This window comes from Phoxinus phoxinus, assembly GCF_949152265.1.
Source record: "Phoxinus phoxinus genome assembly, chromosome: 8".
Lineage (NCBI taxonomy): Eukaryota > Metazoa > Chordata > Actinopteri > Cypriniformes > Leuciscidae > Phoxinus > Phoxinus phoxinus.
In genome coordinates this window covers 19,396,810-19,468,898 of record NC_136883.1, presented here as the reverse complement: position 1 = coordinate 19,468,898, position 72,089 = coordinate 19,396,810, and the positions used below count along the sequence as shown (strand labels likewise).

The 72,089-nt window shown below is 40.8% G+C and overlaps 3 protein-coding genes across 3 annotated transcripts; all 3 read right to left on the bottom strand.

Moving 5' to 3' along the window:
- Nucleotides 1–15,241: 15,241 nt before the first annotated feature.
- Nucleotides 15,242–23,956, bottom strand: LOC307002398 (uncharacterized protein; the record flags this gene model as incomplete). The annotated part of the gene is made up of 5 exons (XM_079619979.1): nucleotides 23,304–23,956; nucleotides 22,623–22,711; nucleotides 22,293–22,440; nucleotides 16,393–16,654; nucleotides 15,242–15,448 (listed from the first exon to the last, which is right to left on the bottom strand). The coding sequence occupies exons 1-5, from the start codon at nucleotides 23,663–23,665 to the stop codon at nucleotides 15,242–15,244; spliced, it is 1,068 nt and encodes a 355-aa protein (XP_079476105.1). The 5' UTR covers nucleotides 23,666–23,956.
- Nucleotides 23,957–43,785: 19,829 nt separating this feature from the next.
- Nucleotides 43,786–50,094, bottom strand: LOC307002797 (uncharacterized protein). Its single transcript, XM_079620720.1, has 5 exons — nucleotides 48,215–50,094; nucleotides 47,817–47,902; nucleotides 47,422–47,613; nucleotides 45,010–45,106; nucleotides 43,786–44,826 (listed from the first exon to the last, which is right to left on the bottom strand). Exons 1-5 carry the CDS (start codon nucleotides 48,375–48,377, stop codon nucleotides 44,342–44,344), a joined length of 1,023 nt encoding a protein of 340 aa, XP_079476846.1. The 5' UTR covers nucleotides 48,378–50,094; the 3' UTR covers nucleotides 43,786–44,341.
- Nucleotides 50,095–63,557: 13,463 nt separating this feature from the next.
- LOC307002756 (extracellular calcium-sensing receptor-like) lies at nucleotides 63,558–67,197 on the bottom strand (the record flags this gene model as incomplete). Its single annotated transcript, XM_079620668.1, has 6 exons — nucleotides 63,558–64,471; nucleotides 64,557–64,680; nucleotides 64,838–65,065; nucleotides 65,361–66,188; nucleotides 66,383–66,674; nucleotides 66,977–67,197. 6 exons carry the CDS (start codon nucleotides 67,195–67,197, stop codon nucleotides 63,558–63,560), a joined length of 2,607 nt encoding a protein of 868 aa, XP_079476794.1.
- Between the last annotated feature and the right edge of the window lie 4,892 nt (nucleotides 67,198–72,089).

The window sequence follows — 72,089 nt, the reverse complement described above, 5'->3', positions numbered from 1 at the left end:
TTGCAAAGTTTAAATCATTATATTGTTGTTTTGTGAAAGAGTGATCAGAATGATTTTCACATCATTTTGTAGTAAACATTCTAGCCTACAAGAATGGTAACTCAAAAGTCTTGTGCCAAACTATTCAGTATGAGTTATATGAGCTCATTGCAGTGACACATTTTTTCCCAAAACTTACTAACCACGCATAATATTTTTTTTCTATAAAATGCAAACATGTAACTTCCATTTTGCTCACATATTATTGTAGCAGAGTTTGTGCTGCAATACAGCATAATTATGTGTTGGCCAAAGGTATGTTGTAAGTAGCTGAAATAAGCACAAATGTCAGGGCATGTCAAAACCTCTCAAGGGCCCCAAAAACCCCTCAGACCCCAGGGGGTTAATATACCAGCTGCACCGATATGCGAGATGTCCTACCATATTTTGAAGTGCATCTAGTCTGCTCAATTATGAGACACAGGAAAGATATATCCATAGAAGTTGAATAGACAATGGTAGCATGTATGATATGAGAGAGAGAAAAAAATAATAAAAAAAAATAAAAAATTATAGAAAAAATAAATTAAAATGTTGTGTATCCCTGCATGTCGAACATAAAACATAGAACTATTTACATTTAACGACTTACAGACATTTTTACAAAAAGACAAGGGAAGTCTGACGCTGGTCAGTTTCACATTTGAGAACAAAAGTGATCGACACTCTGTCTCCTTGGAAACATTACATGACCGAAGCTTAGATTGAACAAACAAACAGTGCAAGGTATTCAAAAGGAATACCGCAAGATGAAAGAGATTAGATGTAACGATTACCAAACCGCTGAGACAGCAAACCTTCTATATAGTATTAGTTCCATATTTTAAATCATACCGCCATTATATTATTTTGCGTTTAAACGTATGTCCCCCCCCCCCAAACAAAAATTCTGAACGCAGCAGACGCCCTAGGGTCTGATTGGTCCGTTCGGCTTGACCATTGGTCTGGGGATGGAATCCGGACGACAAACTGGGGGACGCCCCAATCAGTCGGCAGAACTCCCTCCAGAACAGAGAGGCAAATTGGGGCCCTCTGTCAGACACAATGTCTGAAGGAAGACCGTGAATCTTAAAAATGTGATCAACTACGATCTGGGCGGTCTCACGGGCTGAAGGCAACTTAGGTAGCGGAATAAAACGAGCAGCCTTGGAAAAACGATCTACGACCGTGAGAATCACAGTATTACCAGCAGACGACGGAAGACCCGTAACGAAATCTACAGCTATATGCGACCATGGACGAGAAGGAATGGGTCTAAGGAGGTCTAAGGAGACCTGCTGGCGGAGCATTACTTGACTTGGTCTGAGCGCAGACAGGACATGAAGCCACAAACCGACGTACGTCTCGTTCCCTAGTAGGCCACCAAAACCTCTGACGAATAGCAGCCAAGGTACCCCTGATGCCGGGATGAGCGACTAACCTAGAGGAGTGACCCCAGTGAAGAACAACAGAACGAGCGATCTCGGGTACGAATAATCTCCCCTCAGGAGCGGAGGGAGGTCTAATCGCGCGTGAAAGAGCCTTCTTGACGGTCTGCTCGACTCCCCAGACGGCAGCTCCGACCACGCATGTTTGAGGAATGATGACCTCCTCGGCCGGAATCTCCTCTGTGAAGCAGAACTGTCGTGAAAGGGCGTCGGGCTTTAGGTTCTTAGAGCCAGGGCGGTACGAAATTGAAAAGTCAAAACGACCAAAAAACAAAGCCCAACGAGCCTGCCGAGCGTTAAGTCGTTTGGCGGAGCGGATGTATTCGAGGTTGCGGTGGTCTGTCCAGACAACAAACGGAAATTTGGCACCCTCAAGCCAATGACGCCACTCTCCCAGCGCTAAACGAATCGCCAGGAGTTCCCGATTACCCACATCATAATTCTGCTCCGCAGGAGATAGGCGATGTGAAAAAAAGGCGCATGGGTGAACCTTGTTATCAGAGGAAGAACGTTGAGACAAAATAGCCCCTACTCCCACGCTGGAAGCGTCAACCTCAACTATAAATTGTCTCTCAGGATCTGGGGAAACCAGAATGGGCGCTGAGGTGAACAATCTCTTTAGTCGGGCGAAAGCGCTCTGCGCTCTCTCCGACCAAAGAAATTGAGACTTGGTCGAAGTGAGGGCAGACAACGGAGCGGCAACCTGACTAAAATTACGAACGAATCGTCTGTAAAAATTTGCGAAGCCTAAAAACCGCTGTAGTGCAACCCGGGACTCAGGAATAGGCCAATCGAGGACCGCCCGTACCTTCTCGGGGTCCATGCTGATACCCTCAGCTGAGACCACCGAGCCAAGGAATGTTACCGATCGAGCATGAAACGCACACTTCTCTGATTTAACAAAGAGACGGTTCTCAAGTAAACGTTGCAATACTCGGCGAACATGTAAGATGTGTACCTCGAGAGAGGGTGAAAAAATAAGGATGTCGTCCAGATAAACGAATACAAAGACATTCAGCATGTCACGCAAGACGTCGTTGACCAACGCCTGAAACACGGCGGGAGCGTTGACCAACCCGAAGGGAAGAACGCAATACTCAAAGTGGCCAATAGGGGTGTTAAAAGCGGTCTTCCATTCGTCTCCCTGCTTGATCCGAACGAGATGGTAAGCATTACGTAAGTCTAACTTTGTGAAGAACTTCGCACCCTGCAGGATTTCGAAGGCCGACGCCATAAGGGGCAAGGGATAGTGATTCTTGACCGTTATGGCATTCAGCCCTCGATAATCGATGCAGGGACGCAACGAACCATCCTTTTTCTTCACAAAGAAAAACCCTACCCCCGCGGGAGAAGAGGACGGGACAATGATGCCAGCCTCTAGTGACTCAGAGAGATACTTCTCTAACGCCTCTCGCTCAGGTACGGATAGAGAATACAATCTACCGCGGGGTGGCGTGGTGCCGGGAAGAAGCTTGATGCTGCAATCGTAAGGGCGATGTGGTGGAAGAGAGACAGCCCGGGACCTGCTGAAGACCGCCCGCAAATCGTGGTACTCCTCCGGTACCCCCGACAGATCACCAGGCTCCTCCTGAAAAACAGAAACAGAAGGACAAACAGGGATAGCAGAGACCAAACAATTAACATGACAGGGAAGACTCCAAGACAAAATAGAGCTCTTGACCCAATTAATATGAGGGTTATGTTGAGTAAGCCAGGGGTGTCCCAAAACAACTGGAGCAAGAGGTGAATGAAAAATGAGAAAAGAAATAGTCTCTTGGTGGTTACCCGATACAGTCAGACTCACCGGGCTGGTAACACGTCGGATCTTAGATAACATCCTGCCATCTAAAGCAAAAACAGTAGAGCCTTCTGTCAGGTCCATCAGGGGAATGTCGTGCTCTCGAGCCCATCCCTCATCGATAAAGTTCCCCTCGGCCCCTGAGTCGATCAGCGCAGGGCATGAAGTGGATCGGCCGGACCACCGGAGAATAGCAGGCAGAGTGGTACAGGATCTGGAAGAAGAGGATGTCACCGCCGCGCTCGTCAGTATTCCTCTGTCTACTGGCGAGCTCCTCCTTTTACCGGACACGTAGAGGCAAAATGACCAGCCGCCCCGCAATAGAGGCAGAGCTTGTTCGAAATGCGGCTCTGTCTCTCCTCCGGCTGGAGACGGATATTCCCTAGCTGCATGGGCTCGGACTCAGAAAAAGAAGAAGATGTTGAACGAGAAAGGGGCTCGCGAAGTGAAACAAGAGAACTACGAGCACGTCTTCGCTGTTCAAAACATCTGTCCAAACGGATAGCCAACTCAATGAGAGGATCGAGCTGGTCCGGAGAACCTCGAGCATAAATCTCTTCTTTAAGATCCACACTTAATCCCTCCAGGAAACGAGCCACTAGAGCAGGCTCATTCCATTCGCAGGTAGTAGATAGTGTGCGAAATTCAATCGCATAATCCACCACAGATCGCCTCCCCTGACGAAATGTGGTCAGCAGACGTGAAGCCTCTCGTCCAAACACTGACTGGTCAAAGACCTTAATCATCTCCTCTCTGAAGAGACTAAAACGTCGACAACAAGGACCTCCTGCCTCCCATACGGAAGTACCCCAATCGCGGGCGCGTCCAGTCAGCAGAGAGATAACATATGCGATGCGAGCTTGATCCTCAGCGTAAGTCATCGGTTGTAAAGAAAAGGCCACCTCACACTGGGTCAAAAAAGCTCTGCATTCCGCCGGCTCTCCCGCGTAACATGGGGGGTTGTTAATTCACGGTTCAGCAGGAGACGAGGAATTCCGTAGAACCGGGGGTTCAATCTGTGAATGGTGAAGACGAGTAGACAGGTCGTTAACCTGAGCGGTCAAATTCTCTACGACCCGTCTGGCCGCTAACAATTCTTCCTGGTGTCGACCCAGCAATGTACCCTGGGCCTCCACCGCCGACAAGATCGACTCTTCCCTCGCTGGATCCATCTCCTGGTCGGATTATTCTGTCACGGGACGTAATAAGATCCAAAAGCAGAGGGAATGCAGCAAACAGTCTTTTAATGAAGAACAAAAGCAGGCTGACAAACAGCTCCCACGAGTAACAAAGAAAACTCTCACCAAAGAGGTGGCAAACTTCAGGCACATAAAAAATAAAAGGAAAACTGAAAACAAATCCTCAAAAGAGCAGGGATCCTTGACGACAGGGCAGAGGACCTTTAAAGGCTCACCACAGCAGAAGGCTCGCAGACTGGAGGTACAATGAACGCGGTCTGAGGCACAGGACAAGACTGGGTAAATGAGCAGTCAACACGAGAACACATCACACATAATAATCCGACAAAAACCAGAGAGAACAAACACTAGAAATAGACAGGGTGATCAAAAGTAATTAGAGACAGGTGTCACCGCAAAGTAGCGGAGACGCTGATTGAGAAGGGCTGCAGGAGATGAGATAATCACGAAAGAGCGTGTGTGTGTATGTGCGTGTGCGCGAGCGTGTGTGAGAGTGTGTGCGTGCGTGTGGGAAGATATGAATGAATGTAACAGAAGGGTGTAAATGTATGTGTAAATGGGGAAGACAGAATGTGAGTGGAGAGGAAAGAACAGAGAGGAAACCTGGATCCTGACAGTATCATTTAGCCTCTCCGGGGTAATTTGGGGTTGAGATAGATGTGGTTGATGATGGCTCGGGCAGACCGTCCAGAAAAGACTCAACCTCTGTCGGCTGTTTGAAGAACTTTTCGCCGCCGTTGTGCTGTACTCGATCATATATATCATAGCGTAGCAAATTCCTCGTTCGTGGAGTCGTTTCTTCACATTTCCAAAGGCTTGTCTTTTTCTCACTATAGCCACAGAAAAGTCTTCAAAGATAGAGATGTTGTGGCGTTTAAAGGTCAGCTGCCTCGCAACTCTCGCTGCCTGTAGAATGCGCACCTTGTCTTGAAAATTATGCAGTTTAAGCATCAACGCCCTCTGTCTTTCTCCTGATGATGGAGGGCGCGAAGGGACACGATGCGCGCGTTCAATCTTTACCTGATGGTCCTTGAAATCGACGTTGAGTAGATTGGGCAGCCAGGTCCTGAGAAACGCGACCGGGTTCGTCCCTTCCTCCCCTTCAGGTAGGCCTATAATTCGTAAGTTACATCGCCTGCTCCTATTTTCCAGGTCATCTATCTTTTCCAGGGCCGCGTCGAGCTTTTTTTTCATATCGTTTACGTCCGCGCTGTCTCTTGAGACCGTGTCTTCCACCGCCGATATACGCGTTTCAGCTTCAGTGACTCGGTTCTCCATCTGCTCGACGTGTGTCACTACTGCAGACAATTTCTCTAGCACTGGATCGATCTTGTTATCCAAGGCCTTATCGACACCAGCTAGGACTTCTGTTGTTATTTTCTTTACAAGTGCGTCCATGTCGCTAAGATCCTTTGGAGCATCCGACATTTTCGGAGAGGAACACGTGTTAGAGTCCGTTACGTCGTTGTTACAAAGTCTATGACTGGATTTAAGTTGTTTCTTTGGCATATCTTGTCACTTCTACTCAAATTCAGCCCACTTAAAAATAATATCGCGTTTAGGGAGGGAGATTTTCGAAGGCTTTGCCGGAGCTCGTCGTCAACACGTCTACTCCATTGAGTGCGTCACGTGACCCCCCTGGGCAATATTCGAATTTATACTATTATTTTTGGGGGAGTAGGGAACTATTGTATCCTTTAGGCCACACACAGCTGCATAATATGGTTGTCAGTCCAGTATTAAATAATCTTAACCCAAAGTTTTTGTAGTTTTTAAGCCTTTGTAAGTTTAGCATGTTTTTGGCAGGTTGCTGTAGGACAAGTGTCTGGAAAGGGGCCACCAGTGGTCTGTTTGTATTGCAGCAAGACTTTTCCATTACCGGAGATACACGAGCATATTGATCGTTGTGAACTGTAAGTATATTTCTTCGGCTTTTCAGGATTTACTTTAAATTAGATTTCTGAAGTGTCCAATTTACTTCAAAGGCCCTATTTACACATAGTATTAATATAATCTGATCAAAAGTCTTTTACAACTCCACTTTAGTTGGAGTTATACCAGCAAGTAGTCCCAACACCCTACATTATGAGAGCAGTGTTGGTAGCAGCAACAGAATTTCCATTCTTCAGAGCAGCACCAGCTTTTCCATTCCCGAAAGCAGCAGCAGAGCAGGGAGCAGCACCAGCTTTTCCATTCCCGACAGCAGAGCAGGGAGCAGCACCAGCTTTTCCATTCCCGAAAGCAGAGCAGGGAGCAGCACCAGCTTTTCCATTCCCGAAAGCAGAGCAGGGAGCAGCACCAGATTTTCCATTCCCGAAAGCAGAGCAGGGAGCAGCACCAGCTTTTCCATTCCTGAAAGCAGAGCAGGGAGCAGCACCAGCTTTTCCATTCCCGAAAGCAGAGCAGGAAGCAGCACCAGCTTTTCCATTCCCGAAAGCAGCAGCAGCAGAGCAGGAAGCATTCTTTCTGGCAGAGAGCAGGAGCATCAAGAGACCAGTGGATCTGAGATTTGTGCTGAAGTTGAAGGTCTGCACATTCTGCGATATTCTAAATGGGCTTTTTTATCATACGTCTTCAAATGCAATTGTCGAAAATGTTCTCATTGTATATGTACAATTTTTCTGCAGAACGTGTTATCTTAGCTCTGAGTTCATACAATGCCAGTCTTTCTGTCTTTCCCTCCGTCTATAAGTCTGTCTGACATCTATCTGTCTGACATCTACGTATATATGTCTGTCTATCGGTCTGTTTGATTTCATCGAACGCTGATAACATGATTAATATTCAGGAACCCAGCAGCTCAGCAATAATATATCTAATATTTTAAGTGCAACCACCAGTCCTAAGTTAATTTAAAATGATAAATATGAATTCATTGATGGTTACCAAGTTTTAGTTCTAATTACTAAAGTTACAGCTTATACTAACTTAACTTTTCAGATTGGAAAATCGAGAGTGATGAACAGCAGGCAGCATACCAGTTTCGAAGAAAATTATTACATGGAGCTGAAGACCGGACACCCCTTAAGGTTACACTAGATCTAACCAGCAGTATGCAAGACAGAGATAGACAGTTTCTTTCATTGTACAAGTCAAACCGAATTGACTGGACATCCCCACTATCAATCAACCTTAAAGGTATGGTTAAAACATAGTAATCTTTTTCATTAAACTTAAAATTATTATTTATATACTATTTGTATGTATAAAGAAAGCTTTTTATTGCGTCAGGTGATGCTGCAATTGGGGATGGTGTAACACGTTATTACTTTGCGACGCTTATGTCCAGAATACAATACGGCTTCATTTTAAACATTGGTAAGTGTATTTTATTTACTTTTCTTGTACAATTGAGAAGTTTTTGTCTTAATTATTGTATGAACTAAATGCCAACTTTTAAAACTTTTTAAGAAAACACTGGAAAAATGCTGTTCTTCAATGGAGAAGAAGATCACTTGGTACCAACGTCCTCACGAGTTCTTCTGGACAGTGATCTTTTTAAGGTCATTGGTCGAATGATTGGCCACTCGTTCATTCATGGAGGGCCACTCTTGACAGGGCTGAGCACCTCCATGTTCAACCTACTTCTAGGAAGTGACGAGCCAGCCATCATAGACATGAAAGACTGCCCAGATCAAGATATACTGGATATTGTTTCTCTGGTTAGTTTAATTCTACTTTAAGTCATCACAGTGCTTTTTATTTAGCAAATTAAATGACAAATAATTTAGTAAAAAAAAATTTAAGAAGTTTTTGTCTTAATTATTGTATGAACTAAATGCCAACTTTTAAAACTTTTTAAGAAAACACTGGAAAAATGCTGTTCTTCAATGGAGAAGAAGATCACTTGGTACCATCGTCCTCACGAGTTCTTCTGGACAGTGATCTTTTTAAGGTCATTGGTCGAATGATTGGCCACTCGTTCATTCATGGAGGGCCACTCTTGACAGGGCTGAGCACCTCCATGTTCAACCTACTTCTAGGAAGTGACGAGCCAGCCATCATAGACATGAAAGACTGCCCAGATCAAGATATACTGGATATTGTTTCTCTGGTTAGTTTAATTCTACTTTAAGTCATCACAGTGCTTTTTATTTAGCAAATTAAATGACAAATAATTTAGTAAAAAAAAATTGCTTATTTTTTCATAGCTTGAAGAGCCACGGAATCTGACAGATGTGGAACGATACAAAGTGATCTTGCTTTTAGCTGGGACTTGCCAACATTAACTACAGAAAACCGGAAGTGGCTTGCAGAAACCATTCTTCAACATGCGGTATTCAGTATTGTGATGTATTTCTGTGTGAAGTTGAATGAGAAGGAATAGCTTGTTTGCAGTCACATGCTTCTGATGAAGTTTAAAAAGCAGAATAGACCAGCTGAAGGAAAGTTTGAATTACAGGGTCATATCAACCAAATTTCAGAAACTTCCCTAGCTCAAATTTAGTGCTGGGCACTTTGTTGTTGTTTTTTAAGATTCTAGCATAACAACCCCTTTTAGCCGTCACAATACAGCACAGCCTCTCGTACCTTATTGTAGGGATGGCCCGATACCACTTTTTCCAGACCGAGTCCGACACCGATACTTTCATTTTATGTTTAAAAAAGGGTAGCCTATTTATTTAGTCAAGAGCAGTGAGTAATTCATTTGTCCTTTGTTTGATTAACATTAAAACACAGTTGATTAATTAAACTGCTGCACCTTTAAGACCGAACGCACGGACCCCATTTGAATATACCGTCTACGTTCACTTGAGATATAACAGACTTTGTTTATAAGGATACTCACCAAGACGGGCGTTTTTACATAGTTTTGTGTGAATTCATCCGTACAAGCGCAAGACGTGAGAGACTTCAATTCAGTATTCGTGCTCTGTCTGGAGACGCTGGTTTTCGGGGCGCGCGCTTTGGATGTTTGAAGTTCATGTAACTTCTTGACCTGCAAATGTCCTGTAATAATGTAGGCAACCACTCGTTAAACATAGTTGTAAAATTGTAAGGACAAATAAAAGTTAATTTAAAATGTTTAATCAAATCAGTACATAAAGCTAACAATTTAGTTTAAAATGAACTCAAAAGAAAAATATATAATAATTGGTATGTTTTTACTGTGTGTAATTTCAATGGGGATTAACAAAGAGTTCAAAATAGCCTAGGGGGGATAAAATAAGCTACAAACGTTTATAAATATGTCCGTTCTTACAATATGGTGTCTGATTCTTTAGGTTATTGGACGTAGAGAGAAGCAGATGAAACAAATAAAACGAGGTCTGAAGGACACTGGGGTCCTGCTCATGATAAAGGAACGCCCTTCTCTCATCACAGTGCTGTTTCCTAGAGCTGTTGACAAAATCATCCTTCCTGAAGTAATGGATTATTTATGGTTCTGAAAACATGCAATCTTTAACCAAACTTTTCATGTTCTAAAGCATTTATGCTATTTCCTTTGTCCATAGATGGTTTTAGAAAGAGTTATAAGGCCAATGACACAGAACGAGGAGGACGAGGATGAGGATGATCAAGAGGTTCCTCTGGAGTTGAAATGCCAGATGGCATCGTACCTCAGGATGTACATTGAAAATGGTAATGTTCTTTACCAGACATTCATTTCAGAGTCATTTCACAACTTTGTAAATTGTGCACCATTTTTTTTTTACAGCTACAGCATTGGATATTGAGCAGCTTGTTACATTTTGGGTGGGTTGGGCAATCCTCCCACAACATCTCTATGTGGAGGTGTCTAACTCCATTAAAATGCCCACTGCATTCACATGCACAGAGACAATAAAACTGCCTTCTCACTACACTAACTACATGGACTTTCAGGCGGATGTAAAAGCAGCAGTGTCCACAAGTGAAAGTGGATTTGGATTAATTTAATCATATGGTGAGTTCCTGGGCTTTTTAAATGAAGAGGCCAGTCCTCAACTGTTAGTCAGTGTAACAACAATGACTGCTGCTTTTCGATCAGTGAATCGTGATTCATGCATTGACACTTCATGCATTGTCTGAACCGACGAGAGCTTTGTCTCTTTCTCCATCACACACACACAAAGAGACATGTAATGTGACACCCAAACATTCCTTTCCCAAAGAAGCACACACACACACACCAAGACACCCACGTGTCTTGCACAGAGAAAAAGGACTGCTAAATAGTCACTCTTAAATGTAATAAATATATCCCTTTTTGTGTTAAGATGTGTGTATAAACCATAGGAAAGCATATATATGTCCAAGTGTAACATTAATCGAACTTTAAATGTCTATACTAATGCATAATAATCAAACGTTGTATTCCTAACCGTAAACCTGATGTGTTTCATATCATTTTAAATCTTGAGACCTAACGGAGTTGAATCTCGATAATAGACTGCAATGATATGATTATTACTATATGAATCCTTTTCAGTCGTAGAAATGACTAAACCCAAAGCTCTATCATAAATTATCCCTTTATGACCTGCCATAGAACAATTCCGCCAGATTATATCTTTGTATTTTTACATGCTGTGCTGTCATTCTTTAGAGCATTTTCATATGCCATACATCAAAACAATCCTTACACTCCCAATTTAAAGGCTATCTTTGTAATAAATCAATAGTAACTAGATAAAAAGCTGAAAAGTGCAATAAACCAAAAAATTTTATTAAAATTGTTTATTTTTTTCTACATATTTTATTAAATACAGAAATATCGCAAATGTCAACCTCAAACTTGTCAATGTAAAAAATGAGCATAAAACACTTTAAAACTACACACAATTGATTTGAACTGTTTACATAAATTAGTTTGTAAGATACACTCATTCATCGGGCGCAAGTAGCAGCTAGTGTGCCAAAACCTCCGCGTCCGTGTACTTCTCTAGTCGTGCAGGCATGACGTTGCGCGTGCGTGTGTGTGAGAATGTGCTTGCATTTGTAAATGTGCGTTTGTATGTATGTGTAAAAGAGTAATAAATGATAAAATGACGAAGCAATGATAAAAAAGACAATAACGAAAGTAAATCGCATCAGAGTAGCTATCAGGTAGCAATGGGAGTCAAATGTCGCATCTTGTGACGTCACAACATGCGACACACTCTGGGGTCATAGTGCATGAACGTGTATGAGCGTATGGGAAGACGTGATTGTAGATCGCAGATCTATATAACATGTGTGCAAAGGACATGCAATGCGTTTTAGTGTTTTTATTTGAAAACGCATATTATGCTATTTGTGCAGACTCATTAGAGGGTGAAAACAACGCAACAGGAGTATGTTGGAGGCTCGATCGGAACGTGTAACGTCTCTGGTTTTGTGTGCAAAAATAATTATTGAGCTAGCCACTTGGTTTCAGTTTCTATCGGCTCTTAAACAGAGACACGCAAACGGGAGCGCCGACGCTCCCGTCGGTCTTAAAGGGTTATACAGCAGGGGGTCTCTTCTGACAAGACAAAGAGAGTTCCCGCCTTTGAATCACTGAATGCTATTGGCTACTCGCGCCAAACGAAGGTGGAGCTTTACATTCTATAACCTGTTAGCCTTCACCAGAGCGAGGACGCACTGAAGCGTTTTTTTTTTTTATATAGTTCAAAGTTACTATCAGATTTAATGTTATTACCTTGACAAACTATACATCATTAAAAAGATATAAGTCTCACGTTTCAGTATTTGACCACTATTGTATTCTGAGAAACTTATAGTGACAGTTATGTCTTAATTTGTGTCAGGATTTATGTATTGAAAAAATGAGTCGATACCTTTAATATGAATTATGAGCATCAGCCGCGTCCATTCAAAAAAAACTCCCGTGTTGTCATGAGAACGCGTGACAAAACAACGTCCCTCAGGGCTTTTGGCTCAAAAATGTGCAGATTTGGAGAAATATTGATAGATTCTCATAGGTTTACATCATATTTCTATAGACAGGAATAATATTTATTGAATTTATATCCAAATGCGTCGATCTAAACATAAAGAGCGCTGGATACTCTGATGTACTGTGTTTTCAATCCATCCAGCAGCCTGAGGGCGATCTATGCACAGAATTTTTCCAAATATGGTGCACAGTGCACTCACGAAGAAGAACCATAACCTGTGACCTTCCAGGACATCACTCACATAAACAACGCTATCAGAGATCGCTGTAACATGCAGATAAAGATGTTTTGAAGACAATAAACATGATTGCAATGATATTTGATTTACCTGTGTTCTTCGAGTCATGTCAGGTATTTTTATAATAATAGATTATATTTATAATGGAATGCTAATCGATATAGACTTTAGCATTGTGCAGAATACGATAACATAATATATGTTCTGTCTGATTTTCTTTTCTGAAGCCAAATAAGATCATAGAAGATTATTTAAAACACTCGACTTGCGCTATAAAGTAAGTTTGGAGCACACACATGGTTTTAATCTCATAAATTGTCGTGTATTGATGGTGTGCTAAGCTAACATGCTAGCTAGCTCTCTAGTTGCACCTGCCATCTAGCTGTTATTTTTTATGATTTTTTTCTAAATCGGAATGCTTACTGAAATATTTCTTTATTTAAGAAAGGCATTTGATACAGTTTCAAATGTGAAGTGAAGATTATGAAATAAATTAGGGGGTGAAAAACCGTGAATAGCCAGTCGTTAGGCATTATAATGGAGACAAAGGGAAAGCATATTTATGGCCATAAGCAGGCTGGATAGGTGTAAATGTGAGCAGGAGAGAGACTGTCACTGAATGGGTCTCGTTTGCACCACAAAACAATAGAGACAATAGACTGAATAGATGCTAATAGATGACAATAAACACAAGTTTACATTTTAGAGTCAATTCAAAATAAAGTCATTTGAGATGATCTTGAAAAACATTTAACAAAATACAGAGTTTTAGACTTATCACCTTCAAATTTTAAATATAACATGGTCAGACATGTGTCTTTAGCTGGAGTGCATTTCTAGAGTGCTGACGGGCCAACTTCAATTTAATTTTCATGAAGATGTTTCATAAAAATAAATTTCTAATAACTTACACAACTTTGAAGCTATTCATAATTTTTTTTTTCATTATGACAATAATTCATTCTACATTTCCAATAAAGTGCCAGGTGTCAGCTTTCAAATGAGATCATGCCTGTGCTTTTTGTACAAAGCGTCAATGAACTGAATCTGTTTTCGGTTGAGAATGCAATTTCTGGGGATTTTTCAAAAGTGGCGCTGAAGGCTAACAGGTTAAAAGAGAGAGCCAAAGCTCCTCCTCTCTCTCGTTCCCTGCTCTTCCTGTCGTCAGCATGTGAAATCTTTGGTCAGGGACTCCCTCCCGGAGTTCCCTCCTTTTTATTTTCTTTATCTCAGTCTTGTGTTTAATTTTCAAATTCCACTTTGTTCGTTTCCACCTACGAGTCAAACGAACGAAGCCTGAATTCCTTCAGCAACTTCCCTTCCAAAGAGGCCTTCTCCAAAACTCCCGCGAACAGCTTGCTCTGGCAACAAGCACGCGCGCCTCAGCACGAGCGCGCGCACTCTGCTCCGAGAACACGCGCAGGCTGGACACAGCTCGTGCACACAAACGAACTTTGCAAGTATCAAACTCTAACGAGTTTTAATGTTTTAAGGTTTGTTTCGATTGATGGCTCTCTCAAAGGTCTGTGATTTTGCTATTCCTACGATCATTCGTGATCTTCTCCTTCTCTCTATCCCTCAAACCGCGCGCGAACGGCGCGCGTCACTCTTGCGCCCCTCCTCAGAAAACTTTATCTCTCTCACTTTCTCTCTCTCATCTGTTATTCGTCTTGTTTGTCCACATGTAAGATATGTACAAACCTATAATCACTATGTGTAGTCCGTTATATTCTGTAGTTTGCATTTATTAAAACAATATATTCAACTGTTTCTGTGAAAGTGCTTGTAAAAATACAAACGTCAATGAGGTTCACGATCCGAGCTACCGCGCTCAATATTTACTACGTTAAGTAGCTTTAATTTTATAAACACAAGGAAATTAATGTTCAAGGCCAGAAGGTTAATATTTCTTGGAGTTTATAAGAAAGGATAGCTTTATTGAGAAATTAATCACTTAATCTGACGGTTGGTCGCTGGACGAACAACGATTTGATAATTACATTAATTTCCCTTAAGGATTATCTCATAATCGAAGTTAAGTAAGATTAGTGATATATGAATGAGGAATTATAATTCGTTGTGATTGATTATTCATATATTCATATAATCCACTTTCACTTTCGACACTTTAATGTAACTGTAATATGCAAAATATTAATCATATTCATGATTAGTTATTAAAATTCCCTATGGATCATTTGAGCTAATTCATACGGACCCAGAGTCCGAAGCATAAGGTCTACATCAGTATGCTCCCTGCCATCTGGCTTTTAATTGGACTGTTTGAGATAAATGAATTAAAATGAAACTAAAAACTACATGATATTATAATTTCATGTCTATTTATTTGTAGCAAGTTACATAATTTTTAACTTAAAGATGAAATTTGATGTAAAAAAAAGGTAAATGTACTAGTACTGTAATATTTTTAATGTGTATTTTTAAGTTTTATCAAATGTAAATTTGTCCATTTATTTATTTGTAGTAAGTTACATAATTTAACTTAAAGATTACATTTTATGTTAAAAAAGGTAAATGTACTAGTAATTTAATATTTTTAATGTGTATTTGTAAGTTTAATCAAATGTAATTACCAGCCAGTGCATCAGAATTTATTTATTTATTTGTACATCAATAAACATTTGATTCAAGAATCTCAAGAGTTGAACATGATGTTATTATAAGGAGGCACAAGTTTCTGTGATTGACAATAACTGGGTTACCACACTGACTGTATCAAAGTAAATTTGAATAGAACTTAAAAATGGAACATCAGGATGAGGCAAGGTTGCAAGTTCTCGTGGTAGTTGAACCTCGGGGATATTCACACCTTCTTCCTCACAGGAGTGTGGTCCTTCCCAGTCCACACCATAGTAGTCATCCACCTGGAGTAAAGAAAATCTGTTACATTCTCCTCAATCTACAGTAAAGGATGCTTAGGAACTGATGATGGACTATTAATTTTTGTTCAGGATTTCTGCATTTTTATGAAGGTAAACATAAGACCAATGAATTAAATATATTAATGAGAACACAATGTCAATAAGTTCTCTAAATGTACATTTCTACACAATGAATTATAACAAATCAAAGTTTGAAAATATAACTTCCAGTCAGTGTTATTGTCAGTAACTATTGTGATACTAGGATTTTTTAAGTTTAAATAATTATCTATTTTTGTACATTTATGTAACTATTTTAAGCAATTAAATATTTCAATATTATCAATTACCTACAAGAATCTTGCTTCAGTAGATTTAATTGTTAATTTCCAAAATATTTTACAAAAAAAAATCTAGCTCAACTAAGTATAGAAATCACTTTTACTAAGCCTTCTCATCACGTATTTTTATTCAAGGATGTTCAGATATTTGTATTGGAAAACGAGATAAAATTATTGGGGAAGAAATGTTTACAGTACACGTAACTTGTAATGTTACGTCTTTATGAATTCAAGACTTTATGCTGCAATTTAAGACCTTTTTAAAGGAGTAGTTCACTTTCAAATAAATATTTCCTTGAAAAAACCGAACCTTCAAACCGTTGGATGCCATTGAAGTCCGTTATATGTAGAAAAATCCTGGAATGTTTTCCTCAAAAACCTTAATTTATTTATCTTGGATGACATGGAGGTGAGTAAATTATCAGGAAATGTTATTTGAAAGTGAACTAATCCTTTAAGGCCTTATTTTGTGTATAAACCCCCTAAAACAAACCTGCAACTATTCCTTTAATATTTTTGTAGTTCATTTTCTTGTTTGCAAGAAAATCCACTACTTAAATTTGTGATTTTGATTAGCAGGTGACTAACTTAACAATTTGAAAGCACCTGGTATGGATCTTGAACATCCTGGAACCTTGTCCAGAGTTGCAGTGGAGACTGGTTGCCTGCTGTTCTGATTTTGTGATTATTCCATGCCTCCTGGAAAAATCCGAGATGCCTTTGCAGCTGTGGCAGATAGGTCCAATGCAGAGCAAAAAGATGCACCTCATTGTCAGGATTTAATGTGCCATCTGCCTCCAGATCAAGGAAGAGACAGGATAACAGGTCCAAAACTTGCTGGTAAACGTCCCTCCACAGTCTCTCGATCCTGTAATTATAACATAAATGTTTCCTCAGACAACAAGCCCGATGTATTGTGATAACGTAGATACTTGGCACTACGCTTGAGGTCGATTGCTCCTGTCTGCGGTCGATTGCTCCTGTCTGCCTCGCTGTGACTGCTGCTGCTGTGAGTTTGTTTGCTGCGTCTAAGCCTCGTATTAGCTTCGTATTTCTTTCTGTTTTGAACCATCATTTATTATAAATTCTAGTTGTTTATACTACTAAATACATCTTACTCAACATCTCAGATTAACCTGACATTGCTAGCTTCCGTTATTGTCAGCACAACACGCTAACTCGCTAGCCTTTTAACGCACCACCCGTGCGCTCAGTTATTTATTTTTCTCTCGCGCGCCCGCGCCTTTGAGTTCATAAAAGCCCAGGTGAGTAAGAATCAGTCAACAAACACGGTGAGTAATGTCTTCTCCTGTTATTGTCACCTGCACTTCATGTCACATGTTTACCATAGCCTTCTCTGTCGGCAATATAGGATTTATATGTGATAAATGCAAGGAGACAGTCAGGCTGACGGAGAAGATTTCAGAACTAGAGACACGCATCCAAACTTTAATCGAGAATAGTAAGAAGAGTGCTAGAGCTTTAGATACTATTTTGGATGCGCCTAGCCTAGTGAACTCTTTACATGAGTCGGTTCCGGCTGAAGTAGAGCCCGTGCAGCAGGGCAGATGGGTGACAGTGAGAGATCGCTCTAGTCGCGGATCAAAAAACCCCTTTTCCGTTCCGATAACAAATCGATTTGCCCCGCTCAGTGAAACACCCACTGAGAATTATTCTGATTGTGCCCTAGTTATTGGCGATTCTATTACACGGAACGTGAAAATAGAGACACCAGCCACCATAGTCACATGTTTGCCGGGAGCCAGAGCGCCTGACATCAAAGCAAATTTGAAAGTGCTGGCTAATGCTAAACGTAAATTCTCTAAGATTATTATTCACGTCGGCACTAATGATGTTCGACTTCGCCAGTCGGAGATCACCAAAATTAATATTAAAGAGGTGTGTGAACTTGCAAGTACGATGTCAAGCACTGTAATTTGCTCTGGCCCCCTTCCTGTTCGCCGGAGTGATGAGATAGTTAGTAGATTGTGTTCACTCAATGGCTGGCTGTCTGGGTGGTGTCCGCAGAATAATATAGAATTCATAGACAATTGGAAAAGTTTTTGGGGCAAACCTGACCTGTTGAAAAGAGATGGTATTCATCCCTCCTGGGATGGTGCTGCTCTTCTCTCTAGTAATTTGGCTCATAGTCTTAGAGCTAAAACATGACAATCTGGGCCTCAGGTCAGGAAGCAGACAGACTGGCTTAACCGACCGTCTGCTAGCGGCCTCACGTCACCAAGGTCAGATAAATCCCATCACATAGAGCCTCTTTCACCTAGATATCATCATATAGAGACTGTGTCTGTTCCCCGAACTTGGAAATCCAAAATACGTTCAAACCCATCTAAGGTTAAAAATTTAATTGATCTTCAACAAATAAAAAACAGATATAATACAAATGAGCAAATGATAAAGCTTGGGTTGCTGAATATTCGATCTCTTACTTCAAAAGCGCTAATAGTTAATGATATGATTACAGATTATAACCTAGATGTGCTGTGTTTAACAGAAACCTGGCTAAAACCAAACGATTACATTGCTTTAAATGAGTCAACCCCACAAGATTACGGTTATAAACATGAACCTCGTCTGAAACGCAAAGGAGGAGGTGTTGCTGTAATTTATAGTAATATTTTCAAAACCACTAAGAAATCTAGTTGTAAATATAATTCTTTTGAAGTGTTGGTGCTTAATGTAAAAATATATAGTGTAAACGATAAATCACGTTTGAAAATTCTGCTGGCTACTGTATATAGGCCACCAGGGCACCATACAGACTTTATCAAAGAATTTGCGGACTTTCTATCAGAATTAGTATTGGCTGCAGATAAAGTACTAATTGTTGGTGACTTTAATATACACATAGATAATGAAAAAGATGCATTGGGATTGGCATTTAAAGACATTATAAACTCAATTGGAGTTAGACAACACGTGTCAGGACCGACTCATTGTCGTAATCATACTCTAGATCTAATACTATCACATGGAATAGATGTTGATGCCGTTGAAATACTGCAACAGAGCGATGACATCTCAGATCACTATCTAGTCTCGTGTAAATTACATTTAGCCAAGGCTGCAAAGCCGACTCCGTGTTATAAATATGTTAGACCGATCACTTCTGCCACTAAAGATTGCTTTATCAATAACCTTCCTAATCAGTTTCATCATCTCAGCATCCCGGATAGCTTAGAAGAACTTGATATTGCAACAGAAACTTTTAACTCTCTCTTTTCCAGCACTTTAGACACAGTTGCTCCGCTGCGCTTAAAGAAGATTAAAGAACATAGTCCAACGCCGTGGCACAACGAGCACACTCAGGCCCTTAAGAGAGCAGCCAGAAAAATGGAGCGCAACTGGAAGAAAACAAAACTAGAGGTGTTTAGGATTTCATGGAAGGAGAGCTCGATTGCTTACAGAGAGGCTTTAAAAGCTGCTAGATCTGCTTATTTTTCAACCCTATTAGAAGATAATAAACATAATCCTAGGTATTTATTTGAAACAGTGGCTAAACTAACGAAAAAGAAAGCTTCAAGCCCAGAAGTTTCCATGCAACACAGCAGTAATGACTTTATGAACTTCTTCACTTATAAGATCGATAATATCAGGGACAAAATTATAACTATGCAACCGTCTAATACAGTATCGCATTTTGCAAACTCGTCAAATCATCTAAATCGACAACGTGCATGTTAGACCCTATACCGACTAAGCTGCTGAAAGAGATGCTTCCAGATGTCATAGATCCTCTTCTTAATATCATTAATTCATCTTTGTCTCTAGGATACGTACCGAAAACCTTTAAGCTAGCTATGATTAAACCGCTTGTTAAAAAACAGCAACTTGATCCTACAAAGCTAGTCAATTACAGGCCGATCTCTAATCTGCCATTTCTGTCAAAAATATTAGAAAAAGCAGTATCCTCACAACTGTGTTCTTTTCTTGAAAGAAATGATATCTGCGAGGATTTTCAGTCCGGATTTAGACCGTACCATAGTACCGAGACCGCTCTCGTTAGAGTCACAAATGATTTGCTCTTATCATCCGATCGTGGTTGTATCTCTCTATTAGTATTACTGGATCTTAGTGCTGCATTTGACACCATTGACCACAACATCCTTTTAAATAGACTCGAACATTATGTTGGCATTAGTGGAATTGCACTAGCATGGTTTAAATCATACTTATCTGACCGTTATCAGTTTGTAGCAGTAAATGAAGAGATGTCTTATCAATCACAAGTTCAGTATGGCGTACCACAAGGCTCAGTACTAGGACCGCTGCTGTTCACTCTGTATATGCTACCATTAGGAGATATCATTAGGAAACATGGAATTAGCTTTCACTGTTATGCCGACGATACTCAGCTGTATATTTCTTCAAAACCTAACGAAACCTACGAATTCACAAAATTAACGGAATGCATAGCTGATATAAAAAATTGGATGACTAGTAATTTCCTACTACTAAATTCAGAAAAAACAGAGATTCTAATTATTGGACAAAAAACTTCCACACGTAATAACCTAGAGTACTGTCTAACACTTGATGGCTGCTCTGTTAAGTCTTCGTCGTCGGTTAGGAACCTGGGTGTGCTCTTTGATACCAATCTTTCATTTGAAAGTCATGTGTCTAGTATCTGTAAAACCGCTTTCTTCCATCTTAAAAATATATCTAAATTACGTCATATGCTCTCAATGAATAATGCAGAACAATTAGTTCATGCGTTTATGACCTCAAGGCTAGATTATTGTAATGCTCTACTGGGTGGTTGCCCTGCACGCTTAATAAACAAACTACAGCTAGTTCAAAACGCAGCAGCTCGAGTTCTTACTAGAACCAGGAAGTATGACCATATTAGCCCTGTTCTGTCAACACTGCATTGGCTGCCTATTAAACATCGGATAAATTTTAAAATATTGCTGATCACTTACAAAGCACTAAATGGTTTAGCTCCGCAGTACTTGAGCGAGCTCTTAACGCATTATAGTCCTTCACGTCTACTGCGATCTCAAAATTCCGGTCAGTTAATAATACCTAGAATATCAAAATCGACTGCTGGCGGTAGATCCTTTTCCTATTTAGCACCAAAACTTTGGAACAGTCTTCCTACCATTGTCCGGGAAGCAGACACACTCTGTCAGTTCAAATCTAGACTAAAAACACATCTCTTCAGCCTAGCATACACATAACACATTATAGACTTATATAATTAGGCTGCATAGTTTAGAACAGCCGGGACCGGGAACACTTCCCGTAATCCTGATGTACTTGGTACATCATAAGAAGGACGGCGTCTACGCTAATATTAGTCTCTCTGTCTATCCCGAGGTTTACCGCTGTCCACTGGAACCAGGCCGTATCCAGATCTGATGAAGGACCAGCGCCAGGACACGACGACGACGCCGCTGACCTGAAGTGTCAACCAGTCTCTCCTCCTCTCCACTCCGACTTCAACCAACCGGAACTGGACAAATACTCTGATTCATTCTGAACTTCATACACTGTTCACTCATTGGCCAGAGGAGAACTGGCCCCCGACTGAGCCTGGGTTCTCCCAAGGTTTTTTTCTCCCTTCTGTCACCTGATGGAGTTTTGGTTCCTTGCCGCTGTTGCCTTACCTTCTGGCTTGCTTAGTTGGGGACATTTAATATTCAACAATATTATAGATCTGCCTTAAAGGTGGATGATGATGAAATTATTTTTTGTATTATTTTCATGTTATCACTGTGAAGCTGCTTTGATACAATCTGTATTGTAAAAAGCGCTATATAAATAAAGATGACTTGACTTGACTTGACTGCATTTCTTACAAAACATTCTTAATTTTAGATGCTGATATTTAATCACTTAATGGCATATGACTTTTTGAGTAATAATAAAAGGGGGAAAAAAAAAACTTTGGTTATGGACACTGCGCCCTGTGATGTGGGAGTGTCGGTTTTCCCCTCGATTGGACACCATGAAGTAGGCCACATCAACATTCTCCCGGCCCTTATCAGATCGCACTCTGGAGGGTAATCCAAAGCGATTTACAGCTTGTATGAAACTGTGCAGCACAACAGAAGCACTGTTTTTCATAGCAGCTTTTAAGTACACTATCATCCTGCTGAAGCCATCTATGCCTCCATGGATCCTCCACCTATACAAAAAAAATGTTGCCGGAACAGTGACTTTATAAATCAAGGAACAAAATGTCAGCAAACTAAAAGATAAATTCTGTCATTAGGCCTATTCAGGCGGTAATCATTTGTCATGTAGACATCTGTAAAAAAGAAAAGAAAAGAAAAAAGTGCTTGGCATCTCTGATAAAACTCATGCACTCAGACGGTTCTATTTACAGGGATAGTTCTGTGATTCTATGAACATGGGAAAGCACTGCTTATGTGGTCGCATGGTTGTAAGAAAGATATGAACATCTTAGATGACATGGGGGTAAGTAAATTATCAGGACATTTTAATTCTAAAGTGAACTAATCCTTTAAAGCTTAAAAACATACCTAATTAGTTTGTGGTTCCCATCTATATGCCACATGGCATTAGGTGCTGGAACAGAATACTGTCGACGCCTTATTGTGCGTAGCGACAAGGCTCGTAGCTGTGTTCCCTGTGGATCCACTCTCCGTAGGGACTCGCGCACTCTTTCAACTAATATAACAAAAGAGAAATCTTAATCTTACCTGTATAAATTCTCTGACTACTGAAGATCGAATTTGCCTGTTTCAGGAGTTAGCCTACTTAATGTAGGCTAATGGTGTCTAGGCTTCTGTAGAAGTATGGCCAATTGTATGCAATAATCATTATTTTACATTAAGATGAACAAGTCTTACCTTGTACTTTAACACCTCTTGAGCTCAAGTGGCCATGCATCATACGGTAGCCAGAGTTGGGGTAGAGGTTCTGGATTTCTGCTACAGTTCTGTAGCACAATGGTATGGCAATTAAAGAAAAACAAGGTTTAAGCCACAAAGACAGGAACTAGTTCAAAATTAATTTAGAAAGAACAATTTGAAACAAGCAAGTTTTATGGGACTTCATTAACTTCTAGTGCTTCTAGTACAGTAAATTTACCGCTGGTTTCAAAGACATTTCTTAAGTTACTCCCAGACTAAAATGCAAATTAGAGTTGAAAATAACTTACAGTGACAGATCTTGAAATATGCCAGTGTCATTGTTTGTCTCAAGATGCACATCAGTAATGTTTTATCTAAGGCATTTTTATAAAATGCTGGCTTAAACTAAGCGCTGTCTGTGAAACCGGGCCTTAAAGAGATAGGAACGTAACGTTAAACCTGTTTGGTTACAAGTGGTCCCTTACAAAGATTAATTCTAAGGGCTTTTAATTAAAATCAAACTGCACAGACATGTTGAAGTTCTGACAGAAACACTGATCAGACGTAACGTTAACGTTAGTGAGTAACGTTAATTTCTTCAATAACTAAATTATTGTTTCGCAGCACCCCCTGCAAATTAGTGATAAGACAAAAAGTATGTGACCATATGTGACTTACCTAATTCCATATTCACGCATTCGACGACGTATAGTCATCTCCGAAACGCCAAACAATCGTGCGATTTCCACAGCCTTTATACCTCGCATTAGATACGTCTCGATGGTCTCTGGTGGGATGTTTTGACTTGGTCTCCCTGGCAATGGCGTTTCTCTGACTTTTTGTACCTGCAGTTGCCTCAGTACCTCGCGCAGGTTTGCAATCGCAACGTTGTTGACCTCGGTGTCTCCAAGGGCCGATATTTCTCCCATTCTTTCAAGAAGGTATTCCACCGTTGACTCCAAAACCTTTTCATCAAAGGTTCCCAAGGACACATCTTCGGAGAGGGCACGCAAATGTAAAAATACCTCTTGAAAAACCATTATCGCCGATGAGGTAAACACCGTTCCGTCTCAAAGCTCCGCTCACGCTACTTGATTGACACTCCTCATTTGCATTTGTTGTATCATTTGCCGTTTCCGGCTTCAGTTTGAGCATTTGATTTATCATTTGCGATGTCCGTTTGAGCATTTGAATTTTAATTTTCGATGTTGGTTTGAGCATTTGATTTATAATTTGAGCATTTGATTTAGGATTTGAGCATTGACTTATAGATTTAATTATGACAGGTTTATACTGGGTTGATAATGAAAATTAAAAATCTAATACAAATGAGTTTTAATTTGATTTTTGACACAGTTCATGCTTCCACGAATGAGGAAATGAAATAGCATTTGAGCATTTGATTTATCATTTGAGCAGCCATTTTGAGAGTTTGATTTATTATTTAATAGTTTGACCATTTTATTTATCATTTGTGCAGTTGTTTTGAGACTTTGATTTATTATTTGATTTTTTGAAGTATTTTAATTTTAATTATGTTAGGAAAAAACTTCCATAGTTTTGGTTGTCTAGGTTGTCTAGGCTATTCCCGCGTGCGGGATTATCTAGGGGTCTCTCTTGGAAAGTTAACTTATTGAAAATCATCATTCTCTCTCTCTCTCTCTCTCTCTCTCTCTCCTTATTATTCGTTGTTCAATTATCTTGTTTTAAATTGTACTGTTTGTTTTGCTATATACTCATATTTACTCTGTGTGAATCGTAGTCATGCATTCTTTAGTTTGTTTTTATTAAACCCAATAAGCTTCTTGAATTGAATCTGTTTTATTGCTCACCAAATCGAAGTCCCTGAAATCGTATGATCCAAGCTACGAAGATTTATTTTCTTGTTACTTTTTCAGTAACCTAAATTGTATAAACATAGGAAAGATTGTTTTTCCTGATCAGAAGATTAATCTTTCTTGGGGTTTGTAAGAAGGGTACTTTTATTGCTGTTTGATAAGGAAGTCTAGCATCCAGTTCGTGGGACGAACAGATTGTTCAGATAACTGAAATTAATCCTGGTAAAGGTTACCTTTAAATGATTGAATATTCCCTCTTTGGGGAATTTTATATTTGTAGACGATAAGCAAATCATATTCATAGACTCTTTCACTTCATTTGAGTTAATTATTCCCCGAAAGTGATTGTCGCTACAACTTGGTGGAGTTATTTTAGGCAGCGTTTCAAACTTTGGTTTTGTGAGCAATGTTCATATTCATATTCATGTGTATTTTTGGGTATTAATATTAGGCATTTGTGCAATTGTGTTTACGGGAGCCTAGCAACAGACGGAGAATTCCTGTTGTCCACAGGAGTGCGTTGCAGTGAGAAAATCCTGCTATGTTCTCTCTTGTGTAGCATTAATAACACCAAGGTCCGCTGAGACCCGTTCGTGTATTTGTGACTGTTGCAGAACATCGACGTGTCAAACACGCTCAGATTTTGAGTCACGTTGAAGTTGTAATCCCGCTGACGAACACCAGAGGGCGACCTTTAAATGTTTAACAACATTTCTCTGAACTAACTTTATTCGGGGTGGGCTCTACAGCGCCATCTTGTGGGTATTTGCGGATAGTTCTACTTTCCGCCATTATTCCTTGTTTTTTCAAACTGCCTGGCTGCGTTCCAAACCGCATACTTCCCTACTATTTAGTATGGGGAAAAGAGTAGGCGAGCAAAAAAGTATGTATGAATCCAAAAGAGTAGGCGAGAATTACCTGGGTGAAGTACAAATTATCGCGAGATTCGGACTTAACCCTCCTGTTACCCTCAAATCTGAGAAAAAATTTTACCCACTGGGGTCGATTTGACCCCAGCAATTTAAACCTCCAGAATATGATTTTTTTTTTTTACAAAGGTTTGTGTCTCAGGTAATTTATGTCTTTAATAGCCTACTTAAATAGCCTTTTAAATTGACATCCAGACATGTACATTCCAGCCTTTCGTCTGCACTACTTTGCACATGATGTGCAGAAAGTGTGTGCGTGCTCCTTGCAGATGTATTTTTTGCATTTCACACAAATGTTGCTGGTCTTGGTGTCATTTCTGTTGGGACAGACCTGGCACCTGCCACGTTTCCTGCCTGCAGTTTGAACCAATGGTGTGTGGGTCTCCATTTGGATTTCCTTCACAACAGTTGTAGCAGCCGTTGGTGCTCTTGGAAGGCACCGTCTTCTCTCGATGTGAGGTTTCACTAGCTCAAAACCCAGCTGCTCCAGGAAAATTCTCCTTCGACTCAGGTTTCCGCTATTCCAGTCCTTGTTTATTTCACTCCATAACACAAAGGCATTGTAGGCGCTCACATCAATGATGTTGAAGAAAATGACAAGGGGCCAACGGGCAGTCATGCGTCGGCAGCTGTAGGTGGCTGTAACCTTGTCCAAATTATCAACCCCTCCCTTTGTCTCATTGTAATGCAGGACCATTTGTGGTTTTCGGTCTTCTCTGGTGCTCAGAACAGCATCTTTGTGCATAGTGCTCATTAGCAGGACATTTTTCCCTTTCTTGGGGCAATAGGAGACGACAGTGGCTTTTTCAGTGAAGACAAACATTGAAGATGTTACCTTCCTGTTCAGGAAGTTCTGGCTTATTTTTTCTCACTGTCCCCAACATGGTAACCTTCCTTTTTAGCAGTTCTTCACCCAGGGCGTACGATGTGAAAAAATTATCACATGTAATGTTATGGCCATATGGTGCTTCTCCAGGTGATTTACCCGTGTACACCTGCATATTCCAGGCATAGCTGGACTGTGCATCACATGCGGCCCATATTTTTATGCCATATTTGGCTGGTTTGCTTGGTATGTTTTGTCTGAAAGGGCAGCGCCCACGAAATGCAACCAGACATTCATCCACAGTGATGTGGGGGCCTGGATTGTAAAGAAAGGGTAATCGCTAGGGGTGTGCTAAAAAATCGATACAGCAATACATCGCGATTTTTATATTCATGATATACAACATCGATTTCCAGCTCAAAAAATCGATGTAAAAAAAAATAATAATAATTAAATCACGTTTTAAACGGGGTGTGACCTGGTGAACTACAAACCGCCGTTCCTGTAGATGTCGCAGTATGGCGGCTTTATGTTCTTGTCGTGGACAAGAAACATATCAGACTACACGTTGCTTTCCGACCAGTCATCGCGTGCCGTCTCACACACACATTCACTCGCACACATACACACACTCTCTCGCGCTCACTCACACACACAAACAGCGCTCACACGCTCTCACACACACGCACTCTCTCACGCTCACTCACTCACACAAACAGCGCGCTCGCACACACACACACACACTCTCGCGCTCACTCACACACACAAACGCACGCTCACTCAGTAGCGCACACACACTCACTCGCTCACTCACTCACACAAACGCACATTCACTCACACACGCACTCTCTCGCGCTCACACACACACACACACAAACAAACAAACGCACGCTCACTCAGTAGCGCACACACACTCTCTCAATTTCGGTAGTGAAAGCTGCATATTTCACTTCATTGTTTACATGGACAGTACCTGAGTATCTGCACTTTATTTCCATGTTTTTATTTTATTTTATTCAAGCTCAGCCCCACATAACCTCAGTGAGTTAACTTACCGTAACTGTGCACTACACTTTAATTTAGTTTTAAATATCTAATGCACTTTATTATTTTAACGTTTTTAATGTTAACATTGTTAAAAGTTCAAGTCTATTTTGTTATGGCAGCTAAAAAAATTAATTGGAAAGGAAATTTTGTATTATATTGTTTTGACTCAATTCTTCTGCTGATTTATCAATGTGATCTGATCTAAGACTACTCAGGTGGCACACCGAAACTTGTATTTTATTTTGGTTTTACATTTTTAGTTAACTGTGTGGAATATCGCAATATTTATCGTATCGTGATGTATCGTGATGAAATTGTATCGTGATGCGTATCGTATCGTGAAGTCCTTGCCAATACCCACCCCTAGTAATCGCTGGACCCACTTGTCCCATACATCCCGTATTGCTGCGAGTTTGTCACGATCTCGTCTGCCCTGTCTTGTTTCTCTGTCATCAAAACGTATGACACGGGAGAAAACATGGAATGTCTTTAGAGACATGGTGGCTGGAAATATTGCCCTTCCAGTGTCAGCATTCCAAAGGCTTGCTGTTGCTTCTCCTTTTGACTTGTAGACCCCTGCCAAAATGAGCAACCCAATGTAGGCTTGCAAGTCAGTCACATCAAAGTCTTTCCAACCGTCCCCATACACACGCCTACCCTCTAGTTTGTCATTTCAAGTACATCCTTTTCAATTGATGGTGTGATGAAAAGATCAAATGCTGATTTTATATCTTGGACATGGCTCACAGCATATCTAGTGGGCCCTGGAACCATTTTGATGACATTAGCTGCACTAAGTCTACCCTGTCGTTCAGGTGGTGAGCGGGACCATGATAACTTTCCATTTTTGGAAGGTAATGGGTTTGTGGGTGGTTGAGAGACAACAGGATGGTCAACACTAGGAGTCTCATTCTCATCTGAGGAGGATGCCTCATAATCAGGGTCCTCCTCAATATTATCATCGGGCTCAGACACATTCTCCTCTATGTCACTTTCACTGTCAAAAAACTGTGTCAAAATCTCATTGACAGAAAATCTTTTCTTAGATGTCATTTTAGAGAGTACACAGAGCACAAAGAGAAATGGTTTAGAAGGCTTCTGTTCATGCTTTTATAATGTTTGCTTTTCCCCTTTTTTTTTGGTAAACCATGATAATTATGTTTTCCCCTCCCCCATGGCACGGGAAACATCTTAGTTCTAGCAAAAAATTATGTTTTCCCCTCCCCCGTGGCACGGGAAACATCTTAGTTCTCGCAAAAAAATACGTTTTCCCCTCCCCCGTGGCACGGGAAACATCAAAACTCTCATGAGAATTATTTCCCATGTCATGTGATCTACTAGTGGTTCTCGCAATAGACCTTTTACGCACTTCCGCATTTTTCGACCGGAAATACGTCACTGAAGTGTATTAGAACTTCCTGTTATCGTAACGGCAGATACGAAAAATGGCAGAGTCGAAGAGTCGCAGTTTCTGTTGTGTTCCAGGCTGTTCCTGTTCCACCCAAAAACAGCCCTACCTTTCATTTCATTCCTTTCCTGTGGATCCAAACCTGAAACCCAAATGGATACAGGCGATCCGAAGAGAGGAAGGGAACAGTTTTGATATAAAAAGAGGTAGCACCTATGTCTGTAGCCGGCACTTCGCTCCGGATGATTACGTTGGTGTCTGTGTCAAAAAACTGTCATAAAATTTTAAAACTTGAGAGCACAGACTTAAAGGATTAGTTTACTTTTAAAGTGAAAATTCTGTCATCATATACTCACCCTTAAGTTGTTTCAAACCTGTATGAATTTCTTTCCTCTGCTGAACACAAAGGAAGATATTAAGAAGAATGTCGGTAACCAGACAGTTTTTGGTTCCCAATGACTGCCATAGTAGGAAAAAAATATACTATGGCAGTCATTGGGAACCAAAAACTGTCTGGTTACCGACATTCTTCTTAATATCTTCCTTTGTGTTCAGCAGAGGAAAGAAATTCATACAGGTTTGAAACAACTTAAGGGTGAGTATATGATGACAGAATTTTCATTTTAAAAGTGAACTAATCCTTTAAGTTTGGTCTTATTTAAAGAATACCCTTGGCAGATTATTGCTTAAAATTAATAAGTAAATCCCCCAACAAAGTTTTATAGGTGTAAGTTTATGAAAATTATTTTATATAAAATATATATACACATTACTCTAAAACGTCTAGAAATCAAAGCCATAAATCTAAATAAGTTGTGTTCTAAATTTGAGGTTGATATCTCAAAAAATAAGCGGTAATATTTTGTTTGGCCGCAGTTACAGATTTTCCCCATTAGATGCCAGCAAAACTCCACTGCTGCACACAGTGATTGGATTTATTTTCTCTCTCAACATTACTAACACACACATATATTTTTAATTTAACTAACGTTAGCCTACATCTGTAACTCTGTAACAGTCTCATGCTGTCTAGCTGTAGGGGGCTCTGAATGACATTCTTTCTGCAGTGATGTCATTTAAGAGTTGACATGACATGATTACTGTTCTGTGTTGTGTTGAAAGGTAGCATAAATATGTTAAGACTGTTTTTTAATTTCTTTATCTTTACAGGTGCTCTGGATGAGGCTTTGGATTACATCCATGACTTAGAAGTAGGGCTGTCAAACGATTAAAATATTTAATCGCGATTAATCGCATTAATGTCATAGTTAACTCGCGATTAATCGCACATTTTTATCTATTCTAAATGTCTCTTGATTTCTTTTTGTCCCATTATTTTTTTCTCATTTTAAAGCTCTTATCAACATGGAAAAGTGGATCGGCTTGCTTTGTGCAAATGTTTTTTTTTTTTTTTTAAACAACATTGGCATACTGTGTTCAATTTCACACTAACATTCTCACTTGGAGCAAATAATCTCTCACACAATGTGACACTGTCCATCAATAAAAGACTGAAAGAAATACTGACGAGGTAACGTTACTTATATTGACGAGTGGCCGTAGAAACGCATCAGCTGAGTGTGTGTGTGTGTGTGCGCTTGACTATCAAGTGGTATTTAGCCTGGACGTGCTGCGATGATAGCTCAGTTCACAACAACACAACACACCACTTTGGTCTTGTCAATTGAACCATTTGGCAACTTTTTAAAAGTAAACTTTCCATTCAGAATCTTTATTGGCCTCCATTTTGGCGTCTCGCGCTCATCATTCATCCACTCAAAACGTAACGTTCAGACGAGAAGCGCCGCGTCGCGCAGCGGCTCGTATTTAAAATTCGAACACATTATTATCTATGAGTGTACACACACCGGCGGCGCCATTCAGCGTTTTTATTGCTGGCCATAAACTGAGAAAGTGCGCGTCCGATGTGCTAGACGCGCTCAGTTGTCCTAGACGCGGCTCAGCGCTGTGCTTCCCGTCCACTCTTTGGCCGGTTCGCATCGCAAGCCCAAACAAGTGTGTGCGGCGTGCCTGTTGTTTTGTTTCTGGTCTAGCTAGATCCGGTGTGGTGTTGTAGTTTTAATAACGTTACTAGTTGTTGCAAAAGCATGTGAAAAAAACTACAAAGTTTGCTAGGCGTTAATCTCGCGATAAAAAAATTGACGCCGTTAAAATGGGTTTGCGTTAACGCCATTAACCCTCAGGGGTCTGAGGTGTTTTCTGGGTCCTGGAGGTGTTCTGACATGCTCTAACATTTGTGCTTATTTCTGTTACTTGTGACATTTTCATGACTAAAGTATTATTACACTGCATTCAGCACAAACTCTGCTACAATAATATGTCAGCAGCATCAGTGTTTCCTCTAGGATTTTTTCCAGCTGTGGTGGCAGGCCCATTTCCCCAGGGGGAGGGGGCGTCGCCCATGCGTGATATTCCCACGGGCCACGCCCCCTTGCCCCAGGTGTTTAAACCTCCCCTAAGTATTATAATTAGGGATGGGTATCGATTCAGATGTTCCAATTCGATTTAAATTCGCAAGCTCTCAATTCGATTCAATTTCGATTCTCGATTCCACTCAATGAATATACTGTAGATTTAACACAAAACCTATATTTATAAAAAAGAACAGTGAACATAAGTTTACGAGTGGTTAATTAATAAAAAGAAATTAAGAGCCAGTATATTAAACTCTTATTATTTTAGGGTACACTTGGGTACATTAAAACAGCATATATCAAATGCATACAATGAATAGACAGGATTTTGATGCAAGATGAAAAATTGATTATTGAAAAAGTCAGAACAGTCTCATGCCTTGATCAAACAGGATCAGGTTATTTTATGTTTAAGATAAAACAAACACAAAATCTCACTGCATTAGAATAACATGGAGGCTGCAAGCCTATGAAGTGTAGGAAAACTAATACTGGCTTTTGGGTGCGCATGAAGAACAATTCGAATTCAGAGTGCTCAGTGCTGTAATCTAACAGAACTAACGCAATAAACTCCAGTAACAGTAATATAAAGTAATTTTATGCAAACCATAGACCTTTATCTACAAATAAAGTATAATAATGTGAACATTGATCTTGGAGAGTGTCATCGTGTTACTCGTAACCGAAGGTGACGCGATGTTTGAGTTCTGAATGGAGAATGACTGAGGAGAGATGAGTTTTCATTAACTTTAACTTAACGACTTCAATATTATTTTTTACCTCACATTATGCTATCGAATGACTTTAGAAGTCTTGGAATATAGTGCACGAAAACTTTATGGTGCTTTACAATGTTTTTTATGCCTTTAGTGGGGCTTAACAATAACACAATAGTATGCACAATATCGGACGGACCTCACTGAGAAGCTGCAGCCGTGGCGGGAGGATTTTTGGTGTGGCGGCCCACCACGGCTGAATGAATGTAGCGGAAACACTGAGCATGTATGTAAAAGTTTGTAGTTTTGAGATAATAACATTTATGCGTGGTTTGTGAAAATGACCAAAAAAAAAGTCACTGAAATAATGTCATGAAAGACAAACTAATTATTTTGTCGCAAGGCTTTTGAAAATTGTATCACGTAGCCTAGAATATTTGCTCCAAAACTATGTGAAAATCATCCTGAATACTCATTCAGATAAGACAATATATTGATTTAAAATTTGTATGACATGTTTTGTGTAAGAAAGCTTTATGCGAGGAGGCGTTAACCACCATGAATATTGAGTGTTTCACACCTGAGAAAGACAAAGAGCCTCCCATAATGGCCCTATTAGGAGCTCTCAGGCACTATCATTACATTACCTTGCACAAAGAATGAGGAGATTTAAAAAAAAATGGCTTTTTGATTGTTTGAATTTATTTACAACACAACATCATCCAAAGATACACAACAAATGGCAAAAAGCACATTATTTAACACACTGAACTAAAGACAGAGACTTAACCAGTCACACACCTTTCCTTTCCTGAAACATAGTGCATACCTGTCATTTCCAAGGTGTTTGATTTTTCACTTTACCTCCCCATGCTCATGTTGAAGTCAGCAGGACGGGTAGCTACCTAAAAAAAAAATATATATATATATAAAAGCTGTGAGCATGCTGATATCAAGAAGAAACCAGGGCTGCATGATTGTGGGAATACATTTTAGATTTCTGGTGAAAATTCCTTTTTAAAATTTACAAAATACACACACACACACACACACATATATATATATATATATATATATATATATATATATATATATATATATATATATATATATATATACATACATATATATATATATTTGTTGTGCCTTGTAGGCATATACCTGCACTGCAAAAAATGATTTTCTTACTTAGTATTTTTGTTTTGTTTCCAGTCCAAATATCTAAAAATTATTAAATCAAGAAGCATTTACTAGAGAAGTAAAATGACATAAGAAATTCTATTTTGTTTTAAGATAAAAATAAAGTAATTTAAGTAATTTTTGCTTAAAACGAGCAAAATTATCTGCCAATGGGGTAAGCAAAAAAAATCTGAATTCGAATAGAAAACAAGAAAAAAAATCTTAATTCAAATGGAAACCAAGAATTTTTTGCTTACCCCATTGGCAGATAATTTTGCTCGTTTTAAGCAAAAATTACTTAAATTACTTTCTTTTTATCTTAAAACAAAATAGAATTTCTTATGTCATTTTACTTCTCTAGTAAACAATTCTTGGTTTAAGAATTTTTAGATATTTGGACTGGAAACAAAACAAAAATACTAACTAAGAAAGTATTTTTTGCAGCAGGGCTGAATCAAATAATAAGAACAGTATAGCAGGCATAGTTAAAAAGGAACACTTCAGTAACACTACACTAGAGAAAAACATATTGATTATCATATGTTACTTCAAATGTTTACATCGATATGACGTTATGAAATGAGATCCCAGACAGCAAGCCAACATGGAATAAACATTGTTTTTCCATCTGAATCATCATTATGGTTGATGTTGAAATTGCAATGCAAAATAAATGTTGAATCACCATTACCATATCGATGAAAACCTGATGTTATGAATGTTGATGGCAAAAATATTGGAACAACATTGATCTATAGTTATCTTTATAATTGATTAAGCATTGATATTTGGTTTACCGGGCGATCGCTGAATGTGTTGAAAAGTCATTGATTTATAGTTGACCGGGAAACGACGCTGTTGTTGAAGATTCATCGGCATATAGTTGACCGGGAAATATGGTTGAAAATGCATTGATATATAGTTGACCGGGAAATATGATTGAAAATCCATCGATTTTTGGTTGACCGGGAGATCAACACTCAACGTACTGCACGTCTGCACCGGACACAGCTCATTTCTGGACCTTGGCACAAACGTACAGGTAAGCTTGCTTAATGTTCGATATGAATGAATTGTACCAAATCAAATACTGTTAGGTTGATCGTTAACATGATGGTTGATGTAGTAACGTTAACCGACGGAGTGCTGCAGTGCAGTCACTGAAATAGATTTTTGTTTTACCCATGTGTCAAAATCTGCCAAAAGTACTTGATCTCTTCTAGGTTATAAAGTTAGCAAAACCTCATTGGTCCAGTAGGCCTACGTCTATTTTTGTGACAGCTAGCTCAAAATACATGTCTGTACCCATTGCTGCTAGTGTCGTGAAATCTATTAACACAGCACCGCTATTTCTTCTGACCGCCGGAGAACACCGGCGGAACCAACGCTAGCATAGTGCTCTATCTAGCGCTACCCACAGCAGTGACCGCGGCAGGCCAGAATTACACAAAAGACATGGTTTACCTTTACTTTATTCAATGCAGAACTGTCTCGAGTTGTAACGTTAACTGGAAATGTTGATTAGACCATTTAGCAATAGCCTACAAATTCAAAATATGAATAATCCTCGATATCACGATTTTTGATGATCTTCTGCACCTTTTCTGAGCGCGGGGAAGCGCGCGCGCACTGTTAAGTGTGAAGTGGAAGGCACTTCCACTTCCTGCTCAGCTACTGTTCGGACGCTCTTGCTTACTGCTCCGCGCTTTGCTCTATCGCTTTTATATTTTTTATATTTTATCTTCTTTTATCAACTAATTTTAACCTCAGCAAATCAGCACAGTGCTCAAACGCTTGGATTACTACAAAAAAGCTGAATTATTTTATTCGACCAGCCTCCCACTGAAAGCTTACATTCCGGGGAAGAGAAAACACAACTGCATAAGGATAAGAGAAAATGCCTCCTCTGAAATCTACTTGCTGCAGTAACTGCCACAGACTTTTACAAAGGATTGCAGTTCTTGAAACAAAGTTATTTGCGGGACCACCAAACCAGACGGAACACACAACAGAGCTCCGTCATGGACGCCCTCAGCATACAGCAGGTGAGCCCCATGAATCTACTGCTCCTCAGCAGGCCATACTGAGTGTAGAGAAACAAGCCGATCGACTTACAAATCGATGGCACACACAGGGAGCGAGACCCAAAGGCACTCGAGACATCAGATTGTCACGAGTATCACATATTGCCGCAGTAGCATCCTCTACCCCAGATACGGCTCTGACAAGGATTGCAAACACTGGTCTCCTACCACCGCCTATACATCTTGAGAACAGATTTGAAGTATTAATGAATGTAAATGAGGAATCTCCAAACGTGATGAATGTGATCGAACACAGACTGGATAAGCCAGTAGCTAACACTGATGCTAACTTGCGCTCAAGGTCGAGCAGACAGCGGCACTCAGCGCAGAGCACAGCCGAGCACACGACTCTGATAGTAGGAGACTCCATTATCCGAAACACTAGTAGCAGGGATACAACTACGTGCTGCCTTCCACAAGCAACAATTTCTGATGTAAACAGGGAACTTGAGAACATTCTGATGAAACATAAGACTGCAAATCGACTCATCATTCATGTGGGGAAAAATGATATTCATAAAGAGCAGTCAGAACTCCTTAAGAAGGATTTCAATGAACTTCTTGAAACACTTAAAAGACTGAAAGTACAAACATTCATCAGTGGCCCACTCCCAGCAAGAGGAACAAACAGGTTTTCACGGTTGCTTGGGCTTAATACATGGCTCCAAAAAACCTGCAATATAAAAGGAGTGAACTTCATTGACAACTTCAATCTTTTCTGGAGTCAGAGGCAACTGTTCCAACAGGACGGCCTCCACCCAAACAAACTTGGTTCAAGAGTGCTAAAGGACAATATCTACTTCTCCCTCAATCATCCTTCTGCAGTGTGTGCCAATCCACTCAACCTGAATGGCACACACACACCTGGACACAGTATGGATGACCACAGGACTTCACTCCAGCACCTGAATGGACATGCGGTTGACACGTCACACAAGGACAATGATAACACCACTCAGCCACAACGACTTCTGCTCACGGACACAATCTCAGCTGAGCCCTGCCCACAGACAGACTGTGACATACTAGAACTGCTCCAAGATTCAACACCCAAGGACGACTTCCTGGAAAACAGCCAGGGAAACCAGGACAGCATATTACAGCCTCCGATAACACCAGAACAACAGCCCCTCTCACCAGACACGCTATCTCTATCTCCAGCATCTCCACTTCTGTGCTTCTCAGAGAGAATGGAAAAACTGGTCTATGCTGGAACCAAACTATCCCACTCTTTTGCAAGCCCTCAGATATCAACCAAAAAACGGCAGGCCCCAAAACCACCAAAGCCTGCGGGCCCCGCTCACCCTCCCCCTCCTCCTGCAAGAGTTCTTCGGGCTCTGCCACAACGACAGGGCTCACACCCTCCTCCTCCGGCTCGAGGTGAACCAAAAACAACTGATACCAGCTCTCATTGATATGTGCCGGGTCCCCGCTATGATAACAGTAACTTTCTCAAATGTTTACAGAACAAGCGGGAACCCTGTGTGCCTGTATCTTTCTCTATTGCTGTTCGATTACATGATAGAAAGTCTAAGGCCTTCAAAAGCCGTACAGCAAAACCATCTAATCTGGTGCCTATTACACGCCAAACTAAGACTGCTGTGCGGACAAAAAGTAAGACTGTAAAGTTAGCACTCTTAAACATCTGCTCACTTAAAAATAAATCACTTCTAGTCAATGACTTAATAACCACATACAACCTGGATTTTATGTTTCTAAATGAAACTTGGCTAGAAGACAACTGCAGTGCAACTGTCCTCAATGAAACATCCCCTCCTAACTTCACTTTTATGAGTGTCTGCAGAACGGGTAGGAGAGGTGGGGGAGTAGCTGCTCTTTTTAAAGATGTCTATCCATGTAAGCAAATATCATTTGGTAATTACCCGTCTTTTGAATATCTGGGTATTGTGTTAAAAGGTGCTCCACGCATTTTACTAATCATTGTTTACAGGCCTCCAAAATACTCTTCAGCCTTTGCTGAGGATTTTACAGAACTGTTATCAACCATTTCCTCAGAGTTTGACTGTTTTGCTATTGCCGGAGATTTCAACATCCACATAGACAATGCAGAAAACAATATGGCAAAAGAAATCAAAACTGTTTTAAAAACTTTTGATCTGACTCAGCATGTACATGGACCGACACACAATCGTGGACACACTCTAGATTTACTTATCAGTAAGGGTCTAAACATTTCATCGATTGTTATTAAGGATGTAGCACTGTCTGATCATTTCTGTATTTTCTTTGATATATTGATCTCTCCTGCCATTGAAGCTAGATCTGTGCCTGTCAAGAAGAGATGCTTAAATGAGAACACTAGTGTACTATTTATGAAGGCTATATCTTTAACACCAAGCATATCTGCTGACTCTGTTGATTTTCTCCTTGATTCTTTTAACTCAAAAGTTAAAATTGTAATTGATGATATTGCTCCTGTGAAGGTCAGGAAGAGTGGTAGACAAAAGGCACCATGGAGAAACTCAACAGCAGTGCAAAATATGAAAAGACAATGCAGAAAAGCAGAGCGCATGTGGCGGAAGACAAAACTTGTAGTCCATTATAACATCTACAAAGACACCATCCATGCTTTCAATATGGAACTAGGCAAAGCTAGACAGACTTTCTTCTCAAATATTATTAACAGCAACTTAAACAACACACGCACTCTTTTTGCTACTGTTGAGAGATTAACGAACCCCCCGAGCCAGATTCCCAGTGAAATGCTCTCAGACAGCAAGTGCAGTGAGTTCGCTTCTTTCTTATCTGAGAAAATCAATAATATCAGAAAGGTGATCAGCACATCCTTGAGTTGCACTGGGGTCAGACAGATCAGACCACAACCTGAGAAAGTAGTTACTATGTCTGATTTCAAAGAAATTGATGGCAAAATTTTGGAAGAAACCGTACAGCACCTTAAAACATCAACCTGCGCCCTTGACGCTCTTCCCACATCTTTCTTCAAAAGTGTGTTAAACAGCTTAGAAGCAGATCTCCTAGAAGTGGTAAATGCCTCACTTCTCTCTGGAAGTTTTCCAAACTCCCTGAAAACTGCAGTTGTCAAACCCCTCCTAAAAAAGAGTAATCTTGATAAGACTATATTAAGCAATTATAGACCGATCTCAAATCTTCCTTTCATTGGCAAGATCATTGAAAAAGTTGTTTTCAATCAGCTGAACAAATTCTTAAGCTCGAATGGATACTTTGACAATTTTCAATCTGGTTTCCGATCGCATCACAGCACAGAGACAGCGCTCATAAAGATAATTAACGATATTCGCTTAAATACTGATACAGGCAAATTATCAGTGTTGGTACTGCTCGACCTCAGTGCTGCATTTGACACTGTTGATCACAACATACTTCTTGACAGGCTGGAAAACTGGGTGGGTCTTTCTGGGATAGTCCTAAAATGGTTCAGGTCATACTTAGAAGCGAGAGGTTATTATGTGAGTATAGGAGACCATAAGTCTGAGTGGACATCCATGACATGCGGAGTTCCTCAAGGCTCAATTCTTGCGCCACTCCTATTCAACCTGTACATGCTTCCAATGAGCCAAATAATGAGAAAGAACCAAATCTCTTACCACAGCTATGCAGACGACACACAGATCTATTTAGCCCTATCGCCAAACGATTACAGCCCCATTGACTCCCTGTTCCAATGCATTGATGAAGTAAACAGCTGGATGTGCCAAAACTTTCTTCAGTTAAACAAAGACAAAACTGAAGTCATTGCGTTTGGAAACAAAGATGAAGTTCTCAAGGTGAACGCATACCTTCACTCTAGAGGTCAAACAACTAAAAATCAAGTCAGGAATCTTGGTGTGTCTCTAGAGTCAGACCTTAGCTTTAGTAGTCATGTCAAAGCAATAACTAAATCGGCATACTATCATCTAAAAAATATTGCAAGAATTAGATGCTTTGTTTCCAGTCAGGACTTAGAGAAAATTGTGCATGCTTTCATCACCAGCAGGGTGGATTATTGTAATGGACTCCTCACTGGCCTTCCCAAAAAGACCATAAGACAGTTGCAGCTCGTACAGAACGCTGCCGCCAGGATCCTGAGCAGAACCAGAAAATATGAACATATCACACCAGTCCTCAGGTCTTTACACTGGCTCCCAGTCACATTTAGGATTGATTTTAAAGTATTATTACTGGTATATAAATCATTTAATGGCCTAGGACCTCAATACATTGCAGATATGCTCACTGAATATAAACCCAACAGATCACTGAGATCATTAGGATCACATCAACTAGAAATACCAAGGGTTCACTCAAAGCAAGGAGAGTCCGCTTTTAGCTATTATGCCAGCCGCAGCTGGAACCAGCTTCCAGAAGAGATCAGGTGTGCTCCTACAGTAGCCACATTCAAATCCAGACTCAAAACACTTCTGTTTAACATTGCATTTACTGAATGAGCACTGTGCCACTGTTCGTCCGACTGTTTGCACTGTATTTTATTTTATTTTATTTTTATTTTTTTTACTCTAAACTGTTTTAATTATTCTTATTTCTTTTGATTATTTTAATTTCTTCTATGTAAAGCACTTTGAATTACCATTGTGTATGAAATGTGCTATATAAATAAACTTGCCTTGCCTTGCCTTGCCTTGTTATTATACAGCGCCTGACAACCTGGCGTCAAGGGGGGCTTAGCCCCACATACTTCATTTAGAAACAATTAAAATGCCTTGTTAATTTTAAAGACATAGCCTTATTATTAGCCTGTTTTTGCGGTGAGATTTATGCATATTCCTCCATGCACCCAGTAGCCTAACGTTATAGGCGAGACACGGCAGGCAAAAACATAGTTTTTTTTCACTGGTCAATTTTGAGATTTTGGGATATTTGTCTTCAATAACATGTCTCCTTTCAGACTTGTGGTGAAAAAAAGTCCAAAATACACATTTAGGTCTTTATTTTACTGCACTGTGTCTATTTGCGTCTGTAGATTTCTCAGAAATTCAACAAAAGTTGGCATTCTTAATCAACGCGCTGCTCCGCGATCTCTGTCTTCTTCCTTTAATCACACCGTTAGCGCTCTCTCTCCTGTACAATGCTGTCAGATCCAAATATGGTCATTTCCTTTTAATCAGCAACTAATCGTGAACGTATAATGGACATTTAACCCTAAAAGCGAAATCTCGTTGGCTGATGTCAATGTCTGACAACGTGATTGGTTCAGATGCATCACGTGACGCGCTCTGGCATTCAGATGTGTGTTTTTGACATAGACAGTATGGTTTTTGACTGTTTTTCTGCTCAGTTGAAGGCCATAAATGCTGTGTTTATAAGTTTTGATGTGATTTAGGTGGTTTGTATTGTTGTTGCTAATGATTTGATAAAATATTGTGTCAGTAAATAGTTGTTTCCACTAAAAAAGTATGATTTTTTACATTACAAATCTTTAAATGCCTTGATTGAACAAATCATTGACTAAATCACAGTAACATACTTTTACTTGTATTCTAGATGCCTTGACTCAACGTCTTACAACGGCAAACAACTATGACTTTGCTCAAGCTGTCCAGAAGTGGCTGCGCTACGCCCCAGACCGAGCGGGAGGAGCTGGAAGACAGACGCAGCAGGAGTAGCACGTAAAAAAAAATGAAATAATACAATAAAATTGTTTTAATTTTTAAAGAATGCGTGGGGTGTCATTTGTGCTAGTCTAGGTTATAGCCTAAAGGTATAGTTTCTATTTTCTGTATTTTGCTAGCCCATCCTGGCTGTCGATAAAGCAGGATTATAGCCTAATAATAATGTTTTTAATATTATATTAAAATTACAGACCTTCAGATTAAACCTGTGGTGTACTAAAACACCATTGAAGTTTGGTTGATATGCTGGGATTTCAACATTGTTTTAATATCCATTGTAATCGAAATACCATTGAAATTCTGTTGATCTCTAGGTATAATTTAAACGTTGTTTCAATGATAATAGAGGGTGCAACATGATGAAGAATCAACATCAGAGTTCGACGTTGATTCAATGACTTTATCGTTGACAGCGGGATGTTGATTTAACATCGTTTCAATTACTATTTGCTATCTGGGATGTAAAATCATGGTTTGCTTTTCAAACGCACGTCGCGCGACTGCGTTTTCAAACTCTCACAGCGCGTGCAGGGGACATTCACTGAAGCATCGAGCAACAGTTCAATGGCAATGTGAAGTTTATGCAACAATAACACTAACTAATATAATTCAGGATTATTTCTTACCTTAAAATCGTTCTTGTCTTCAAATCGCGATCTTCTTCTTCAGATGTAAACCCAATAATCTCACAGCATGTCTTCCAAACTCGACGACTGAAGAGGACTGATAAAGTTTGCCGCTTTGTTGTTGAGGTAATGGGGGCGTTCGCGCGACACATGGACGATTTGCATCTCTATAGAGCTGGTAAGTCCCGCCCCCTCCGTAAAACCCCGCTGGACCTCAAAGTTGAAAAACCGTCAATACAAGTGAATGGGAGAAAATTATTATTTTCTGGTCCCGTTTAAATTGTGCCATGAATGTGAACATATGTTGTCTGTGAATTTTTTATATAATCTTTCATGTTACAAGTTTGACAGTATATGGTATGATTCGTCGGCTAGCAGTTGTGGAAAAGACATAACGAGAAAGACTACATGTCGCCTATGTGACGTCACCACATAAAGTTGACTTACCCGTGGTTTTCGCCAACCTCAACGATTTTGTCCTCTCCCTGAAAGAAGGCGGTGAAGTGCACCAAAGACACAGCCATGTCTAGCGGGATCCGTGAGCTAGAGCCGTGTGCTAGTGGTGTTGACGTTTCAAACGCGCCGAAAGCAGCGCCGAGTTGTAGTCCACAAAGTGCTCTCACACAAAGTCTACCCGTATCAAACTTCTACCCGCTAAATTGTAGCATTTTTCACACGAAAGATTATATAAAAAATTCACAGTCAACATATGTTCAAATTCATGGCACAATTCAAACGGGACCAGAAAATAATAATTTTTTCCCATTCACTTGCATTGACGGTTTTTCAACTTTGAGGTCCAGCGGGGTTAGCGGAGGGGGCGGGACTTACCAGCTCTATATGTTTTGCGCGTGTGGGTGTGGTCACATTAAAACTAATGAGGAAGGGTTAGAGAAACTGAATATCTTGTTGGTTTTATACAAATTACTTAAACAGAGAATATTTGTTTTCGTTTTGAATCAGATAATTTAAAACTACACACTTAAATTATTATAAATATATAGAGCTCACAAATGTGTGACAAGTATTCGCTGAGTTTTTTAAATGTTTAGAGACGTGCTCAAGAAAAAAAAGTTCACGAGACGGAGAGGCAGAAAGCACACCCTGTTTAATTTCTTTATTTTACAAAAGCACAACGTTTTGTTTTGATTGTAAGCGGACACATACAAAAGTAGACATCTCACAGATTCTTTTTTCATTTTTATTAAGTCTGTATGACCACAAATGACGGAGTATTTTAAGTTTATTCAGCTGCTATGTGAAAAAAAACGCGCAAATCACGCCGGCGTGATTGCCGACCCCAGGGGGTTAATAACGCGTTTAACGGACAGCCCTACTTAGAAGCCATGTTGCAAAAAAACGCTGACCTACCACCCCCTACTCTCTTCAGCTGATACTGTTCATCAGACGACCAAATTCGTTTCTACACCAAATTCCCATCCGAGAGGGTTTTTACTATTTTTTGGGAGTCGATTGCACCATCTGCACTTAGACTGGTGTACTGGACCAAAGCAAAGAGGGCAGGTGAGGAAGGCTGCCAAGATCCTAGCCCACCACGCATCATGCCATTAATAGATGAGTTCTTGATGTACTCCATGCGGGTTGCTGTTGGCATGAAGGAGCAGCTCATTGCTGACATGTTTAATGTGAGCATTGCCAGGGTCAGCAGGGTTACCATCACCTGGGCCAATTATCTTTTTATGATGCTGAGCTCACTTCCCATCTGGATAAACAGGGAAAAGGTTAAGTCCACTATGCCCCTGAAATTCCAGCAGCACTGTCCCAATGTCAGAGTGATACTGGACTGCACAGAAATTGCCCTGGAGACAGCCTCATCCCTGACCTTACAGTCAGAAACATTTTCAAGCTACAAAAACAGGACGACATTGAAAGGCCTGATTGGAGTTGCGCCCAATGGTTTGGTGACATTTGTCTCACCCCTGTACACTAGGTGCATCTCAGATAAGGAGATCACCAGAATCAGTGGAGTCCTTCCCTTACTGGAGCCAGGAGACGAGATAATGGCGGACAAAGGGTTCCTCATTCAAGATCTCTTTGCTGACGTTTGAGCTAAGCTCATTATTCCACCTTTTAAGCGTACAGCTCAATTCAGCAAAGAGGAAACGGAACAAACCCAAGCCATTGTCCGCCTCAGAATTATAGTGGAGAGAGCGATCGGTAGGGTGAAGTCCTTTCACATCTGGGACTCTCCTGTGCCGCTCACACTGATTGGCAGTGTGAATCAGATCTGGCTTAACTGCTGTGTTTTAGCAAACTATCAAGGACCTTTTTGTTTTGAAGAGTGAATGAATTCATATTTGTATGTAAATAGTATGTAAATAATTTTCTTAAACATCAAATTAAATATAATTGTTATATTCTTAATATTTGTCTGTTGAAATGTGACTGATTTCACTAAAACATTAAATAAACAAAAACACTTTTGGTCAAAATGATGCATCCTTTAATTTTTTGGTATGTATGTGTAACATCAACTGAAAATAACATTACAGTTTATTAACAGTAAGATAGAAGGCAAAACTGATTGGTAAAGACAAGATAAGTGGAATTCAAGGTATGCATTCATGTATGTGCCATAATAATATACATCTAATTTCTCTTTCATTTCCGCTATGAATGAGTCATCACGCCAAATTCTTTCCACAGTTAAATTTGATAAGGTATCGGTAACAAAGTCACACCATGTCAGTCCTGTGATTGCCAGTTGGCCCTGAACCTGCCAGTAGTACTTATGTGAACGCCTCAGACTGGCATGGCCTTCCTGCACCCTGAGGTGAGCAACCTGAGATGGATCATTTTTTGTGCTGCTCTTCACCTCAACCAGGCCAAAAGGAGGCGACTCTGAAGGGTCATACACCCGACCGTCTGGACTGGCCCCAAGATGTGGTGCATCAGGGTGAATGATGAATCCTGCTGGTAGCACATTAACTCCCATTAGTTCACCATAGTTTGCCAGCACTTCAGGCTCCACCAGCAGACCACGCTTCATCGCAGCTGTTTACTTTGTGGAGCCTCTGATCATCTGAATAGCTGCATACTCTTGCTCTTCACGACACGCCTTACTACAACAAGCATCCCAAAAACGACTGGCAGTCAGCCTTGGTCGCCGTAGCTGTGTCCACGCAGGACATTTGGACTGCTGCTGAGTTTCTTTTGCTATCTCGCTGGACAGCTGCGGTGACACTCCAAGAGACTGGAGATGCATTAACTGATGTAAGGTTGGGACTAAATGCAACCTAGGAAAAGTGTGCTGCATCAGAGGAAGGGATGGAAATTCTGGAGCCATGTGGTGTAGGATGAGGTCACTGGACTTTATGGGTGGACAGTGGTAGGACATGGGGGATCCACGAGGGACAGGCCCAAATTTAGATGGCGTCAGCTCCATCTCAGAAACCCCATCCAATACAACAGCCATGAGAGGCTGGGGCTGCACCTGGCTTAATTTGCTTCCAGATGCCATCATATATGGATCTGGCAGTGGTCCTAGACAAAAGAGCTACACAAGATTATTGGTCACACAAAAGAAAAGTTAGACATGAGTGCTTAACTACATTTAGATTTTATTTATTGTATCTGCGGTAACCATAATGATGTTAGTCATAACATTTAAAAAAAACTTAACTTGCTCTCACAAAGCAACAATCAAACAGTTAACAAATTAATCACCTGTATATGCCTTGTACAATGTGGACCTCAGACCATTCTGACCCACTGTTTTGGGCTTTTGCACAACCAGCTCACTAACAGGTTCAGGATGGATTCCCTTAAAAGTAAAAGACAAAAAGCAGTTACAGTCTGTAGTAGGGCTGCACGATATTAAAGAAAAATGTGATATTGTCACGGGGGCACACAGGAAAATAGGTAGATCCAAAAGCAGTATGATGGTAATTATTTATTAAAGCGTAATCCAATTCGTCGTCATCCAGGCAAGGTTCAAAATCCATGTTAGCAATCCAAAATACAAAACAACAATAAACAAAACAAGAACAGACTAGAAACAGACCTCAGAAGTGTGGTGACAATATATGACGACTCCGTGACATGGACTGAAACAGACAGGGTATTTATACACAGAACCAAACAATGTAATGTGAAACAGCTGCATGCAATGATGAGTGATGAGAACAGACAAAGGATTGTGGGAAATGCAGTTCCAGAATGAATGGTGACAGTAAGGGAGAGAGACCTCTAGTGGACACTCTCCGGATCGGCAGACGTGACGCGGACACTCTCCGGATCGGCAGACGTGACGCGGACACTCTCCGGATCGGCAGACGTGACGCGGACACTCTCCGGATCGGCAGACGTCTCCGGATCGGCAGACGTGACGCGGACACTTTCCGGATCGGCAGACGTCTCCGGATCGGCAGACGTGACGCGGACACTCTCCGGATCGGCAGACGTGACGCGGACACTCTCGACACTCTCCGGATCGGCAGACGTGACGCGGACACTCTCGACACTCTCCGGATCGGCAGACGTGACGCGGACACTCTCGACACTCTCCGGATCGGCAGACGTGACGCGGACACTCTCGACACTCTCCGGATCGGCAGACGTGACGCGGACACTCTCGACACTCTCCGGATCGGCAGACGTGACGTGGACACTCTCTGGAACGGCAGACATGACGTGGACACTCTCTGGATCGGCAGACGTCCTGTGCCTCCTCCACGCATGCAGTACCGCCACTGCATAAAAGAGGAAGACTGCCTTCTTGGCCATGGCAGGACTGATGGTGGGCGGCTCTGAGAAGATCTCAGGGATGACAGCGGGCAGCACGGGGACGATCTCCGGGATGACAGCGGGCAGCACGGGGACGATCTCCGGGATGACAGCGGGCTGCACGGGGATGATCTCCGGGATGACAGCGGGCTGCACGGGGACAACCTCCGGGACCACCGCGGGCTGCACGAGTACGGCCACCGGGATGACAACGGGCTGCACGGTGACGGCCACCGGGATGACAACGGGCTGCACGGGGACGGCCACCGGGATGGCCTCTGGTTCACTGGGGAGGCAGGAAGTCTTCCTCCTCCTCCTTCGTGTCCGCGAGCGACTGGGTGCTGCTCTCTCCTCGGAATTAACCGGGAGCGCAGCACTCTTCTCCCTGAAACGAGCACACAACGCAAAACACTCATCTAAAGTCATGCGTGGCTCTTCCTCTTTGGCGCGAGGATTCCCATTCCGCTGTCTCCTCTCCCTCTTCGTGATTAAGAAAAAGTCACGAAGACTCATACCGCTGGATCTATAAGGTGACGGAGTCGTTCTGTCACGGGGGCACACAGGAAAATAGGTAGATCCAAAAGCAGTATGATGGTAATTATTTATTAAAGCGTAATCCAATTCGTCGTCATCCAGGCAAGGTTCAAAATCCATGTTAGCAATCCAAAATACAAAACAACAATAAACAAAACAAGAACAGACTAGAAACAGACCTCAGAAGTGTGGTGACAATATATGACGACTCCATGACATGGACTGAAACAGACAGGGTATTTATACACAGAACCAAACAATGTAATGTGAAACAGCTGCGTGCAATGATGAGTGATGAGAACAGACAAAGGATTGTGGGAAATGCAGTTCCAGAATGAATGGTGACAGTAAGGGAGAGAGACCTCTAGTGGACACCCGGGGAACACAAACCAGACACTGTGACAGATATGCGATAACTCATTAAATAATGCAATATTCAATGTGATACGATAATGTTTAAAGTGTGTAAAATAAACTTAAATTATCTTTAAAATTAACCTAATTAGTGTTTCACATTCTTTTTATGGCAAGAAAACATCCCTACAGCTTCTGCAAGTGAACAGCAGTGTTTTACAGTAGCATAAGTAGTAAGTGTTATTTTAACATCAGTGTAAACAACTGGGTTTAGGGTTTCATGAAGGCCTACATTAGGTTTATTTAACAAAAGAAACTGAATAATCAAATGTAAAAATAAAACGTTGCTAGTTTTCACAGTATGAATTAAATATACATTATACTGATTCCTATTAAAGCTACAAAAGTTATTCAGCCAAGAGCATCGGTTCTTAAATCATTATGGCATGTTTATCACAAACCCACCTGTGTTCTAGGTCTGTGCCATCTTTGCAAGCCACTTGTGCAGGCTAGAGGGGGTGGAACAGCCTGCAGACCCAGCTGTGAATAATGTGCGGTCTGGTACAGGATGGCAACAATGTGATTGCAGAATCCTTTACCAGCTGCACAACTGCAAGTGAAAGCTTTCAGGTTGGCACTTTCTGCCTCCAGTGATATCTAGACACAATAACAAATTAAATAGGTTACACTGAAGTCATACTTACACTGTTACATCAATGTTCATAATAACATGACACTATAACTTTCAGTAAAGAAATAATAAGTGAAGAAAGTGCTGCAACCGCAGCAAGAAGAGTGAACACGCATGAACCGGCAACTTTTTGAACTTTTGCCAACCGGCATTCTGTCTATAGTCAAACCTCCAGTTTGTGAGGCTCCTCGCTCTTCCTCATTGACCTGAAGCATCTACCTCTCACTACAACCTGTCCCTGGAGTATATTTGATACTATAACCGCATGCAAGAAAATATTAAGTGTTATCTCACATAGAAATACACAACTTTACTTCGTAACGTTAAGTCAGAACACAATGTCAATAACATTTACCTAGTAAGTTACAGCTTCACCAAATTACTGGTTGTTATGTTATCTCATACCTTCTCACTTAAACATACACACGACATATTCACTGCGATGTGTTATACCTTGTTATATTACAAATTCAGAGATTTACCATTACTTACTTTACAGGTAACGTTAACAGAGTTATAACCGGTGATATGGTTAAAGCTAACTATAGCAATTTCTTGTTTTCTTACCTTGGTAATTGTGGATAAACTCTTCGTGGAAGAATTTATATCCCTTGTCCAGTTTGTTCCCTTTAGTGGACGAATGTATCTCCACACTCCACACCACATCGGCGCTGGTGAACTTTGGAAGACAAGTCAGGCTAGTCGAAAACACTCTACCGTTAGCTGCCATTTCTCCGTCAACAAAGCTTACACCGGAACTGGGTTTACGCTTCCTTGACGTATTTCCGTTTTTTGCGTAAATGGTCTATACTACAGATATGGTTATGTTAGGTTTTAGCCCTAAAACAGAGGGAAGTTTTTTTATATAATATTGAATATGTAAAATTATAATAACCATTATAAAATTATAACATGTTATAGTGACCTAAATAAAACTACCGAAACAAATGTGTGTAAATTTTTTATATTGCTTATGTTTTATACAGCTAAAAGAGACTGGGGTCAAATTGACCCCAAGGAACACCGATGCTACAAAATGTGTACAGGACATTGAAAAAAATATCAGCAGGTTAATTTTATTTTTACAGAGTTGTCCCCATAAAATTAGGAAAAGTAATTAAATCTGAAGCAAATAAAAACAAATCAATAAAAACGTACTGCTTCCGGCCCGATTTTTGAGTGCTCAACCGATGGATAATCTTCTATCCCAGGAGGCCACGCGAGAGGATACGTCATTATCAAACATCACGGAGATCAGCGACGCGGGGGGTTTCAAATGTGAGTAAACACGGTTAAAATTGCATGTGTTAAACTACTATAGAGTAAACGTTTTAACTGTTGAAGGTGTAAAGGAGTTAGACAGCATAGTATAGTTGTGATTTTGCTGTAAAAACACGTTTTATTATGTATAGCTCTAGCTGACGGGAGCTCCAGTAAGGACACGTAAGTTACGTCTCTAACGTGGATTTACATAAACCATAAACATCTTAAAGACGCTTATTTTAAACGTCTATTTACATCTGACAGGAACATCTTTTATAAGTATTGCAGAAGAGCACATCACAACATGAAATATACATCTGAGTAGTATGTGTGCTATTATGTAGAACAAATCTATAAATTAACTAAACAAACGTTATCTATTTTATTTGTCCATTAGTACTGTTGATAAATTGAGGAAAATGTATGTTGGATAAAAAGTTAAAACAACCTCAACATGTAAATGTATAGTGTTGGGCTAATAAATCACAGAGGTTATGGGAGTCTTGTCTGGATGTTACAGGGACAGATGAACAGATGTGTGTGTATCCAGTGGAGAGTGGCTCATGAAGCTGATGCTGTCATCAAAGGCTTTGAGTATACTACAGAAATGAATAACAACAACTATTTAAATATTAAGTTGTAGTTTATTTTAATTATTGTAATTTCAAACAGCTTTTAGAACACTTTTCTGATTCTTGATTTCTGTGCATTTGCTGCTCAGCTTTTGTGGTGGAGCAGAACCTGCAAGGAAAGATGATGGCGGCATTTGTGGAAAAAAAGCGTTCTTGTCTTCTAAATAATACTGAAATCAAATTACATTGTGCTGTTAAAATGACTGCTTTTGTGTTATGTTTGTGCATTTTTGTAGGATGTGAAATGTCAGCAGACTGGTGTGAGCACTGAGGATGAGGAGCACAGAGCTGAATCCTGGAGATGGTGCCATGTACGAGACTCCATCACTCCACCGGCCCTTATTGCCTCAGATTGTGAAGCAAAACACATCACGCAACAACCTCCGGCACTCCTCACCTCTGGCGGTCGGCTAATTCATCAGAATAAAGCCGCAGAATGGGAACCACTGTGTTGAGATGGCAGTAGATGTGGTTCAGTGCCTGTAGCCTACATACATGATTGTAGTTTGAATAAAGCTTTGTTTCATGTGTTGACTTGTACCGGTATATGCATTTGTGTGATGGTGACTTTCATTCATTCATTTACTCATTTATTAATATTTATCATCGTTGTCAGTAAATAAAATACAATTATTTAATTAATTAAAGCTTTAATTATTTGTTTGAATGAAAATGTATATATGTTCTCAATATACACATCTGGAGTGTATTCATGCATAGCTATGTCATATGACATACATTACATTTTGTTTGTTTTATTGAATTATATCATTTTCAGTAAAAAGTAATTAAGTATTGGTCAGTATTTGTCGTTGTTATTATTGTATAGTTTGGGGTGGGATAGCAATGCAATTCATTCTGGGGTAATATTGATTTTTAATATTAATGATACGTATAAAATCAACAGTTTTCTCCAAAGGCTAATCTAGTGTAGCAGCGCACGCACATATACTCTCTATAACTGTTGTGAAATTCCTGTTTTTATTTTGCACCGGCAGTTATAGGGTTAATGCGGAGAGTTCGCGAAAGGCCGGGTAGAGAGAAACGAGCGAGTGAGTTCGGCTTTTGTGTTAGTGTACAGTCAGTGGTTCTTGCGTTCCGATTATAAATTCAGAAACGGATCCTCCCTGTCTTATCCTTCAATGGCTACAATAGTAAATGTTTGAAAAAAATAAGTTGTTTCGATCATAAATTTACAAGAAAAATAAGGAAGAAAATCATATTCAGCACGGAAAAAAACGGGGGCAAAAATGCATTATAGCCTACTCTCCAAAACTGATTATTTTTTTACACAAAATCCATCCTAATTTCTTTCCTCAAAAAGACTTGAATTACTTGCTTGTACAGGTTGTCTGTGCGTTTCAGTCCCAACAACCTTTTCTATCGCCATCAAAGCTATAATGTGCTGAAAGTCGAGTCTGTCCCGTCGTATTTCTGGCATGTTTTAATTCGCTTTAGTGCTGAGAGTGTCTGCTCGATAGAAGCGGTAACGTTAAACAGGGAAAACACCGCAAAACATGACGATGTGTAACGTTACAGCCGACACAAGCTCTCACACAGATTTTTGAACGATATCAATGAGATCAGCGGGACATTTGCCTTCAAAATCAGTCCTGGCATAACTTTACATTGCAGTCAATTCTGTTTTTACCCGGACAGATCGATAGAGATCCGTGACTCTGCGTAGGCTGAATAAGGGATTTTTTCCGGTAGGTTTGAACCTGCTGGTGGTCGAGGAAGGAAATAAATAAGGGTGTCACGATTTCGATTTTAAATCGAAATCGATCGAAATTAAGTCACAATTTCGATCATCGAATTAAAAAATAAAATCGTCGATGCTGCCACGCCCCCATGTCACGTTCGGTCGGCTTGTCAAGCAGAAAAAAACACGCGTGTTGAAATGCTGCGAGTCAACCTCCTCTGGATGGCGCACACCCGACGAGAAGCGCCGCGTCTATGACAACTCGAGGTATCGCCATATCGCACACACCGGAGGAGAAGCGCCGCGTCTTTGACAACTCGAGGTATCGCCATATCGCACACACCGGAGGAGAAGCGCCGCGTCGCGTCTGTGACAACTCGAGGTATCGAACACCGGACGCGCACTTTCATGTTTATGGCCTGCAATATTATGTTTAAGGACATTATGGAATTAAGATCATGTCTATGTTATGAGGCTACTGTACAACGTTGCTTAGTCTGCACTTTATCTCAGAGAGCGTCCGTTAACTGAATGTATCCTGAAAATCTGATAACATCAGCAATTTTCATTCAACCAGCTGATTTCTGTAAATGAATGTAAAACATATATATTGCAGCAAGTAATAACGACGATTTGACACAAATAAATGTATATAAAATCTATTAATTTAAAATAAATGTAATATAAAACTATGTGAATGGCGCTCTCTGGCGCGGCAGGATTAATTTTGAACAAGGTCTTGAGCCATTGCTGGCGTCGCGGACAGACGCCGAATGGCGCCGCCGGTGTGTGTGTGTGTGTGTGTACACTCTCAGAGAATAAAGTGTTAAAATTTTAAGTGGCTCTGCGCGACGCATAGATGTATCTGTTAAACTGTTTGTCTGTTTGTTTGTTTGTTTTGTTGTGAACTTGAATGTCATCTTCTCTGAAGAAGACTGCAGTTACAAAAGAGAAACTAGATCGCAGGTTATTTTGCTTAAGTTTCCAATTGACTGAAGATATAAGTATTGTTAAATTATGTTCTTAATACATTTTTTAAATTTGACAGTGGTAGCCTACATTGTGAACAAAGGTCAGATATTATGCATAAAAGTTTGGTCTAATAATGCATAGCAACCTGTGCTTAAAAAAAAAGAAAAAAAAAGTAAAAACCGAGAATCGAATCGAACTGTGACCTTAGAATCGAAAATGTAATCGAATCGAGGATTTGGAGAATCGTGACACCCCTAGAAATAAACATTAATTTGTGGGTTGAAAAAACTATTAAATCTACACGTATTTTAGTTTACACAGTTCGCTACAGATGCGGTTAGCTATCTCTGACTACCAGTAATAATAGTACACGCTCTGACCATCCAATCAAAGAGCGTGGAAATGCCTACGTTATTGTATGCCTGCTAGATGGCCCCGGTGCAGTCAACTCGATATCTGATTGGCTGATTAAATCTGACCTATTATCTGATTGGTTAAAGCAACAGTTTCATTGCCATTCATTTAAGCTACAGGCGCCCGCACTATCGATTCTGAAGGCCTCGAGGCAGATATATTTGACCCTGGCAACACATGATGACTGAAATATGATTGGATAAAAGCACTAAAATAAATATACACTCCTGGAAGCAGCGCAACCAAGAGAGAAGCTATGACATTACGAGAACGGACTATTGGGAATAATTTAATCCTCATTCATAAAAAAAAAAATATAAAAGTGCAAGTCAGTGATTCTCATAGTGTTTAGGCCAGCAGAGAAGGCCTTGCTGGCCCTGACGGCCCACCACTGATATATATATATATATATATATATATATATATATATATATATATATATATATATATCATGGGTTTGCAAACATAATATGAGATTTTATACATTTTATATATTGAATATCTTAATATATATTTTCTTAAATAATTAATTATAATACATTTTTAAAAATTCATTTTTTGTTATTTATAGGTCTTGAGGGATGAAACGACAGAAAAAGAGGAAAACAGCAGTAAGCCACTTTTGCTTGTGGATGAAAATGTTTGGATATAAAATAAAGAAATTAACATATTCAAGAGATGACAATTTTGGGATTTCGTAATAAAAATAAATACTGTTACGGATAAAACGGTGGGTCACATAAGTAGGGTTAAATATAAAGAAACTTATAAAAGAAAATATAAAAGAACTTACATCAACCGTAAATGTATTCTCAAAATAAATGGGCAGCAGAGTATGTGATGATGACAGAATGAGTAAATGACAGAATTTTAATTTTAAAGTGAACTATCCCTTTAACCTCTCTCTGAATGGTTTCAGAGATTTGATTTTAGTGAACTCTTTCCCCTCCGTATCAGTATTTTCTATTTTAGTGCTTGCTGGCCCATTAATAAAGTGTATTCTTTTGTATTCAACTTTGACTGTCTGTTGGGTTTCTGTGGCTGGGACCTGAGTTTATTATTTTACGTTGGTCACTAGGTGACACACACACCACATAGTTTCCCCTGGCCAGTGGGCCCTTCAGCCAAGAGCTTTAGAGCTGAAAAAAGGGGGTGAAAGCACACTGTTCCAAAATGTCACCCGCTAGCCTCCATGAACCCCCGTCAGCAGTGAAAGAGGGGAAGCCCTTCCACGAAGCCCTGGCCACCAGCCACGGCCATGTAGCTGCCAAAGAACTTGACAAACATCTTGACTTTTTTTTTTTCACCATTTTTTTATACATGCAAATTGTATAATTGTCACAGGTCAGGCCAGGCCAAGCCAGACTGCACCCACCCCTGGACCAGGATCACCCTGAGGAGCGCGTCAAAGGAGGCAGGAGACAGGAATAAAAGAATAACAACTTTATTTAATGTCTAAAAGCAATTTGAAAATCCTAATCTAAAATCCTCTTTCCTTTCCCCAGGAATCCAAGGCAACACCATGGTAAGTTATGGACAAGTAGGTATCGCAGGTGAGTAGGTAGGATAGGGCTCACTTCCTTCTGGCGCTGGTGCCAGACTCACAGTGGTAAGTGACGAACAGGTGGGTATCCTAGGTGAGTAGATGGTCGGGGCTCACTTCCTTCTGGCGCTGGTGCCAGACTCACAGTGGTAAGTGACGAACACCACACAAGGGGCCTCCGGGCCACAGCAACCTCAGGGTCGTCGGCGGAGCAGAACTCTTTTTGAACAGGCCGGATCAGGACCTCCAGCAGAGATGTACGGTTCTCACGTGGGTTGTAAAGGGCAGGCACTTCACACCATACAGGTGGGTTTCAGGGCTGCAACAGACTCAAGTCACAAGCTGAGCGGGGCTTTCGCTGGGGCAGACAGCATAACACTTCAAGCAGGGGTAAACCGTTCTCACGTGTGTTGCAGGGACAAACCGTTCTCACGTGTGTTGCAGGGACAGAGTCACGAGCTGAGCGGGCCTTCACTGGAACAGACGGAATCAACACTTCAAATCGAGGTGAACGGCTCTCACATGGGTGGCAGGAGACAGAGTCACAAGCTGAGCGGGGCTTCCACTGGGACAGACAGAATCAACACTTAAAATAGAGATGAACAACTCTCACATGGGTGGCAGGAGACAGAGTGTGAACTCAGAGAAGTGAACGACTGAAATCTCGCACGTACACACACACAACAGCGTAACAGCCCGCAATGCTCCCCACGGACCATTTCTCACTGAAAACTAGCTTTAAATGTATTAAGTGTATCTCTTTTTGTGGTTAAATGTATGTACATGTCCTATTAGAATTAGCTCTAATGTGTACAGTGTGATATTCAAACTCTATATGCTTGCAATCTGAACAATCATGTATCCCTGTATTCCTGACTCTCAGTATTGTAGTTTGTGGTATCTGTACAATCACAAAAACCCGACGGCATTGAATCTTAGCGTCAAATCACAAAAAGATGCATTATTTCAGAAATACCATCTTTTCTGAGAATAAATGCGCAAAGTTATCACCACCATAAATAACAGAGAGGCGTGGACGTTTCGAACAAAGAACGTCTTTCCCGCCTCAGTTTCTCATAACTGATTGGTCCGTTCAAAGAAAATAGGTGGACCTACCTGGCCCTAAAAGACCAGTCCTGTCGCTCGCTCTGGGCACTCCGCCAGAGAAAGAATCTCCTCATCTTCATGGAAAACTCCGTCAAGGAGTCTCTTCGTTTATTTTCTTAAACTTCGTTTTCATCTTAGCCTTTTCTTTATTTCCGTCTGAGTTCAGTCATCTCTCGGTAAAGTGTTACATTCGTGTTAACTGCCGAAGTTGCGCATCACCTGCTGCGGAAGGAACTCCGGAAAACTGCTAGAAGGACAATTTGAAATCAGCTACACACACACCTCTGAGAGCCAGATCAAAAGCAAGTATTGTATTTCACGATTGAAACTGCTGTTTAAAGGTTGTCTAGAATATTCCTGCGAATATGATATGCATACTTGGGGTCTCTTTGAAAAGTAACTGAATTGAAAATTGTCACTCTAACTCTCTCCCTCCAATCTTTCTTTCTCTCTTTCTCTCTCTCTTTATTATTCGTTATTCGATTACCTTGCTTTGAATTGTACTGTTTGTTTTGCTATATAATCATATTTACTCCGTGTGAATTGTAGTCTTATATTCTTTAGTTTGTTTTTATTAAACCCAGTAAGCTTCTTGAATTGAATCTGTTTCATTTTGCTCACTAAATCGAAGTCAATGAAAGTGTACGATCCAAGCTACTAAAGCTCTATTTTTCTTGTTACTATTTCAGTAACTTGAATTGTACAAACATAACACACTTATTACTGTTTGATAAGGAAGTCTAACACTCCGTTCGCCGGACGAACCGATTGTTCAGACAACTGAAATTAATTCTGGTAAAGGTTACCTTTAAATTATTGAATATATTGAATATTCCCTCTTTGGGGGAATTTAATCTTTGTAGACTATAAGTAAATCATATTCATAGACTCATGAATATTTACTTCATTTGAGTTAATTATTCCCCGAACGTGATTGTCGTTACACAGAGCTCTAGAACCTCCACGTCTGGCCGCTGGAGAGGATGCGGAAGAAGTGAGTGGACTATCACCAGGAAGCTCTACAAGGAAGCTGTATGCTTTGAAGTGGCATCTTTTCAATAGTTGGTGCTCTTCCCGAGGCGAAGACCCTCAGAGAAATGCTATTGGGTCAATGCTTTCCTTCTTACTGGAAAGGCTGGAGAGGTGGTTCTCTTACGAGAGTACTCTAGTGTTGCGTAAGAGTTTCTTACGCTACGGGCAAATCCCTTTTCTCAAGAATACTGAAGCCAAAAAATTATCCTTAATTTTGCATGAATTTAAAACGCATTGCTGCACAGAGCAGACCTAGGCAAGACGGCTCGCGCGCCTATTGGTCGCTCTGCAGCAACTGCTGCGACCTATCGAGGGACTGTACGTGACGTAAGCACCAATGAGGGAGTGGGCGCCCGTGCACGTCACGTCCCGTCAGAATGGGCGTGGCATATATCTACATAAGCTGAATCCAGATAGGGTGTTCTTTGATTTTTCATCTCTTCAGCAAAGTGTTCACTTCACATCGCTGTTCTCTGGAAAAGCCTGCGCCGTCGACGAGTCTTCTCAACGGGACGAGCCATCCGCCTTGCAGACAGAAGCCGGCCATCTTCTCGCCACTTCCGCCACCGTTCCTGCTGCTCTATCCGGTGCCTATGTCCTTTCTCTATATTGCATTGTGTGTTCGCCCTGCGGCACACTCCTTCCTAAAAGAGCAGAGGCGTTGTTTCAAATGCCTCACTTTTTCAAGTGCGGCTCGTGTCGAGCCCCCCTCAGCGACGGGGACCACCACATCCTGTGTGTTTCCTGCCGGGGACGAAACCACGCGCTTTCCAAGGGCGGCTGCCCGGAATGTGAGGGGATGGCTATGTTGATCCCTTCATGCTCGTCTATCTTCCATTGACGTGGACCCCGCCCCTCCGCTTCTCTCTTCTGGGCCGTGCCGGAAAAAGCACCGTTCACAGAGAATGTCGGAGCTAGAAAAAAGCTGGAAGGCGCCATTTTCTGTTAGGCTGCGGCCTACTGTCTCTTCGACGCTCTCCCACGTGGGCGGCGCGAAAGACAAGGGCTACCTCTCCATTCCTCCTGTCGAGGAACCGGTAGCAACACACCTGTGCCCGCCTTCCGCTGGATGGCAGTCCAAGCCCTCGCTGCCCTCGAAAGCCTGCAGGACAACTTCGGCTCTGATCGGTCGCACTTATACCACCGCCGGTCAAGCCGTGTCAGCGCTTCACGCCACGGCCGTGCTCCAAGTTCATCAGGCCAAACTTCTTCGCTCTATGGACGAGGCGGGCCCGAATCCTGAGAGTTTTACGGACCTCAGAAGCGCTACGGGCTTAGCTCTACGAGCCACCAAGTCCGCTGCACAGGCCATCGGCAGGAGTATTGTGTCCCTCACCGTTACTGAAAGACACTTGTGGTTAACTTTGTCCGACATGAAAGAGTTCGATAGAGCCACCTTCCTTGACGCGCTGGTGACTACAGCCGGTCTGTTCGGCCCGGCAGTGAGGGGCTTCGCGGAGCGGTACTGTGTGCTCACCCCTACTCACAAACACGGGTCGCTCTGTGACACTCACTCACTCAGAGCTCCCATTAATAAACACGAAACGCGTTCTGTGTGCAGAAAACCCATCAATAAACACACAATGTGTTCTGTGTGTAGGGAGCGCGCGTGCCTCCGTGAGTGCGCGCCCACTAGCAAACACTCTATGCTATGTACCGCACACACACAGCGACCAGAGCCCAGATACCATTCTCCCTCTAGCTTTAAGCATAAAAGCATGGGAAATGATCCCGGGCGTGTAAGATTGGGTACTGAACACTATAAAACGAGGTTATTCACTGCAGTTCGCCCGCAGACCCCCGCGCTTTCGAGCCAGGGTCGAAACCACGGTGAAAGCAGAAGTACCACATCTACTGTGTGCCGAGATTGCGAAGCTGCTTAAAAAAGGGGCTATAGAAACCGTCCCTCTGATTCAGAGCGATTCGGGTTTCTACAGCAGATATTTCCTCGTCCCAAAGAAGGATGGCGGTCTCAGACCCATCCTAGATCTCAGGCGTTTGAACAAAGTCCTCATGCAGAGATTGTTCAAAATGCTCACGACCAGACAAATTCTCGCACAAATTCGCAGACAGACTGGTTAGTCTCAGTAGATCTAAAAGATGCCTACTTTCAGATTCAAATAACGCCCCGTCACAGGCCTTTCTTGCGATTCGCCTTCAGGGGTCAGAGTTATCAGTACACCGTCCTGACGTTCGGTCTATCTTTGGCGCCTTGTACATTCACAAAGTGCATGGACGTGGCACTCGCACCCCTGAGACAACAGGGAATGCGAATTTTGAATTTTCTAATTCTAGCGCAGTCAGAGGCAGAGCTGATAGCCCACAAAGCTTTATTACTCAGCCACTTACAGGATTTGGGTCTCCAAATCAACTGGACCAAGAGTTCGCTGTTTCCCAGCCAGGAAATTTCCTTTCTGGGGACAGATTTGGACTCTGTGTCAATGATAGCGAGACTGACGTCAGAGCGCGCGCTGCGAATACAACGCTCCTCTGGCCGTATTCGCCTCAGGGTGACTCAGAGCTGTATTACAGCACTGGAGCCCTGGAAGGGGTCAGACTGGTATCAGTCAGGCGTGGATCTGGGAACGGTCTCGAAACGTAAAGTAATCTTGACAGATGCTTCCAACTCAGGTTGGGGCGCTCTCTACGAGGGTAGGCCAGTTTTCGGCCAGTGGGCAGCCCAGGAAGGGCGCTTACACATAAACTGTCTGGAGATGAAAGCGGTCGAAAGATGAAAGATTTTCTCCTCTTCGTAAAGAACCTCAATGTCTTAGTCCGCAAGGACAACATGTCAGTGGTAACTTACATAAACCGCCAGGGCGATCTCAGATCACAGAGCCTCCACACACTGGCGGAACGCCTCCTTGTGTGGTCCCAGCACAATCTGCGCCCGCTAAGAGCAGCGCACGTGCCAGGCCGACATGCTGTCCAGATACAATGTTCCCCCAGGGGAGTGGTCCCTGCACCCTCAGGTAGTCCAGACTTATGGGCCCTGCATGTATGGACCAACGGGTACCCGCTGATCTCCCAGTGGGAGTGCTAGACACAATCACACAGGCTGTAGAAGGCGGATAACGCTGTAGCGTTGTGGAGATTCTCTCCTTCTTACAGGAGCTGTTGGATAAGGGCAGGTCCCCCTCCAGGCTCAAAGTGTATGTTGCGGCCATAGCAGCGTTTACAAAACCTATGCACGGGCAGTCAATGGGAAGGAACAATCTCATCATTCGATTCCTGAGAGCAGCTAGGAGACTAAATCCTCCTCGGCCCCCTCTGGTTCCGAGCTGGGACCTCTCCACGGTCCTGGACGCTATGAAGGGCGGCCCCTTCAAACCACTTCAGTCCGTGGATTCGCGGTATCTTTCATTTAAGACCGCTCTCCTTGTGGCTCTCGCCTCAGTCAAGCGAGTGGGTGACCTGCATGCGCTCTCTGTGAGCGCTACGTGCATTGAGTTTGGGCCTAACGACTCAAAAGTCATTCTAAAACAAAGACATGGCTATGTCCCCAAAGTGCTCTCCACTCCGTTCAGAGCGTAAGTCATTTCCCTGTCGGCCCTCCCAGGTTCTGATAGTGAGAACGACGTAAATCTTCTCTGCCCGGTCAGGGCGCTAAGAATATACGTTGAACGATCTGCTGTTTTCAGGCAGTCAGAACAGCTCTTCGTTTCGTTCGGTGGTCGCACCAAAGGGCTAGCTACCTCGAAACAGAGCCTTTCAAGATGGATAGTCGACACTATCGCTCTGGCTTATAAGTCTAAAGGCCTCCAATGCCCCTTGGGCATTAGAGCTCATTCCACCAGAGGCATGGCCTCTTCGTGGGCCTGGTCCAGTGGGGTTTCACTCCAGGATATTTGTATGGCGGCAGGCTGGGCCATTTATAAGGTTTTACAACCTGGAAGTTCCTGCCCTACAGGCTAAGCTGTTTTCAGTCTAGAACGATACCTGGCTGAGAAACGGTGTTAATCATTTTATTACGCAGCTCAGGCTGGCTTCGCCCACCCTGACTGTTATACTGTACTAGCACATATTTTGTTCTACATATATATGGCTATGTTATACTCTTAGGCCTACCCCTCGTTGGCCTAGATATTACCCACTATCGTGTGTTCCCCGGGCACATGCCCTTGGAGCCATGTGTGGACGACTCTAGCACGCACAGCGTTTTACATTGGGTGTAAAACAAGAAACTATTATGCAACACGAGATTACTCTCGTTAGAGAACACTCTCGGTTACTCATGTAACCTCTGTTCTCTCTAGATGAGGGAACCAGTGTTGCGTAACCCTGCCGTGCTTGTGCTACATTCTGGTTTCGCTTCAGTATTAAAAACCAAAGAACACCCTATCTGGACTCAGCTTATATAGACATAAGCCACGCCCATTCTGGCGGGACGTGACATGCACGGGCGCCCGTGCCCTCATTGGTGCTTACGTCATGTACAGTCCCTCGATAGGTTGCAGCAGTTGCTGCAGAGCGACCAATAGGCGCGCAAGCCGTCTTGCCTAGGTCTGCTCTGTGCAGAAATGCGTGCAGCAATGCGTTTTAAATTCATGCAAAATTAAGGATCATTTTTTGGCTTCAGTTTTCTCGTGAAAAGGGATTTGCCCGTAGCGTAAGAAACTCTTATGCAACACTCGTTCCCTCATCTAGAGAGAAAAGAGGTTACGTGAGTAACCAAGAGTGTTTTCCCCCTCCACTCTGAAGCTGTTCATGGCTGATATTGCAGTATATCACGACACAGTGGACGTTAATTCTCCCTTCTCGGTTAGAACACAACACAGAGAATTCTTTCCATATGTGGCACTATCAGGTTGGTAAGTTCATGTGATGTATTCTCCACATATTTATCTCTCTGCGGACAGGATGTGGTCTCCGTAATGTCATTTTTTCTGCATAGGAAAAAGAACACAGCTGAAGAACACTGCACAGCTGTACGTTTATTTTTCCTTTAAAGAAAATAAAATAAACAAAATAACAGAAAATGTCAAGAAAACTGCTGAAGCAACCGATTCCCATCGTGGTACGGGGCTCTATGGTAACTATGGTTGGGAAGGTTATGATGTGGCCTGAGTGCACCTGCTATTAGGCACGCAGCAACACCGCCAATCATCGAAACACAATTTAGATGGTTGTGCCATTGTGTTATAGGGACCCTAGTGTCACTACATCGACACAACACCAAAGTGAGTGATAGATAGGGAACATCTTGTTAACTATTGTGACCTTTGGAACCTCCGTTCCCTGATGGAGGGAACGAGACGTTGTTTCCCACCTGCCACAACACTGAACTACTCGCTGAAATGGCCAGGACACTGTTTTGGCTCCTCTGCACAAACCTGAATGAGTGGAGCAAGCCATCCCCTTTTATACCCGTATGGGGGAGTGGCATGCAGATTACACTCAACAATTCTCATTGGGTTTTTTTAGGTATCAGCGGTGTTTGGGGCTCCCAAGTTTGACATTTGAAATTTATTTGAAGAATAGCCCCTTGAGATGTACCATCTCATTTTCGAGGCGGTCCTTAGAACAAGCACAAATACAGACAACAGGTTACATTGTATAACACATAATACTTCACATTCATACCAACATTTAGCTCTCCATAACTATCTCTTCACATACCAGCCCTCTAAGTACCGTAAAACTTCAAATAATAGCCCGGGCTTTTATTTTCCCAAATCGCCGAACTGCACCGGCTTGTATTGGAGACAGGCGTCTATATGAGACATGCCTTTAATTTAGTGTTGAGACTTCACCCTGTGCTGCAATATACATTTAGTTTTACATTCATTTACAGAAATCAGCTGGTTGAATGTAAATTGCTGATGCTATCGGATTTTCAGATGATATTCTCAATTCAGTTAACGGACGCTCTGAGATAAAGTGAATTCAGACGGCAGTGCAGACTAAGCAACGATTGTATTTCATTGTAAAGTACAATCATAACATAGACATGATCTTAATTCCATAATGTCCTTAAACATAACAATATTGCTGGCCATAAACTGACAAAGTGCGCGTCCGGTGTGCGATAACTCGAGTTGTCAGATGTGGCGCGGCGCTTCTCATCCGGTGTGCGATACCTCGAGTTGTCATAGACGTGGCGCGGCACTTCTCGTGCGGTGTGCGATACCTCGAGTTGTCATAGACGTGGCGCGGCACTTCTCGTGCGGTGTGCGATACCTCGAGTTGTCATAGACGTGGCACGGCGCTTCTCATCCGGTGTGCGATAACGCGAGTTGACGCGAGTTGAGACGCGCCGTTGACTCTCTGCCTGCCTTGCTTGCGCTAACAGCTCCCGCCCAAATGTGCAGGGCTCTCTTGCGTGCCCAATCTACACCATAGAACTGGCTTAAACAGACGATCTGACGGGTTTTAGAAGATTAAATACAACCCGAAACTAAAAAACAGACCCGGCCTCTATTTGAGACCGGCCTTTATTTACCCAAACCTGTAGCCACACCAGGCGTGTAAAAGAGACAGGCGTCTATTTGGGACTCAGCTATTATTTGAAGTTTTACGGTATATTGATACAACAAGTACACAGTTATCACACACAAGTGCAATCCCTAGTGTCACTACATCAATATTCCCTCCATCAGGGAATGGAGGTTGCAATAGCAAGGGCAACCCCTAGTGTCACTATATGGACATTCCCTCCATCAGGGAATATAGGATAAAATAGGAACCAAGACATTAAAATAATAATAATAATAACAAACATCCCTATATATGTTCTATATATAAAAATCATTTTAAAATCAAAATAATGTTTTTTAACCAAATATCTGTATATATTTTGATTAATTTAATATGACCACATTAATGACTTTATGACTTGAAATCATGAAATTAATATTTTTTTAAAGCATTTCTTCAAATTAATCATGTGAGAACCTAGTTGATTTCTCTCTATAATGAAAATCAAGCTGAATTGGCAAAGAGTTTTTTTTCCTCATTCATTTATTAAATTAAGTGTGTATATTTGATAAACCTGGAAATATACTGTATTTCAATAAAAAGTCTCAATAAATAATGAATTCACTTCAAACTACAAATTTACGTGTTACAATTTTACAAACAACATGTAAAGGATGTAAATGTATAAAATCTGACAAATTAATAAACAATTTTTGTAATTTAAAGCAAGTGAAAGAATAACTTGTAAGCTAATAATAATAATTCTACAAAATAGCAGGCATTTAAATATTTTAAACTTTTTTACACAAACATCAGAATAATATAGAACTATCGCTTTTGTGCTTCTCTTCCCATGATGGCTTTTTTAGTGTTTCTTTCTGGATGTAAAATAATGATGTAGCACTTTGGGGCAAATATGGCCACTAGTAATCCAAAACTGGAAGCTAAAATGGCAAATATCTCTACAGCTACTGCATATTTCCCTGGTGAGCTCACATATGCCGGAATAAATGCAATCCACACAGCACAGAAGATCAACATACTGAAAGTGATAAACTTTGCTTCATTAAAATTATCTGGAAGGTTTCTCGCCAGGAAGGCTAACATGAAGCTTACTGCTGCAAGTAGGCCAATGTATCCCAGCAGTAGAGAAAAACCAGCCACTGAGCCAATAGCACATTCATATACTATTTTAGAGCGAAGATACTGGTTGTTTTTATGGGGTGTTGGAGAGGCAGTTGATAGCCAGACTGCACATATCACAACCTGGAGGGCTGTTAGGACCAGAACTGTACATCTTTGTTGAGCTACTCCAAACCATTTCATTGCTCCTTTGCCTTCTGGCCGAGATGACTTGAACACAGCTATGACCACCATAGTCTTGACCAGGATGCTGGAGACGCACAGGACAAAGCTAATACCAAACACAGCATGTCTTAACTGACACGTCCACAACTGTGGCTGACCAATGAACAGTAGCACACACAGGAAACACAGTTTGAGTGACAACAGCAGCAGGAAGCTGAGCTCTGAATTGTTGGCGCGTACTATGGGAGTGTTACGGTGATGTGCAAAGATGACCATCACAAGAGCGCAGAACCAGGTGCCAAGTAGGGAAGCAGTGGTCAGAGAGATGCCCAGAGGTTCCTCATAGGAAAGAAACTCTACTTCTTTAGGGACACACTGATCCTTATCTGGATTGGACCAAAATTCATCTGGACACATTGTGCACTCAAAAGCATCTGTGAGGAAGAAAATTAGAGAGGGTAATAAATGGATGAAATGAAAATATTTTTTAATGATATCTACCAACAAAAATCTCATCACCTGTTGTATTAGAAATCTCTCCATCTCCGCATGGCAGGCAGTCAAAACAGCAGACAGGGAGACCTTTCCTGATGGCTTGTCTGGTCCCTGGGGGGCAGCTCTCACTGCACACAGAATGTGGGGGCTGTCATGGGACAGAATTTGTTGTTATTTATGAATAGAGTGAATGCTCAGTATACTGTATTATTTTCATGAGGCATTTGGAAACCATTGTTCTACAGTATGCCAGAAATGTAAGAATGAATTTAATATGCTATAATTATTATAAAAAATAATAATACTTTTTTCATCTGAAAATTCCAGTATAATGCATCCTCATCCAGTGTGAGCACCTTCCCTGTTGCTGCCCCTTCATTCACTACACCAACCGTTTGGACTCTTATTGATCCATCAGAGTTTGGCTGCCAGTTCAACACATCATAGATGGCCAGAGCATCTCCATTCTTATCAAATGACACATGATCCCCAAAGCTTGTGGTGAAGTTCACTTGCTGTAGGTAGTGAACCAGCTGTATAGTTCAAAATAAAAAAATATACATTCATACATGATTGCCACACTTTACTTGTAATTACAAAAGTTCTGATAACAATACTTGATTGACTGTTTTTATTCATTTTATTCATGTTATGCTTTCAAATAATATAATATAAACATATCTTATAACTATATAACTAACAAATACCAATATTATTGTGACAATATCAGATTTACTAAAATATCTGAACAATTAATTAATATAGAGCACATATTTTGCTTTTCCACATGAGCTCATCTATATGCTGCACTATACCCGTGGGTCTTACCTGCCAGGGTTTTAGGTTGATTATGTTTGCACATCTGTTCCCACTAAATGGTCCTCTCCCCTCTTCACACTGCATCAGGTCATGTAGTGCATGTGCCAGGGCATAAACTGCCTTATACACATTATAAGCTGCCCTCAACCCTGAAACATCAGAGTATGGTGTGTCCGTGGTGTTCAGATCCTCTTGTCCTGTACAGACCTTTTTCACTTGTTCACCATCTGTCTTTTTACCACCAGTTTCAAAACTGCACATGAACATGTTCTCCCAGAAGATCCTCAACATATTATTTCTTGGATCATTGCTGGGACAGAGACGTAGCAGAAAGTCTTTAAGTGTCTGGATCTCTCCACGCCTGATGGCGATGCCCAGTGTGCCGCCTAGGAAGGGTAGGAAACGTGGACTGTGAAACACAGGTGAAGTGGCCCAAGCTTCACTTGCAATCCACTGTCTGCCTGTCAGGTTTTGCAACACCACCTCATCCATCAAATTCATAAGATAGGATGAAGTAGAAAAAACAACCACAACTCTTGCTGTAGAGGCCTGAATCACTCCCATTACACGTTGAATATCTTTGGGGTTATTATCATGGGGTAGGATTTCTGAAAAAGCAACACAACTTCCAAACTGCTGCATTTCCTGCTGGAAGGACACAGAAGCATATATTCCGTAGTCGTCATCGCTGTAGAGGAAACCAACCCAGGTCCATCCAAAATGTCTCAAGATCTGAACCATAGCCCGCACCTGGAAGGCATCACTAGGAATAGTTCTGAAGAAAGAGGGGTACTTTTTCCTGTCACTCAAACAGGAGCAGGTGGCGTAGTGACTAACCTAATAAGGAAAGATCGAGCGAAGGCATGAAACAGAGAAATGAGTTATGAGTTATGATCAACATACACATATGGATGAGAAATAAAGTGTTATAATAAATAGATTCAGGATATATATGGCTAAAAATAACTTATAAAAGAAAAGTGCAAAAAATATGCATCTAGTGCAATTTTACTTTTTTCATCCCATCTTACTATAGGTACTCGAAACAGCCCCAGAACACTGGAAATCGCAATGGATGGAGTTGATCCTGGATCCCCCACAATCCCAATCACCGGAGGAGGGCCAGTGCAGTTTAGGTTGGAGAATGAATCCTCTGTTCCACTAGCCAGGGATAAGGCAGCCCGGAACGCCATTCCTAGCATCACACAGTTGTCATAAAGATGGTAACCAATAGTGATGTTAGGCAGCAGATTTGGATTCTTATTGATCTCCTTTATAGCAAAAACCATGGTCTGTGCCTGCTGGAAGCTTTCCATATCAAATCTATGAAAAAAGCAAGATAACTTATTATAATTAAGTGATACAAAAAAGATAATAACTAAAATATGAATTAAGCATCAATACATTCCAAATACATCTCATGGAACCCTCCTATTGTGCACAGTTTTCTTTTTTTTTAGATATAAAGTAGTATTAATAATTTTGTTGTTGTTGTGAAGTTAGCTGCATAGCCGTCTACACATTATTTGACAAAAACAGTAATATTTCCTATTTATTCTTTTTATTTTATTTTATTCCATTTCTCTTCTTTTATAGTTATGTAGTCATTCTGGACCCAGACTCACTTTTCACAATATGGTTGTTCTGGCTCTGTTCTGAAGCTCAGCTCTGGGAACACTGTGAAAAAATGAACTTCAAACAAGCCTCCAAGTATAACATCTCCATCCTGGTAAATTCCATTCAACTTGAAGCGTCCCTGGAGCTGACAGGTACCAGATCTGATGATTGATTCTGCAGAAATGCAGTTAAAAGACAGATACAGGCAGATGTGTAGAGTGATCCACATCTCTCTCTTTCTGACCCACTCACCCGTTCTGCTCGCTAATTTATGATGACGATTGTGTGGGGTGTTGCTTTAAAAGAGCAGGAGGTGCTACTTGGGCATCTCTGGAAAACACAATGTCGCCTTCCCACCATTTTGTCATTTCCCTATCTAAATTTAGGTTAAAGGTGTTATAAGATTTGTTCATGTTAAAATACATTCTCCTAACCCTGTTTAAAATGTTAATTGGTTAATATTAATATGAACTGCTTTCATTTATTACATTATTTGTTATCATATTATCTACTGTCGTAAACACACTGGTGTGTAGCACAAATTATTTTACAATTTCCTACATTTTGTTATTCTTCCAGCTATTTACTTACAGCATCTAATGAATCAGGAGTTCACACATTCACAGAAAATTGCTTACCTCCATGTTGCAAATTAAGGTGGATAGCGAGAGTTTGGGGCATGGCTACTGTAGCAGGCGGAGACAGAGGGTGTTAAGCCGGTGTTGTAAAATATTCAATTCCTGTGAGAAACTGTTCCAGGGTGGACACATATTCATGATATTTTCTCCATTGTGGGCAAACTGAAAATTACTACCAATCATTGTATCCTGAAATGTAGAAAAAAGTAAAAAAAATCAAGCTGAAATATATATATATATATTTTTTAACCCTTAGACGGTCTTCGTTTCGAAATCACCTCCTGGGCCTTCCCGGTCAGAAGTGACCGGACACCTAAAAATTAAATTTCCTCCATCCCAGTAAAACCAATGCAATTTATTTTTGTTCTATAATATTTTTTCTTTTTAATTTAGTATTTTGAGAGAATTTGATTGAATTTATTAATATTTATGCAATATTTATGGTCTATTTTTGCCATTGAAAATAATACAAACATTTTTAATTTTTTTTTTTTTTTATGCAGTATTTTAGTTTAATATAGAGTCTAGGCCTTCAAAAAAAATGGTTGAAGCAGATTAGCGCCATCTGGTGAGAGTATGGAGAGAAAGCGTAGAACCATGTTGTAACCACTAGATGGCATAAACAGCACTCTATGGAGAGGCATGTGACTTCCCCAGCTGTTTAATGGACACATTTACTTTTTTTTTTTTTTGTGGATTTGAATATATATTTAAACAATCTCAAAAACTATTTCTTATCAAGTTTTATATATATATATTTTTAGAAATAGTGATTTAAAGTGTTAGTTTTTGCATTATGATTAGTCAAACCTAAACATTGTGTTAGAAAGCCTAGAAGAATTATCCTAGAGTGGAAATCACACAATCCACCTAATATGTCATCATGGCTTAGTGATATAATGATGTTTAATATAAATATAAATATATATTTTTTAATATATATTAAAAAAAAATAAAAAAAAATTAATATAATATAATAATTATAATTATATAATAATATTTTTTTTCTTTCTCTCTAGATGTTTTAGAGTGTCACTCCAAAATTGTGTTTTTGTCAATTTCCCATTAATTTCCTATGGGGGTCATTTTTGACCAAAGACCACAAGTGTAACTATTTTTTTTATGACCACTTAACATGCTCGGATCATGACCTCATTTTTTTTGTGTGTTCACATAAATAATGCCATAAACGTCACTAAGTTTCGTAACATTCCGATGAAGCTGTGATTTTTAAAAATTCAAAACATATTTTTTGTAATCTGAATTTATTGGTGTGTATGTGTCTAAAAGTGTGTTTATATGTGTGTGTGTGTGGGTGTGTCTGTTTTGCACTCTTGATGTTGTAGAGTTTCCCCCCTTTCCTGCGGTGTACTTTTTTTTAGGATTGTGTCCGATTTGTGGATTGTACACACAAAAATGCGGAGAATTTTTGAATTTTTGTAAATTTCCCATTCATTTCCTATACATAGGTTTCTTGTATACAAACAATACCGGATGCGCGCGCATCCAAGAGGCAAGACCGCTATATGTTATGTCGAGTTCTGTAAAAGAACATTGTAATTAACGTAGATTTCGCATTGTTTGTAAATTCTTGTTGACTCAATAATAAACTGCAATTTCAGAGTTGAATCTGTTTGCTTGTGTTTCATTTGCATATTAATATAACATTATGTAAAAAGTTAGTTAGTTGACTAGTATGAAATGGTCCAACTAAGTTTGCGAATCATAAAAACATGACATACCCTATGCATTTAGGTTAGTTTACAGCACAACAGCTCCGCGTTATCTCTGCTTCTGCTAGATATAGCCGTAAAGACTGTTGCTTTCTGCCTCTTAGATGCGCGCGCATCTACGTGATGACGTTGCACAGAAACCCGTGTATGGGTCGGTCATTTTTGACCGAAGACCACAAGTGTGACTATTTTTTTCACGACCACTTAGCATGCTCGGATCATGACCTCAAATTTTTTTTTGTATTCACATACCTAATGCCATAAAAGTCACCAAGTTTCATAACATTCAGATGAAGCTGTGATTTAAAGAAAATATTTCGGTCAGAAACGACCGAGGACCGAAGACGAAATGCAAGGCACAAAGTCCAAGCACTAAGGGGCAACCGACAAAGCTTGTAAATCTCCTATCCTTTTAACCCTCTGGGGTCTGAGGGGTTTTCTGGGTCCTGGAGGTGTTCTGACATAATCTAACATTTGTGCTTATTTCTGTTACTTGTGACATTTTCCTGGCTAAAATCTTATTACACCGTATTCAGCACAAACTCTGCTACAATAATATGTCAGCAGCATGTATGTACATTTTTGTAGTTTTGAGATAATAACATTTATGCATGGTTTGTGAAAATGACAAAAAAAAAGTCACTGAAATAATGTCATGAAACCCAAACTGATTATTTCTTCACAAGACTTTTGAAAATTGTATCAGGTAGCCTAGAATATTTGCTTCAAAACTAAGTGAAAATTACCCTGAATACTCATTCAGATAAGACAATATATTGAATTAAAATTTGTAAGACATGTCTTGTGTAAGAAAGCTTTATGCGAGTATGCGTAAACCATCCATGAATATTGAGTGTTTCACACCTGAGAAAGAAAAAGACCCTCCCATAATGGCCCTATTATGACCCTCCCATAATGGTGGGCAGATCGAGGCTTCGTGAAGCAATGAAACAGTTGAACCAAATGTGCCATATTGTTTCGAGGCTTCGAATCAATCCGACACCCGTCTCAACGGTGACACCTAGTGGTCACTTGCTGGTGTTGATCTGAAACAACCTTGACGAGCCATTAAAAAAATGTGTTGTTTTTTTATTATTGTATTTTTCTAATATGTGAAGCTTGTAACCTATAGGCTCCTCACTGTGCATAATGTTATTTTGGTCCTGCAAAATGAATATTAATAAAAGAAATCAAGCCACAATGTCTCACTTTTTTTTAGAGATTTTTATTTGAAAAATATGAATTTCTCTTTGTTTGAAGTAAGGACTTAGCTTACTTCTTTTTTTACAGATAATTTCTCCAGCCTTTGAAAAAAATCCTCTCACAAGGGACACTTGTTGCTGGCATGCAAATACATTTTTTAGCTAGAACATACAAATGAGGAAAGATTACTGCTCTCTCTTTCCAGTAAGTTAGTGGATCATGAGTTCTGGGCATCTATCTATCCAAATCTATCTATCTATCTATCTATCTATCTATCTATCTATCTATCTATCTATATGAATCTATCTATGTATCGAGATATGTATCTAATCTATCTATGTACCTAGATATGCATCTATAATCTATCTATGTATTTATATATGTAGGCTATCTATAATCTATCTATATATGTATCTATCTATTAATCTAGCTGTCTATATTTATATCTATCTATTGATGTGTCACTATATGTAGGCTATACTCTGTCTGTCTCTAGCCTATCAGTCAATGTGTTGTGTAAATTTAAATGTAAGCCTATAGCTAACTAATCAAATCGCACTATGTCACTATATCACCAAAAATCCGCTATCTCAAAATCAATCTCCTCTCACAAAAACCCACGAGGTCAATATGCGTTGACTTCACTTTTTTAATACAGATGTGCGATTGTGTGGTCTGATCCCGACCGTGTCAATCAAACGCTGATTCGGCGGATCTCACCTGATGAAACACTTGTGAAAATTCGTTTGGCCATAGTCACGTGACATGGGTGTTTTGAATCACGCTTCGGATCAGTGTTTCGAAACATCTGCGCTTCAGGATCTCGCAAAGCTTCGGAACGACTGTTTCGCGTCAGCCATCCCTACCTATTAGGAGCTCTCAGGGCGCAGACATCTTGGACTAATGTTTACCTGTCGCCCCAAAAAAGCGGCCACCTTATTGGTCTAGCGGGAAGCACGTGATGATTGTTCCGCAAAGCCTCATCACTGATGATCAAAATATGATTACGCGAGGAAAGAACTATTGCCGACTTTAAACAGTAATAAAAAGTAAACTGTAGGATTACACATGGAGAACTTTTATTTTCTCGCCCAAAAACAATAGATCTTTTTATTAGAATGAAACTAATTTAGTGCCCCATATATGGGAACGGGATTAAACGTAAAACGTCTTCACCTTACGGCCTATGGTAGGTCAACGGGTATCCGTTGATAGCCCATACGTGCAGGGCCCAAAGCTCGGGGCGTGGATGCCAAATCGCGCCCTTGGCCTGAGAGAGGAGATCCTTCCTCACCGGAATCGGCCATGGGGCCGTGCTCAGTAGCTGCATCAGCTCCGGGAACCAAACTTGGTTCCTCCAAAGCGGCGCTACGAGGACCACAGAGGATCACACAAATTCAGGCAAAAGGAGCCGCAACTAAGTATTGAGTGCTTTACATGCTCATACTTTTCATGTTGATACTTCTCAGCTGGCCAGCATTTTTAAAAATCCTTTTTTTGTATTGGTCTTAGGTAATATTCTAATTTTCTGAGATAGGCTACTGAAT

Coding starts and splice junctions, on each gene's coding strand:
- LOC307002797 (XM_079620720.1), bottom strand. CDS start 48,377: ATGGCAGCTAACGGTAGAGTGTTTTCGACTAGCCTGACTTGTCTTCCA. Junction 47,903..48,214: donor GTTTATCCACAATTACCAAG/GTAAGAAAACAA, acceptor ATGCGGTTATAG/TATCAAATATACTCCAGGGA. Junction 45,107..47,421: donor GGCACAGACCTAGAACACAG/GTGGGTTTGTGA, acceptor TTTACTTTTAAG/GGAATCCATCCTGAACCTGT.